The sequence below is a fragment of the Hordeum vulgare genome, chromosome 5H (assembly GCF_904849725.1).
Source record: "Hordeum vulgare subsp. vulgare chromosome 5H, MorexV3_pseudomolecules_assembly, whole genome shotgun sequence".
NCBI classification, from domain to species: domain Eukaryota; kingdom Viridiplantae; phylum Streptophyta; class Magnoliopsida; order Poales; family Poaceae; genus Hordeum; species Hordeum vulgare.
In genome coordinates, this window is record NC_058522.1 from 552,519,499 (window position 1) to 552,590,849 (window position 71,351).

General features: G+C 45.6%; 5 protein-coding genes and 2 pseudogenes across 5 annotated transcripts; 3 read left to right on the forward strand and 4 right to left on the reverse strand.

Annotated features, from left to right (window-relative positions):
* Nucleotides 1-2,837: 2,837 nt before the first annotated feature.
* Nucleotides 2,838-9,000, reverse strand: LOC123452820 (cell division cycle 5-like protein). Its single transcript, XM_045129543.1, has 4 exons — nt 8,373-9,000; nt 5,739-7,454; nt 4,574-4,855; nt 2,838-4,163 (listed from the first exon to the last, which is right to left on the reverse strand). Exons 1-4 carry the CDS (start codon nt 8,547-8,549, stop codon nt 3,162-3,164), a joined length of 3,177 nt encoding a protein of 1,058 aa, XP_044985478.1. The 5' UTR covers nt 8,550-9,000; the 3' UTR covers nt 2,838-3,161.
* Nucleotides 9,001-9,297: 297 nt separating this feature from the next.
* On the forward strand, nt 9,298-10,131 carry LOC123452822 (probable histone H2A.5). Its single transcript, XM_045129545.1, has one exon. It carries the CDS (start codon nt 9,529-9,531, stop codon nt 9,985-9,987), a length of 459 nt encoding a protein of 152 aa, XP_044985480.1. The 5' UTR covers nt 9,298-9,528; the 3' UTR covers nt 9,988-10,131.
* Nucleotides 10,132-12,137: 2,006 nt separating this feature from the next.
* On the reverse strand, nt 12,138-21,937 carry LOC123397259 (annotated as a pseudogene).
* A 1,112-nt stretch (nt 21,938-23,049) lies between these two features.
* On the reverse strand, nt 23,050-23,939 carry LOC123397260 (annotated as a pseudogene).
* A 1,244-nt stretch (nt 23,940-25,183) lies between these two features.
* On the forward strand, nt 25,184-27,668 carry LOC123399001 (serine/threonine-protein kinase AGC1-5-like). Its single transcript, XM_045093437.1, has 3 exons — nt 25,184-25,519; nt 25,742-26,445; nt 26,562-27,668. The coding sequence occupies exons 2-3, from the start codon at nt 25,775-25,777 to the stop codon at nt 27,427-27,429; spliced, it is 1,539 nt and encodes a 512-aa protein (XP_044949372.1). The 5' UTR covers nt 25,184-25,519; nt 25,742-25,774; the 3' UTR covers nt 27,430-27,668.
* A 9,008-nt stretch (nt 27,669-36,676) lies between these two features.
* Nucleotides 36,677-39,887, forward strand: LOC123452824. Its single transcript, XM_045129547.1, has 2 exons — nt 36,677-37,954; nt 39,503-39,887. Exons 1-2 carry the CDS (start codon nt 37,417-37,419, stop codon nt 39,535-39,537), a joined length of 573 nt encoding a protein of 190 aa, XP_044985482.1. The 5' UTR covers nt 36,677-37,416; the 3' UTR covers nt 39,538-39,887.
* A 206-nt stretch (nt 39,888-40,093) lies between these two features.
* LOC123452823 (hydroxyproline O-galactosyltransferase GALT5-like) lies at nt 40,094-43,396 on the reverse strand. The gene is made up of 7 exons (XM_045129546.1): nt 42,521-43,396; nt 42,117-42,367; nt 41,718-42,005; nt 41,511-41,639; nt 41,222-41,395; nt 40,654-40,761; nt 40,094-40,559 (listed from the first exon to the last, which is right to left on the reverse strand). The coding sequence occupies exons 1-7, from the start codon at nt 43,257-43,259 to the stop codon at nt 40,350-40,352; spliced, it is 1,899 nt and encodes a 632-aa protein (XP_044985481.1). The 5' UTR covers nt 43,260-43,396; the 3' UTR covers nt 40,094-40,349.
* Between the last annotated feature and the right edge of the window lie 27,955 nt (nt 43,397-71,351).

A 71,351-nucleotide genomic window follows, 5' to 3' on the forward strand; every position in this document is an offset into this window, starting at 1 on the left:
TGAAAAAAAGATCGTCAACTTACGAAAAAGTTCATCGGAAAGTAAACAGTTCATCGATTTGAAGAAAACAAATCATTAATTAAAAAAATCATCGAATTTGAAAAAAACACCGAATATTGAAAAAGTTTACCAAGTTTGAAAAAAGGTCATCAATTTTAGAAGTGAAGTTTTCAACACAAAAGAGAGAAAAAGAAAGGGGAAGATGGGCCGAGCCCAACTAGCCCTGCCCTTCGGGCGCCAGTTTGCAAGCGGACGCTTAAAGGTTAAATAGGAAATGCCTAAAATGTACAAGAATAGGTCGGTTTCGTCCTTGTGTTTGGTATATGTTTAGTGTTTGGTTTCACAGATGGGGTGTAGTGGATTTGTTCGTCTGTCCACTTGTCTGTTGTGATTATGTAGAATATATTGAATTTTGAACTGGGTTTCAGCCAACCAAAAACCACTGAATTCATTAGCACACATATATGGTCGAGGATTATGATGAATTAAACGAGAGCAATGTACACTGAATTTGAGTTCAGTCAACCAAATACAACTGATTTCAGTCAAATGGCTGATCTCAACAGAGCCCTTAGACCCAATCCCCGGCGAGCGCTGCACAAGGCCGCACAGCTGCGCGTACTATAGATTGACGTCGCCACCCATCGCCATCCATGGCGGCCGTCTCGTGATGCACGAGGTTGTGCAGCAGCTGCGCGTACACTTTGACATGGATCTATGTCGTCAATCGCATCCATCCGTCACTGCCCGCCATCGCTCCCATGCATCTGTCGCCGCCCGCCGTCGCTCGCATCCATCCGCCGTCTCTCGATGCACATCGTCGCTCTCAACCGTCCATCCGCCATCTCTCGATGCCCATTGTCGCTCTCAACCGTCCAACGCCGCCTGTTGCTACCTACCTATCGTCGCTCGCGTCCAGAGAGGGAGTTGTGGGGTTGCGGTTCCATGTAGTCCGTTTGATTTGAAGGTATGAACGTGTTCCGCATTTGGGAGGAATATTTGGTCTCTGGGAACCAATCGATTATCATTCCAGCCCAAACCAAGCGCTAAAACGGGTCTAGAAACAGATCGGACCCGTGATATTCTGGTTGATGACTTAAACCAAACACACCCTTAGTAAATTACTGATACCGTTAAAAAGAAGTAACGCTAATGATTTTCCTGTATGACGGTTAGAGAACTTTCCAACTCCAGCTACGGCTTGCACAATGCTTTAAATATTTATAAGCAAGAGTTCTCGAGATTTTAACAGACCCCAAGAGTTTTTGAGGCCAGTTTGTGTTTGGTTCGGCAACGAAGTGGAATGAAATATCAGGAGCTCCTATACGGCGTTGTAAGCGTCAGTTGGCTATTTCGGCGACCGAGAAACATTCTTCAAAAGAAGAGAAAAAAATGATAATCATTCTACATATACAGAAATAGTGGGATTCGAACTCAAGATGTCACCATCAACAACTTGTGGCCAAAACCACCAAACCGAGCTATGGTACTCGTGCACTAAGTGAAAAAAATCCTATTTAAGCCGTTCTTTTAGTACTACACGCAAAAAATTACATATCCATATTAATTATCTCAAAAGAAATTCACAAAAAATATAGACCACGAATTTTGAAAATAAAACTTCAGAATTGTTGGATTTTTTTCATCAAATTTGCAAAAAAGATCGTCAACTTACGAAAAAGTTCATCGGAAAGTAAACAGTTCATCGATTTGAAGAAAACAAATCATCTATTTTTTTTTAAAACATCGAATTTGAAAAAAAATACCCACCAAATTTGGAAAAAGTTCACCGAATTTGAAACAACTTCATCGATTTTCAAAAAAAATTCGTTGATCCTGAAAAAATCATCGATTTTTGAAAAAAATCACAAGTTTGAAGAAAAAGCTCAAATATTTAGCAAAAAGAAAATGAAAGGAAAAAAACCAACAAAACCGTTTAAAAAATCGCGAACTAAAAGAGGATGAAAGGAACTTATTTTGCACAATCAGTTGAGTAGGTCTATTGGATAGTTTGCTTGTCTCTGAACCGTTAGGTCGCCTGAAGTTAAAGAGAGTTGTCTCAAAAAAAAACACAGAAAAGAGAGAAAAGGAAAGGGGAAGATGGGATATAATGGACTTGTCTGCTTGTGACTATGTAAAATATATTGAATTTTAAACTGGGTTTCAGTCAATCAAAACCACTGAATTCATTAGCACACACATATGACCGGGGATTACGATGAATTAAACAAGAGCAGTGCACACACTGAATTTGAGTCCAGTCAACCAAATACAACTGATTTCAGTCAAATGGTTGATCTCAACAGAGCCCTTCTTAGCCCCAATTCCCGGCGAGCGCTGCACAAGGCCGTACAGCTGCGCGTACTACGCCCAAGGCCGCCTGTTGCCACAACCTACCTATCGTCGCTCGCGTCGAGAGAGGAAGAGAGTTGTGGGGGGTGCAAGGAGAACGACCGGTTCCATGTGGTCCGCTTGATTTGAAGGTATGAATGTGTTCCGCATCTTCTCGTAGGAATATTTGGTCTCTAGGAACCAGTCGATTATCATTCCAGCCCAAACGAAGAAAACGGGGTCTAGAAAACGGATCCGATCCGTGATATTCTGGTTGATGACTTAAACCAAACACACCCTTAATAACTTACTGATACTGCTAAAAAGAAGTAACGCTAATGATTTTCCTGTATAACGGTTAGAGAACTTTCCTGTATAACGGTTAGAGAACTTTCCAACTCCAGCTTTTCCAACTCCAGCTACGGCTTGCACAATGCTTTAAATAAGCAAGAGTTTTGGAGATTTCAACAGAACCCAATAAAAAAAAACTTCGAGCCGCATGTAGCTAGCACAAATAGACAATACCTGCATTCTCCTCTCTTTTTTCCTCAAGTTCATACTTTCCTTAGGAAAAAAATTGCAAATGTCAGGTTTCTACCATCCAAAAACGTTCAGGCCAACATAAACTGAAGATTGGCACACAGGTGAAAGTGTTAGTCTACAACTTTGAACATCCAATTTGCTTCTCTTGGGGCCACCTTGGGTCTTCCATCAACAATTTTACCTACACGTACACACTTCACACTTTGCAACTGCGTCGCTGTTTGTAGTCACCTTTCTCATCATCGTGCTTGTCACATCCACGCAGATGAGGTCGGCAGAAGATGTTTTCATTCAGGGACCACGGCACTCTCTTCATTCGAGACAGACTGATCTGAAGATAGGGGTGTGTTCCCTGCATCTACACTGGTAATAACATCAGGAGCAGGAAGAACATTTTTTCCCTCTTCCTGGCTAGGAGCATCAACATCCATGCTAGCATCGGTATTGTCCTGACCATCCAATTTGGATGAATCAACCTTGTCAATAGCTTCCACGTTGGTAACGCTGTCACCGTGCTGAGCGTTGGAGGTACTCTGTTCAACTGAAGCTCCATCGCTATCCACTTGAGCATACGGCAACGGAGGAATAGGACCTACAAGTTCTCCATCTACATCTGCGTTGTCCACATCCATCTGATCCCCATTGATTTCTTTGCTTCCTGCAGCTTCTTCATCAGTAACTCGAGTCGTCTGTCCTGATTCATCTTCAATGCCATGACTCTTCCTCTCATTTTCTTCCTCAGCAGCATTGTTCTGAGCTGCAGCTTCCACCTCCTTGGCACGATTTTGAGCTGCAGCTTCCTCCTCCCTGGCACGATCTTGAGCTGCAGATTCCTCCTCCCTGGCACGATCTTGAGCTGCAGCTTCCTCCTCCTTGGCACGATCTTGAGCTGCAGATTCCTCCTTGGCACGATCCTGAGCTGCAGCTTCCTCCTCCTTAGCATGTTGAGCTGCAGCTTCCTCCTCCTTAGCACGTTGAGCTGCAGCTTCCTCCTCCTTGGCACGGTTTTCTGCCTCTATTGCCTCCTTCTGTAGGTTAAGTAGCCTCTTGTGCTCCTCAAGTTGTTCTTGGATGCTCTGGTAACCAGACAACAGATCACCATAGCGGCTTTGGAGAGTCCGTTCTAATGCCTTCTGTTTATTCACTTCTTCAGCCAAATTTCTCACACGGTAAGCACTAGCCATCTGTTCTTGTTTCTGCAACTCTTGGAAGCATTCATGTTCTGTTGCTGCAGTATTCATCTGCTTGAAGGTGTCCTGGATCTGTGAGCCCAATTTTGCAGCCCGCGCCTAACATATCAAATAGCAAGGGAAGCAAACCATCAGCATTGCAAATCAACATGGAAAAGCAAGAAACAATATGAAATCATCATCACACGGTACTGTTTCAGAAGAACTAATTCAGTATATCGAATGAAAAGCAAAAACAGAAGCGATCACTACAGTGGTGTATCTCTTTGCAAATTACGCAAGTTCTGTTTCGGGCAACAGGATAATCTTTCAAACTGTGGATTGGCTTGCACATAATGCATTTTTAAATGACAGCGAACATCAATGAGGCAAATGTTAGAGAGGCGTCCTTAAACTAACTAAAGAGAAGCATTTAGCATAGCCAGACTGTATAAAATGATTGCCTGAAGGGAAGTTAAAAATTGATATAGGCATGCCAGAAAGAAGATGACGCATCATTCACAACTAACCTGGTAACCTTGTGTCAGCAGTTTGATCTTCTGCTCAAGCCGAGAAGCTTTCTTTGCTTCGTCATCCATTCTCTTCTTCACCATTTCAAACTCATGTTGCAAGGCAGAAATTTTATCAGCATTTCCAGCAACACTAGCAAGACCATAGCTGTTGTTAGTAGGGAAATACATAAGGTCCTCTTGGCATGCATCATGTGACTTCACAAAATCCTCAAAAGCTCCATTTTCATGGCCCATGGCCACACGAAGATATTGAATCTCTTCCTCAACCATAGAACTTGCCTGTCGACAAAGAAATTAAGCGGTTTAAAAAACTTCTCCATGATTACATTAAACTATATGAGGCAAATAGGATTGACACAAATAACAGTAATAAAAAACATAAACGTGTAAATAAGGATTTGGCAAGAAATGAACTCTGTATACAGTTAAACGAAAAGGATCAGATGGCTATATGGGATTACTACATTGAGAAAGTGTTTCAGTAATTCAATATATGTGTATCTGAGTTCATATGCAGAAAGAATACACATCTCAAACTTTGTCAATACTATTGGTTAGAAATACTGCACAATACTACACACTCTGCAGTGTGTGAGGCCATGTGCCCATGGGCATAACATAACAATTCTAACTAACACATAACTTGTAGACGATAACACCCTTTACACCTCAGAGGGGCACTATAAAAATATGTTTTTCCCTCCCTTGCAATCTCCACCCTCCAGGATGGTATTCAATGCCAATGGATAAACTATAGCAAACATTGGCAATAAGAAGTAACATCACAAGGTTAGTACAGGAATAGTTTAGACCTGCTGCTCTCATATGGGTGCTATATACCGTATTACTGTGTTATACTCACAAGGTACATATGGTTATGAACCAACAGCAAGTAAATATTAATGTACCTGATACTATACGAGATACGGAATATACGTTATCAGTAAAATGGATACAGCTCAACGTCAAACACTTCCTCCGTTTCTAAATATAAGTCTTTTTTAGAGATTTCAATACCAGACAGATGTATATAGACATATTTTAGAGTGTAGATTCACTCAGTTTGCTGTGTATGTAGTCCCTTATTGAAATCTCTAAAAAGCCTTATATCTAGGAACGGAGGGAGTACGAATAATAAAAGAAGGGCGGAAAAGAAGCATACCTCTTTTAGTTCATGCTCATCGAAACCTTCGATTTCAGGGACGAAAGAAGCTCCGTTTGCCTGACGCTTGCTCCCTTTCTTTTTCTCTTTTTGAGTTGGTTCATCAAGTGGATACTTAGCATTATCATGCTCAAGGAGCCTAAGGAGCTCCTCATTTATTAGTTCATCAGCTTGTTCAAGTGATGTAGGAGGCACAAAGGTACTTCTGCTTTCACCACCTTTAATCAGAGATTGCCGGAGAATCTCCACTGAAGCAGCAGGTGGCCTAGGCAAACTCCTCTGCAACACTTTGGACCTCTTTCTGAGCAATGCTTCCTGCCTTGCTTGTTCCTCGGCCCTTTCTCGTGCTAACCTGTCTGACATATCCTCTTCAATTTTCTCTTCAGATTCTTCATTCTCCTCTGTAATAGGTGGCATAACTATCTGGTACTCATTCTTAGGCTGTGGAATAGAAGCAAAACCAGATCGCAGACCTTTTCTTAACTCTGCTTGCCTACGAAGCTCTAGCTGTGCGCTGTCTTGCATTTCCACCTCTTCATTTATGTGAAGCTCATCCCTGAAAGGGGTCGCTTTTGGAGTTAACCCAAAGGAATTTCCATCTCTGGATGGTGTCATACCAATCCTTGGGGTAACACCAGGGCCAGGGCTAGCCAGAGGTGTTGCCATGGGATTTGGAGTCTGTATCTCTTTCTTACGTGGTGTAACGCCAGAGAAATCTGATGGATGAAGCTCCGGGTTATCGCCTCCTAAAAGAGGTGTTTGTGATTCCCTTAGACGTGCAAGATTCTCTGCCTCCATCATAATAGCATCACCTTTCCCACCTGGCGTTCGTTGCGGCGTTCGCAATGGTGTCATACCAAGCCTTGGAGTCTGGGAATAATTTGCAAGCAGTGTCCTGGTAGCAGTACTTCCTTCACCAAGCTCCTCGGCTAGAGCAGGATCGCCGGCATTGCCCATCTTAGCAATCTCCTCTAATTCAATATCAGAAATTTGGGGTGGTGGAAGCATTAGTTTGGACCTTCTTGTGACAGCTTCTGGGTCATTGAGTTTATTTGCTTGCATTATTGCGGCAGGGGCATCCTGCCTCTGCAGAATCTTGTTCTTTGCAATGTCTTGCTTTCTTAACTGAGCCTCTACATCCACTCTTCTCCTTCCTTCGAGCTCCTCAATGGTAGTTGGAAACTGCACATGCTCAAGTGGCCTGTCCTCACCCACTGTATCATAAAAGCCTGGAGGGGGTCTCTTTTCAAAAGGGATCTCGGCATTATAGTCAATTCCCTTTCTCTTCCTTTTCTTGTGCCGGTTATCAATACCAGCTGCCTTCAGTTCTCTCCTTTTTTGCAGTGATGCAAGCCGCCTTGCCTCTTCAAGTTGTTTTTCTCTTGCCTTCCGTTTTGCCTTTTTACCCCTGGTGTTAGCCAAGCGAGCCCTTGCCTCAGAAAGCATTTCCTTTTCATCTTCGTCCATGTCAACAGGATCCGGACGTGCAGGTTTTGACTCGGGGTTTGGATCAATCTCCCCAGGTCGCAACTTTCTTGGGTCATCGTTAGGCTCATAATTCTCATCCTTTGCACAGGCAGCATCAAGCAATTTTTCATAACGCTCGAGGCACTGGGATGGTGTTCGACCTACAATAGGTGCAATAGTCCTCCATTGAGTAGGCATGAGCTTGGCAAGATGGAGCAGCTTCTCATCCTCTTCCCTTGTCCACTCAGTCTAGAGTCAATACACACGGGGTTAGTTAAGTGATATAAACGACAAATATATTATTCCAAAGATAACTGAAAACAGAAAATGGGGCAGATCTATGTCATAATAAAGCAGATAACCAACTAAAAGAAGTGTGCAGCATTATATGACAGGTAAAGATTGACGGTGATTTTGGACAAGTCAATTCAATTAGCATGTAAATCACATAAACTAAAATACAGTTCAGTTAGGTTTACTAGACGCTTAAGTTCTAGAATTGGATGACAATGTTAATGAAGCATTAAACATCCAATTCAGAATTCTCAACAAAGGTTTATTAACTATAGTTTTTTTTTGGGGGGGGGGGGGGGGGGGATCTGTTCTATAGCTTTAACAAGCTAGGTTCATATTTCAATGATATCACAGGAAAGGCGTAAACAGCATAACATCATGCAAGGCATAAAATATTCATAACCAGAATAAGTAAATGACGCCAACATGAAGATGACATTACGTGTTCATTGTATTACTTTTTCTAAGAAGAAGAATAGACTACACAAAGACAATAACATGCATGTCACAATCAGTGCATAGGATTTTAGCATGGTATGGCAGGAAGAAAGAATAATATAACCTCAAAACCAATCTATAGGTTGTTAAATACTATTAGACATTTCCAAAACATGTAGGGCAATTTAAAGGGGAAAGTGTACACTAGATACTAGTAGAAACCGATTAGCATTCCCTCAAAAGTCAAAACTGTAAACGGTGTAGCATTTTCAAAAAAGCACATGATAATCAAGGTTCCTCTAATTTCTACTTACTCCATTATCACAATCACAGATCCTCTAGAATAATCCTTTCATAACGGCATCCAATCGCAAATCAATCGCTAACAAAACACTAGAATCACAAAATTTAAGAGGGTTAGGGCGGCATTATCACCTTCTTGATGGAGGGGTCGAGCCACTCATACCAGCGGGCCTTGCACTGCTTGGCGGACTTGCGGACGAGCAGCGAGGAGATGCGCGCCCACTGGTTCTTGCCGTACTTCATGACGGCCGCCTTGAGGATCTCGTCCTCGGTGTTCTTCCACACCCCGCCCTTGATCATGATCCTCATCTTGCCTCACCCCCTTGCCGCCTCGCCCGGCCTCCTAGATCCCTTCTCCTCCGTAGAGGGCCTCCGGGGTTCCGCTTCCGCCGCACCCCCCGCCGGGCGGCTCCGGCGCGACCTGGTCCCTCCTAGGGTTTGAGGGGGGCAGGTCTAGGGTTTGGTAGGCGCAGGAGGGGCGGGCCGACGGACGGGGCGGCACCGACAGAGGGCTGTGCGGCGCTGCTGGGCGAAGGCGAGGTGCGGGCTGCGGCGGCCGGCAGCGAAGGCGGACCTGGCCGGTGAGGGCGAAGGAGAGGGGCCGGAGACGGTGCGTGGTCGCTGCCGCGCGGGGGAGGGTCAGTGGCAAGCGGGCTGGGACAGGAGGTCGATGCGCGCCGGCAAGGCCGTGGGGCGAGCGGCAGAGGACCGGGCTCGGGCCGCCGGCGGGCGGCGATGCGGTGTTGTGGCGGCGTGGTGTGGCCTGCGGCGGCGGGGACGGGACAAGGAGTGAGATTGAACGGTTAGCAGGCCAAGTAATTAAATGGGCTGGGCTGGGCTGGGCTGAGGCGGTGCAGGTCGGTTTTCCGGCTAACCGACGATAATAAAAGAATAGACCGACAATACAGTTATCTCCTCTCCACTAATCTCTCTCTAATAATAAAAGGACTATTGCTTCTGTGGTCCGTTCAGTCGCCATCGTTTTTGCAGAAAGGTCCCTATGGTTTTTAAGAATTTAACCCGCGGTCTCTTCTTAAGTGGATCTGAAAAACGTTTCGTTTCTACACAACAACCCCTACATTTGCAAGAATTCACCCTGCGGTCCTTTGTTTATCTTATCCACGCGCAGGTGAGGCACAGGAGACGTGCTCAGGCGGGGCGAAGGGCAAGAAGGGCGCGGTGTCCCGCTCGGTCAAGGCCGGCCTCCATCTGCCCGTCGCCGTCGCCGTGGTAGGACGGGAGGAGGGAGCCCGCCTCCTTCTGGCCGTCGTCGCCGTGGTAGGACGGCATGGACGCCTCCGGCACCGTCGCGAAGGGAAAGAAAGGCGCCGCCGGGTGCAAGGTCGGCGGGCCATGGAAGAAGTCGGTGTCCCACTCGGTCAAGGCCGGCCTCCAGTTCCCCGTCGGCCACATCGGGCGGTACCTCAAGAAGGGTCGCTACGCGCAGCGCCTCGGCACGGGTGCCCCCGTCTACCTCGCTGCCATCCTCGAGTACCTCGTCGCCGAGCTGCTGGAGCTTGCCGGGAACGCCGCCAAGGACAACAAGAAGAGCCGCATCATCCCCCGCCACCTGCTGCTCGCTGTCAGGAATGACGAGGAGCTCGGCAAGCTGCTGGCCGACGTCACCATCGCGCACGGCGGCGTGGTCCCCAACATTAACACGGTGCTGCTCCCCAAGAGGACCGTGGAGAAGGAGGGCAAGGCGCACAAGTCGCCCAAGAAGGCCGCCACGCCGAAGAAGGCCTGAGGGAGATGCGTTCTGTGTCGTTTAGGCTGTGTGCAGTGTAGTGTTCTTCTGAATCTGAATAGGGGTGTGAGGTCGTTCGGTTAGTTGTTGATGTACCTTTTGTTGTGATGGAAGGAATTCAGAAATCTCTTTTGAGTTCCCAAATATGCACAGGAGATTTGCATCTATGACGCGCGACCTGTTGCCCGTGCCGTTGAAATTGGCAAAACGAATTTTGACAGCCTGCAGTTGTTCGGCTCATGCTTGCAGATTCAGTTTACTGCTCCATTTTTGCGGTTGTATTTACAAAATACATGGCCGCTGTCTATATGCCCAAAAGTCCACCGGTACTAAACATGGCATGGAAAGTTAAGTCTCTTCCCGATCAACTTGCAGTAGAGTTGCAGGGTAAAAACTGTATAAGCTACAATTTCTATACAGTGTAAATTCAGTACAATGACAGTGTAAATCTATAAAAATTTAGATTAGAGTTACACGGTAATTAAGGTAGATTTTCTGAGTGTTTTCTCTCCCTAATAATACAGGGGTTGTTGCTTCTGTCGTCCGTCCGATCGTCGTTGTTTTTGCAGAAAGGTCCCTATGATTTTTGAGAATTTATCCCGCGGTCCCTTCTTAAGTGGATCTGAAAAACGTTTCGTTTCTACACAACAACCCCTACATTTGTAAGAATTTACCCTGCGGTCCTTTGTTTATCTTATCCACGCGCAGGTGAGGCGCAAGAGACGTGCTCAGGCGGGGGGGAGGGAGGACGGCTCCATTTGCCCATCGCCGTCGTCGTGGTAGGACGGAAGGAGGGAGCCCGCCTCCTTCTGGTCGTCGTCGTCGTCGTGCTTCGGCGGGAAGAGGGAGGTTGCCTTCATCTGGGCACCGTCGGCGTTGTGCTCGGGCGGGAGGAGGGAGGCCACCTCCATCTCGCCATCGCAGGCGCCATGCTCGGGCCACGAGGAGGCAGGGCAGCGCTAGAGGAGGGAGGCGGGATCCATCTGGCCGCTGTCGGTCGCGGTGTTCGAGCAGAAGGAGGGAGGCCGCCTCCATCTGGCTGCGGTTGGCGCCGTGCTCGAGCGGGAGGAGGGAGGCCACCTCCATCTAGACGTCGGCGGCGGCGTCCACGTGGAGGAGTTGTCACCAATCGCTTGTCGTTTCCCCGCGCCGCACAAGATCTGCCATGGCCGCCTCGAGTTCGTCTGGAAGAAGATGCTCGCTCGCGGTGACCCCCTGCAGTTGTCCGCCAGTTGGGCCGCGCTTGTGGAATCAGCTCGGTTGACGCACTCGGGCTTCTCGGAGCGAGCACCTTGAGCGATTTTGTGGTTTGATTCAAGAATTTGTGGCATACTATGGTCATTGCAATTGTGTTTTTGTGGTAATTGAGCAGCTTTGTGATGTAGTTGGAGTTTGAACCAATGATACTGACGCCCATTGTCTATCTGTAGGTGTGACATTTTCTCGATGTACCTATCCTCTCGATGAACATGTGCTATTGCTGGTGTTTTTGGTTGTGAAAAAACTTTCATTAGTTGGACACTTTCATTATGAAGTGATCACTTTACTATCATGTTGTCATAGCTGCATAAACATCTTCTTCAGTAATATTTTCATGGTGCCATCTCTATACCACCACTGAGTTTCAAAATCTCCACAATACTACTATAATTTTGAAGTTGTGGTTTATGTGGGATGTGGTGAAATAGGAAATCAAATGACCGAGTTCTCATGGATTTCTTCCAATCGACAATGACATTGACCAATGAATGTGAAGAGTGAGCCTCTCCAAGGGTGGCCCTTCTCTTCTCCCCGAGATTGATGTGGTTGTGGCATGCTTGCTCTTCACGTGTATGTGCTTGTTGTGTTTACTTGCATCTAATGAAAATTTGCACATTTAGCTTTATCATAGAAGTTTAGTAAAATCGAATATAAAAAATGATGTACAATGATACATGAATCGATTATGCTTTTTTTACCCGGTGCAACGCACGGGCATTTGTGCTAGTAATAATAAAGCGCGGAGCGCTTCTGTCGTTCGTCGCGGCTTTTTTGCAAAAAAGTCCCTATTGTTTTAGATAATTAACCCGCAGTCTTTCTATAAATCGGATCGAACCGTTTTTTACTTTTTACAAAAAAACCTGCATTTAATCCGAACTAACCCGCGGTCCCTACATCATCAGTACCAAGAAGATGGTGCCGGTCGCTGTCGCGGCCAGGTACGCCGGCCCGGCGTTCTCCGTCGCGGCGCCAGAGCCGAGCTCCCTTCCCCTCCCGGGCTTCGTCTTCCGGCGCGCGGAGGAGGAAGCCGCCCGCGGCCTCCGCTGCCTGCTCCGCATCGGCGAGCTCTCAAGATACCCGCTCCCCCTACAGCAGCGTGTGCGCCTCCTTTGCGGCCGCGCCGTTCTGCTCTCTGCTTCCTCCTCTCCCAAGACTCTCATCTCATCTCCATGGAAGAAACAAGGACCCACGTATTCCACTATGCTCTCAATGGGCGACGCCGCCTTCCTGGCCGTCTCCGTCTCCAGGAACCTTCCAGCCCAGGCGGCCAGGCGTGGGGTCCTGCCAGCGTCGATGACCATCACGCCGAACATCTCGCGCAACGCCTCGAACCAGAAGAGGTGGCACCCGAGCGCGAGGTCGAGGTACCCGACGGAGTCGCCGGCGAAGAAGGCCTTGCCGCCAGAGCAAGCGTCGAAGGCGTCCTCCAAGGGCCTGACCGCCGCGAGCGCGGCGTCGAGCCTCTCCGCTCGCTCCTCCTCGGTGGTCGCGCGCTGGATGCCTAGCATCGCGGAGACCACCTTGTCGTCGACGTAGGCTGCCCAGAATCAGGCGACGGCACGGTCATAGGGGTCGGCGGGGAGGAGCGAGGCCGCGCCGGCCCACACCTCGTCGACGTACTCGACGATGATGAGCGACTCACAGACGGGCCTGCCGGCGTGGATGAGGACATGGACCTTCTTGTGCACCGGGTTGGAGGCGAGGAGGAGGCCGCCCTTGTCGAACAGGTCCTGCTCCAGGTCCTCATAGCTTACGCCCTTGAGGTGCAGCGCCATGCGCACGCGGACCGCGAACGGGCTCACCACCGTGCCTAGCAGCTTGACTGTAGGGTAACGTAGCATAAATTCAAAAAAATTCCTACGCATATTCAGATCTTCCTATGGAGAGACCAGCAACGAGAGAGGGGTGAGAGCATCTTCATACCTTTGAAGATCGCTAAGCGGAAGCGTTGCTAGAACGCGGTTGATGGAGTCGTACTCGCGGTGTGATTCCGATCTAGTGCCGAACTACGGCACCTCCGCGTTCAACACACGTGCAGCCCGGTGACGTCTCCCGCACCTTGATCCAGCAAGGAGGAGGGAGAGGTTGGGGAAGATCTCCGGAAGCACGACGGCGTGGTGTCGATGGAGAGACGAGGTCTCCCGGCAGGGCTTCGCCAAGCACCGGCAGAAAGGAGAAGAAAGAAGAGCAGGGCTGCACCGAGGGAGAGGGAAAACTGTGTGCGAAACAGCCCCAAAACCCCCACTATATGTAGGAGGAGGGGAGGGGTGCGCCACCCCTAGGGTTCCCACCCTAGGTGGTGCGGCAGCCCAGATGGGAAAGGGGGTGGTGGCCAGGGCAGGGAAAGGGGGGCGGCGCCCTAGGTGGGCCTTGGGCCTCCCCTGCGCCTAGGGTTTGCCCTCCCTCCCTCTCTCGTGCGCATGGGCTAGGTGTGGGGGCGCACCAGCCCACCTAGGGGCTGGTTCCCTCCTGCACTTGGCCCATGTAGCCCTCCGGGGCTTGTGGCCCCTCCCGGTGGGCCTCCGGAACCCTTTCGGTGGTCCCGGCACTTTGCTGTGGTGCCCGAAACATTCCCGGCGTCCAAACCCATCCATCCTATATATAAATCTTTACCTCCAGACCATTCTGGAGCTCATCGTGACGTCCGGGATCTCATCCGGGACTCCGAACAACTTTCGGCAACCTAGTATAACAATTCCCTATAACCCTAGTGTCATCGAACCTTAAGTGTGTAGACCCTACGGGTTCGGGAGACAGGCAGACATGACCGAGACACCTCTCCGGCCAATAACCATCAGCGGGGTCTGGATACCCATGGTGTCTCCCACTTTGTCCACGATGATCTCATCGGATGAACCACGATGTCAAGGATTCAATCAATCCCGTATACAATTCCCTTTGTCTGTCGGTATAGAACTTGCCCAAGATTCGATCATCGGTATACATATACCTTGTTCAATCTCGTTACCGGTAAGTCTCTTTACTCGTTCTGTAGCACGTCATCGTGTCACTAACTCCTTAGTCACATTGAGCTCATGATGATGTTCTACCGAGTGGGCCCAGAGATACCTCTCCATCACGCGGAGTGACAAATCCCGATCTCGATTCGTACCAACCCAACAAACACTTTTAGAAGTACCCGTAGTGCACCTTTATAGTCACCCAGTTACGTTGTGACGTTTGATACACCCAAAGCACTCCTACGGTATCCGGGAGTTGCACAATCTCACGGTCGAAGGAAAAGACACTTGACATTAGAAAAGCTTTAGCATACGAACAATACGATCTAGTCATACGCTTAGGATTGGGTCTTGTCCATCACATCATTCTCCCAATGATGTGATCCCGTTATCAATGACATCCAATGCCCATGATCAGGAAACCATGATCATATTGATCAACGAGCTAGCCAACTAGAGGCTTGCTAGGGACACATTGTGATCTATTAATTCACACATGTATTACTGTTTCCTGTTAATACATTTATAGCATGAACAATAGACGATTATCATGAACAAGGAAATATGATGATAACCATTTTATTATTGCCTCTAGGGCATATTTCCAACAGTCTCCCACTTGCACTAGAGTCAATAATGTAGTTACATTGTGATGTATCGAACACCCATAGCATTATGGCGTTGATCATGTTTTGCTCGTGGAAGAGGTTTAGTCAACGGGTCTGCAACATTTAGATCCGTGTGTACTTTACAAATCTCTATTACTCCACTCTGGACATGGTCCTGGATGGAGTTGTAGCGGCGTTTGATGTGCTTCGTCTTTCGGTGAAACCTGGGCTCCTTGGCTATGGCAATGGCCCCAGTGTTATCACAGAAGAGTGTCATTGGACTCGATGCGCGTGGGACCACTCCAAGGTCGGTGATGAGCTCCTTCATCCAAATTCCTTCAGGAGTCGCTTCTGAAGCAGCTATGTACTCCACTTCACATGTAGATGCTGCCATGACTTCTTGCTTGTTGTTGCACCAGCTCACTGCCCCACCATTCAAAACATATACGTATCCGGTCTGTGACTTAGAGTCATCCGGATCTATGCCGAAGCTAGCGTTGACGTAACCCTTTACAACGAGCTCTTCGTCACCTCCATAAACGAGAAACATTTCCTTAGTCCTTTTCAGATACTTAAGGATATTCTTGACCGTTGTCCAGTGTTCCATACCGGGATCACTTTGGTACCTCCCTACCAAACTTATGGCAAGGTTTATATCAGGTCTGGTACACAGCATGGCATACATAAGAGAGCCTATGGCTGCAGCGTAGGGGACAGAACTCATCTTCTCTCTATCTGCTGCCGTGGTCGGCGACTGAGTCTTACTCAATCTCATACCTTGCAAAACTGGCAAGAACCCTTTCTTTGAGTTTTCCATATTGAACTTCTTCAATATCTTGTCAAGGTATGTACTTTGCAAAAGACCTATGAGGCGTCTCGGTCTATCTCTATAGATCTTGATGCCTAATATGTATGCAGGTTCTCCAAGGTCCTTCATTGAAAAACTCTTGTTCAAATAGGCCTTTATGCTCTCCAACATCTCTATATTATTCCTCAACAATAATATGTCATCCACATACAGTATGAGGAAAACTACAGAGCCCCCACTCACTTTCTTGTATAGACAGGCTTCTCCGTAAACCTGTATGAACCCAAACACTTTAATCACCTCATTAAAGCGAATGTTCCAACTCCGAGATGCTTGCACCAGCCCATAGATGGAGCGCTGGAGCTTGCACACTTTGTTAGCACCCTTAGGGTCGACAAAACCTTCTGGTTGCATCATATACAACTCTTCCTTAAGGTTCCCGTTAAGGAACGCTGTTTTGACGTCCATTTGCCAAATTTCATAATCATAAAAGGCGGCAATTGCTAACATGATTCGGACTGATTTCAGCTTCGCTACGGGAGAGAAAGTCTCTTCGTAGTCAATCCCTTGAATTTGTCGAAAACACTTTGCGACAAGTCGAGCTTTGTAAACGGTTACATTACCGCTCGCATCAGTCTTCCTCTTGAAGATCCATTTATTTTCTATGGCTCGCCGGTCATCGGGCAAGTCCACCAAAGTCCATACTTTGTTCTCATACATGGATCCTATCTCGGATTTCATAGCTTCAAGCCATTTGTTGGAATCCGGGCCCGCCATCGCTTCTTCATAGTTCGAATGTTCACTGTTGTCTAACAACATGATTTCCATTACAGGGTTGTCGTACCACTCTGGTGCGGAGCGTACCCTTGTGGACCTTCGCGGCTCAGTAGTAACTTGATCCGAAGCTTCATGATCATTATCATTAACTTCCTCGTCAGTTGGTGTAGGCGCCACAGGAACAACTTCCCGCGCTGCGCTACTTTCCTGTTCGAGAGGGGGTGTAATTACCTCATCAAGTTCTACCTTCCTCCCACTTACTTCTTTCGAGAGAAACTCTTTCTCTAGAAAGGATATGTTCTTGGCAACAAAGGTTTTGCCTTCGGACCTAAGATAGAAGGTATACCCAATAGTTTCCTTAGGGTATCCTATGAATACGCATTTCTCCGCTTTGGGTTCGAGCTTTTCTGGTTGAAGTTTCTTCACATAAGCATCGCAGCCCCAAACTTTAAGAAACGACAACTTAGGTTTCTTGCAAAACCATAGTTCATACGGTGTCGTCTTAACGAATTTAGACGGTGCCCTATTTAAAGTGAATGCTGCAGTTCTAATGCGTATCCCCAAAATGATAGCGGTAAGTCGGTAAGAGACATCATAGATCGTACCATATCTAATAAAGTGCGATTACGACGTTCGGACACTCCGTTGCGTTGCAGTGTGCCAGGCGGCGTCAGTTGTGAAACGATTCCACACTTCCTTAGGTGTGTGCCAAACTCGTGACTCAAATATTCTCCTCCACGATCAGATCGTAGACACTTAATTTTTCTGTCACGTTGATTCTCGACCTCACTCTGAAATTCCTTGAACTTTTCAAACGTCTCAGATTTGTGCTTCATCAAGTAGATATACCCATACCTACTCGAATCATCGGTGAGAGTGAGAACATAACGATAGCCACCGCGAGCTTCAACGTTCATTGGACCACACACATCAGTATGTATTATTTCCAATAAGTCGGTTGCTCTCTCCATTATTCCTGAGAATGGAGTCTTAGTCATCTTGCCCATGAGGCACGGTTCGCATGTGTCAAATGATTCAAAGTCAAGAGACTCTAATAGTCCATCAGTATGGAGCTTCTTCATGCGCTTAACGTCGATATGACCAAGGCGGCAGTGCCACAAGTATGTGGAACTATCATTATCAACTTTACATCTTTTGGTACTCACACTATGAATATGCATAACATCACGATCGAGATTCATCAAGAATAAACCATTCACCAGCGGAGCATGACCATAAAACATATCACTCGTATAAATAGAACAACCATTATTCTCTGACTTAAATGAGTAGCCGTCTCGCATTAAGCAAGACCCTGATACAATATTCATGCTTAAAGCTGGTACTAAATAACAATTATTAAGGTTTAAAACTAATCCCGATGGTAGATGTAGAGGTAGCGTGCCGACGGCGATCACATCGACCTTGGAGCCATTCCCGACGCGCATCGTCACCTCGTCCTTGTCCAGTCTCCGCTTATTCCGCAGTTCCTGCTTTGAGTTGCAAATGTGAGCAACATCACCGGTATCAAATACCCAGGAGCTACTACGAGCGCTGGTAAGGTACACATTAATAACATGTATATCACATATACCTTTAACGTTGGCGGCCTTCTTGTCCGCTAAGTATTTGGGGCAGTTCTGCTTCCAGTGACCCTTTCCCTTGCAATAGAAGCACTCAGTCTCAGGCTTGGGTCCATTTTTCTTCTTCCCGGCATCTGGCTTACCGGGCGCGGCAACGACTTTGCCGTCTTTCTTGAAGTTCTTCTTACCCTTGCCCTTCTTGAAACTAGTGGTCTTGTTGACCATCAACACTTGATGCTCTTTCTTGATTTCTACTTCTGCAGACTTGAGCATCGAGTACAACTCGGGAATGGTCTTCTCCATCCCTTGCATGTTGTAGTTCAGCACAAAACCTTTGTAGCTTGGTGGGAGAGACTGGAGGATTCTATCAATTATAGCATCATCCGGAAGTTCGACTCCAAGTGAAGTCACACGACCGTGTAACCCAGACATTTTGAGTATGTGCTCACTCACAGAACTGTTCTCCTCCATCTTATAGCTAAAGAACTTGTCGGAGACTTCATATCTCTCGACACGGGCATGAGCTTGAAAAACTAGCTTCAGCTCTTGGAACATCTCATATGCACTGTGTTGCTCAAAACGCCTTTGGAGCCCCGTTTCTAAACTGTATAACATGTCGCACCTAACCAGAGAGTAGTCATCACTCCGCGTTTGCCAGACGTTCAGAATGTCCTGGGCTGCTGCGGGAGCGGGAGGGTCACCTAGCGGCGCATCAAGGACATAAGCCTTTTTAGCCGCTTCAAGGATGAGCTTCAAGTTGCGAACCCAGTCCGCATAGTTGCTACCATCATCTTTCAGCTTGTTTTTCTCTAGGAATGCGTTGAAATTGAGGTTGACGTTGGCCATCTACAATATTTATAAAGACAACATTTAGACTAAGTTCATGACAATTAAGTTCATTTAATCAAATTAAGTATGAACTCACACTTAAATCGACATCCCTCTAGCCATCTAAGTGATACATGATCCATGTTGACTAACCCGTGTCCGATCATCACGTGAGACGGACTAGTCACCATGGTGAGCAACTTCATGCTGATCGTATTCAACCATACGACTCATGTTCGACCTTTCGGTCTCTTGTATTCGAGGTCATGTCTGTACATGCTAAGCTCGTCGAGTCAACCTAGGTGTTTCGCGTGTGTAAATCTGGCTTACACCCGTTGTATGTGAACGTTAGAATCTATCACACCCGGTCATCACGTGGTGCTTCGAGACAACGATCCTTCGCAATGGTGCACACTTAGGGGCATACGTTCTCTAAATTTTAAGAGGGATCATCTTATTATGCTACCGTCGTTCTAAGTAATAAGATGAAAAACATGATAAACATCACAATGCAATCATATAGTGACATGATATGGCCATTATCATCTTTGCTCTTTTGATCTCCATCTTCATGCATTGCATGATCATCATCGTCACCGGCGTGACACCATGATCTCCATCATCATGATCTCCATCATCGTGTCTTCGTGAAGTTGTCATGCCAACTACTACTATCACTACTACTATAGCTAACCGTTAGCAATGAAGTAAAAGTAGTAAGCACATGGCGTTGCATCTCATACAATAAATTAAGACAACTCCTATGGCTCCTGCCGGTTGTCATACTCATCGACATGCAAGACGTGAAACCTATTACAATAACATGATCATCTCATACATCATACATGTAACATCACAACTTTGGCCATATCACATCACATGTCAAACCCTGCAAAAACAAGTTAGACGTCCTCTAATTGTTGTTGCAAGTTTTACGTGGCTGATTTGGGTTTCTAGCAAGAACGCCTTCTTACCTACGTGACAGCCACAACGATGATATGCCAAAGCTATTTACCCTTCGTAATGACCCTTTTCATCAAATCCAATCCGACTAGAGTGGGAGAGACAGACACCCGTTAGCCACCTTTATGCACGGTGTGCATGTCTGTCGGTGGAACCAGTCTCACGTAAGCGTACGTGTAAGGTCGGTCCGGGCCGCTTCATCCCACAATACCACCGGAAAAGAATAAGACTAGTAGCGGCAAGCAATTGACAAATCATCACCCACAACCATTTGTGTTCTACTCGTGCATAGAATCTACGCGTAGAAAACCTGGGTCGGATGCCACTGTAGGGTAACGTAGCATAAATTCAAAACATTTCCTACGCATATTCAGATCTTCCTATGGAGAGACCAGCAACGAGAGAGGGGTGAGAGCATCTTCATACCTTTGAAGATTGCTAAGCGGAAGCGTTGCTAGAACACGGTTGATGGAGTCGTACTCGCGACGATTCAGATCGCGGTGTGATTCCGATCTAGTGCCGAACTACGGCACCTCCGCGTTCAACACACGTGTAGCCCGGTGACGTCTCCCGCACTTTGATCCAGCAAGGAGGAGGGAGAGGTTGGGGAAGATCTTCGGCAGCACGACGGCATGGTGTCGATGGAGAGACGAGGTCTCCCGGCAGGGCATCGCCAAGCACCAGCAGAGGGGAGGAGAAAGAAGAGCAGGGCTGCGCCGAGGGAGAGGGAAAGCTGTGTGCGAAACAGCCCCAAAACCCCCACTATATATAGGAGGAGGGGAGGGGGGTGCGCCACCCCTAGGGTTCCCACCCTAGGTGGTGCGGCAGCCCAGATGGGAAAGGAGGCGGCGGCCAGGGCAGGGAAAGGGGGGGCGGCGCCCTAGGTGGGCCTTGGGCCTCCCCTGCGCCTAGGGTTTCCCCTCCCTCCCTCTCTCGTGCGCATGGGCTAGGTGTGGGGGCGCACCAGCCCACCTAGGGGCTGGTTCCCTCCTGCACTTGGCCCATGTAGCCCTCCGGGGCTTGTGGCCCCTCCCGGTGGGCTTCCGGAACCCTTCCGGTGGTCCCGACACTTTGCCGGTGGTGCCCGAAACATTTCCGGCGTCCAAACCCATCCATCCTATATATCAATCTTTACCTACGGACCATTCTGGAGCTCCTCGGGACGTTCGGGATCTCATCTCGGGCTCCGAACAACTTTCGGTAACCTCGTATAACAATTCCCTATAACCCTAGCGTCATCGAACCTTAAGTGTGTAGACCCTACGGGTTCGGGAGACAGGCAGACATGACCGAGACACCTCTCTGGCCAGTAACCACCAGCAGGGTCTGGATACCCATGGTGGCTCCCACTTGCTCCACGATGATCTCATTGGATGAACCACGATGTCAAGGATTCAATCAATCCCGTATACAATTCCCTTTGTCTGTCGGTATAGAACTTGCCCGAGATTCGATTGTCGGTATACCTATACCTTGTTCAATCTCGTTACCGGTAAGTCTCTTTACTCGTTCCATAGCACGTCATCGTGTCACTAACTCCTTAGTCACATTGAGCTCATGATGATGTTCTACCGAGTGGGCCCAGAGATACCTCTCCGTCACGCGGAGTGACAAATCCCGATCTCGATTCATACCAACCCAAGAGACACTTTCAGAAGTACCCGTAGTGCACCTTTATAGTCACCCAGTTACGTTGTGACGTTTGATACACCCAAAGCACTCCTACGGTATCCGGGAGTTGCACAATCTCACGGTCGAAGGAAAAGACACTTGACATTAGAAAAGTTTTAGCATACGAACAATACGATCTAGTGCTACGCTTAGGATTGGGTCTTGTCCATCACATCATTCTCCCAATGATGTGATCCCGTTATCAATGACATCCAATGTCCATGATCAGGAAACCATGACCATCTATTGATCAACGAGCTAGCCAACTAGAGGCTTGCCAGGGACACATTGTGACCTATTTATTCACACATGTATTACTGTTTCCTGTTAATACAATTATAGCATGAACAATAGACGATTATCATGAACTAGGAAATATGATGATAACCATTTTATTATTGCCTCTAGGGCATATTTCCAACATTGACGCCTTCTCCTTCGCCCGCCATCGTCTTCGACCGATCTCTTCCCCTCACGATTACACTATATGCTCTCCTGTGTCTGTGCTCCGAACTGAATTTGTAAGTGCATATAGTAATAATATCTTCATTCTCCTTGTTGTTAATTTATAGAGGCAGGAAATTAGGCTGACCAGTTGGCACGGGTCTATTACTATGTGCGTCGCCGTTAGCGTGCGCATCATGCTTGCACGGAAGAAGGTTGACTAGCTCGGCGTCACACGTGACGCTTCACTGATGCACGATATTATTCAGAGTGATTACAAAGATGTTGCATATAGAGTCAGGGAGAAAGGTAGGGACATAATTAATCCAAACAAGATAGTTTTCAAATCTTAGGCCAAATATAATTTATATTGATTCTACCCATACCATTTGTATGTTGCAATTTTCTTCCATATTGTTGATTTGATCCCTTCTAATAAGCCGATCGAATAGTGAATAATCCATTTCCTGTATAACTCCAAGCCATGAAGTCAGTCGTATTATGCATACGGAGGGTATTCACGGGCATCCACAAAACATCAATTCGCCACAACGTTTGTCTGGTCAGCTCTTCATTTTGAAAATCGGAGACTAGATCAATAAGAGACCTTTGACACGTTCCTATTTGCAATTTTTGGGATCCATGCATCTTTTTAAATATCAATATTTTGTCATGATGTAATGACTTGTTTATCTACTGCAAAAAGTTTTGCTATTGTCTTAGAATTCTTACTTCTAAGAGTCGGACTAACGATCTCAATGCTGCCGAACGAGCGCTAAGAACATCTACAACCATAATTGCCTAATCGGACACTGATTAGGCGGCCCGCAAATATCCACTGGGAGGGGCGGAGGGCGGGGGAGGCTGGAGCCGGCGGCGCTAGGTCTCGCCTCCCCGCTCGCGGGAGTGGGCGAGATGAGCGGGCCGTTTGTTTTACGATGTTGTCCGGATCAGATCCCGACTCCGTTCCGATCAAACCCTTCCGGTATTTTTTCAGAGGAAGGGTTGGGGAGCGGAGATCCAGCGGTAGGGTTTGGTGATGGCCTCGACCCGCGCAGCTTCGCGATGACCTTGTCCCTCGACGCCCACGAAGGCGAGAACGGCCATGCCTTTTCTGGCTTGGCGGTGGCTGCATGGGCTTGGTGCGGCACGGGGACGAGCTACGCATCGGGGACATGGATCCGGCGCGGGGACGAGCGCACCGAGCAGCTTGAGCCAAGATCCGGCGCGGGGACGAGCGCACCGAGCAGCTTGAGCCAAGATCCGACGCGGGGACGAGCGCACCGAGCAGCTTGAGCCAAGATCCGACGCGGGGACGAGCGCACCGAGCAGCTTGAGCCACGGGGACGGCCTGCTCTGCTCACCTGAGCGGTGAAGATGAGCATCCATGTCCTGCCGGGCAACTCGGCCCCGCCGAGCGTCTCGAAGAAGGTGGAGGTGTCTAGCTTGGCCTTCTTGATCTTGGCCAGCGCCGCCAGCACCTACGGGGCCGGCACCTTCCTCGTCTTGGCCGCGTCCTTGAGCACCTTCACGCTCTCCACCACGGCCTATGTTGAACCAGAACCAAGAAACCACCTTATATGGCAGCCAAATTGCGGGCAGTTTCTTGTAAGTGAGATGGAGATGTGACTCTGTTTGCGATGGTCGCTGCTCACCGATAGGGCAGAGGGTTCTTTCGACGGCGGAGGGGCGGCGAGGAGGGCTCCTTCTGGACATCCGGCGACGCGGCGGCGGCAACGACCAGGGAGACGCCGCGGGGACGGCGGAGGCCGAGCTGCGGTGGGGCAAGCCCGCAACGCCGCAGGGGCCGCGGGGAGGCTGGAGCGAGCGTGGAAGGGTGGAGCAAAGAGGCGGACGAGGCCATCGTCTTCATCTTGCTCGGGCTGGCAGGCAGGTTGCTGTGTTCTCCGACGAGGTGCCGAGATGGTAACCACGAGCTTGGAGCGTGTGTGGCTGTGGTGTGTGGAGGGACGAGGTCCGTGTGACCGTGTGACTGTGGAGTGGACACTTGGGGAGCACACGTCGACAAAGCCACCCTACTTCCACGGCTTCAAAACCTTCTCTCTGATGGATATATTCCTTCCTCGTATTACTCCCTTCGATCCATATTATACTTGATTTACTTCTTTTTTACATAATTTATCCGAATTTGTGGCCCTCACTTCGATATGATATCAAATCAAGGAGAGGAGCAAGGGGGTATTCGTTTATATAAACATTTTTATTAAAAATAACAAATTTTCATTTAACCTTATCATCAATGTTTATTAAAATTTGATTAAAAATGATGCACAATGTTCTTTTTTTTTTTGTCCAGTGCAACGCACCAGCATTTGTACTAGTGTTTTCCTAATAAATAAATAAAGATCTCGTTCAAAAAAAAAGATATTGTTAAGGCAAGTTTTTCAGCCTTTGAATACAGAGAGGATCCTCAAAATTTGGTTGTCATAACATCTCACCGAGGATTTCAAATCTTGGCACAAAACGAAAACACATTAATTTTCTTTGAGGTCAACGTACTATTCGAAACAGGAGCATCAGCTTTTTTTAGGGACGGGCATCAGTTTGGTACAGAATTGAGAATTGCCATGCCTTAAAAGTTGGTAATCATTGTGTATAGTAGGAGTATAAAAGAATTGAATGAGAGAGCTTTGAGAAATTGTTGATCCAATCAAAATCGGATGACCAATTTTTAATTGAAGGTCTTAACTGAATGTGGGCTCTTTAAAACCAGGAAGCTTATTATTATAGAGGATTATCGATAAGGCACTATGTGTTGATCGATCGATCTACGTTATTCTTGAGAAAATTCTACGAAGTGTGATAAGGAAATCACTAGTATTTGGACAAGTTGGGCTACACGAAACCATGGTTGTGGATATATGGGTATATTTAGTGAGTGTGACGGCTACGACCTGAGGGACCCCGATGAGCGTTGACCACGAGCGTCGTGAAGCGATGACGTCATGGCCATGAAGGGCAAGAGTTGCGGGACAAAAAGGAAATGGTTGACGACGGTCATGATGAACACACACACATGATGGCCGGGGCAAAAGAGATGGCGCGCACGAACGAGATGTGAACAAAGAGGGAAAGGGGGGGGGGAGAGGATGATGTGGGTGTAGAGGGGGATTGGACGGCTCCCGTTGGGTGGATCGCATTGCTGGAGTCGGACAACCCAAATTTGGATCGACGCGCCGGCGTCTATCACTGCCCTCTCTTCAAGCATTTGAAAATTATTGGCGGGGATGAAGAAGTGTGACGCGTCGGTGCTAAACTTGATCATCGGAACTAAGTAACACACACAGAGTATTAGATTATAGAAAGCGCACACATAGACACAATTACACGAACAACCGACCGGCCGGCCGGCTGCGTGGACATCCTCTCTTCCGTTCTCTGTCGCCACTACGAGAATGATACGCCCCCTCCACGTCTCTTCCCTTCCTCCCATTGTTAAACCTTTCCTCCACATCCATCAATCAATCTCCTGCTACGGTACGGTGGTGGCAACCACGAACACCACCACCAACATACATGCGTCCGTCCTTAACTCCACCACCACCACCACCCAAACCGCCATCTCTGCTCTGCACGCAATCCACTTCCGTCTCCCTCTGCGAGCTCCGGGTATGCTGCTTTCATGTCGTTTCTCTTTTCCATTCCAGTGTTTGGTCCATTGGTTAGGAACTTAGTTAGGACGATGATGATGATGACCGACACTGGTGTCTCTGTTGGTGACCAATTTGAGCTACTTGCGAGAGTCGTGTTACGGAAGCGCGATTGATTGATTAGAAATTTACAAGTTAATTTAGAGCGCACCTAATTAATCTGATCAACTTGCGCATGCAGTGCGCCATGGAGTGACGGGCGCTGCTGGGCGGCATGGAGCGCATCAGGTTCAGGAGCGTCGACGCCGGCGCCGGCACGTACCCGACGACGCTGCCGAGCCCGAGGATGCTCGACGCCGGCGCCACGGAGCCGCCGGGCTTCAGGAAGAGCATGAACCCGATCTACGCGGACGGCACCGCGCGCTCCGCTTCCACCGCGGCGATCTCGGCCTCCCTCGACGCGCCCGGCCTGGACGGGTCCAGACGAAGCCACGCCGACGGCGACGTGGAGAGCGGGAGCAACAGCGTGGCCGGGGTGCTCGTGCGGCGGCACACCGGCGGGGACGGCCGCTGGGAGGCCATCCGGGCGGCGGACGCGCGCGAGTCGCCGCTCAGCCTGGGCCACTTCCGGCTCCTGAAGCGGCTGGGCTACGGCGACATCGGCAGCGTGTACCTCGTGGAGCTCCGCGGCGCCGCGGGCGGAGGCGCGCTCTTCGCCATGAAGGTGATGGACAAGGGGTCCCTGGTGAGCCGGAACAAGCTGTCCCGCGCGCAGACGGAGCGCGAGATCCTCGGCCTGCTCGACCACCCCTTCCTCCCCACGCTCTACTCCCACTTCGAGACGGACAAGTTCTTCTGCCTCCTCATGGAGTTCTGCAGCGGCGGCAACCTCCACTCCCTCCGCCAGAGGCAGCCCAGCAAGCACTTCACCGAGCACGCCGCCAGGTGACCTAAACTGACCTGACCTGCTGACCTCCGCTCCAAACTCCAAAGCCATACATTTTTGCTATGGATGAGCTCCGTCCGTCACTGAGAATCTCCGCCATGAATGATATACGCAGGTTTTATGCATCCGAGGTGCTGCTGGCGCTCGAGTACCTGCACATGCTGGGCGTGGTGTACCGGGACCTCAAGCCGGAGAACGTGCTGGTCAGGGAGGAAGGCCACATCATGCTCTCCGACTTCGACCTCTCGCTCCGCTGCGCCGTCAGCCCCACGCTCGTCCGCACCCCGTCCGGCCGCGTCGGAGCCGGCGGCCTCGTCCACGGCTGCAAGCTCCCCCGCATCCTCTCCTCCAGCAAGGCCAAGGGCAAGAAGAAGCTTGCGGCCGCCAAGGCCAGCCAGCAGGAGCTGGTGCCCGGCGACGGCAAGAAGCAGCCGTGGACGTCGCTGGAGTTCATGGCCGAGCCGACCGGCGCGCGCTCCATGTCCTTCGTCGGCACGCACGAGTACCTGGCGCCCGAGATCATCCGCGGCGACGGCCACGGCAGCGCCGTCGACTGGTGGACCTTCGGCGTCTTCCTCTACGAGCTGCTGCACGGCACCACGCCCTTCAAGGGCTCCGGCAACCGCGCCACGCTCTTCAACGTCGTCGGCCAGCCGCTGCGCTTCCCGGACGCGCCCGGCGTCAGCGCCGCGGCCAGGGACCTCATCCGGGGCCTGCTGGCCAAGGAGCCGCAGAAGCGGCTCGCGTACCGCCGCGGCGCCGCCGAGATCAAGCAGCACCCCTTCTTCGAGGGCGTCAACTGGGCGCTCGTCAGGAGCGCCGCGCCGCCCTACATCCCCGACGCCGTGGACTGCGGCCCCGTGCCCGTGAGGCTCCCCAGCGACGCCCCATCGCAAGGCGGCACGCCGAGGAGCGCCGCCGCTGGCAAGGCCGGTTCACCTCATGCTGATCCGGCGTCGTACGTTGATTTCGAGTACTTCTAGGAAGCAAAAAAATCTTGTGCTATAGGCCGCTTCACCACACAACACGCATGCATGCCCTGAGATAGCCCCATCTCTCTTTATGCTATTCTGTTCTGAGTATGTCCGTGAGGCTCCCCAGCGACGCACCGTGCCCGTGACCAATATTTCTAGCTGCAGAATGATGCAGATTCATTGTTGCACTGTAGGGCTCAAGTTTCATGTTTCTTCTTTCTAAATCACCCGGGAAGGTCCGATACATATGAGCTTGGTCAAAAGTGTTATGAGAACGAGGATCCACAAAATGACGCAATAATCAAATTCACAAATAAGACCCAAAAATATATATTTTACGAGGCTCTAAGGATGTGTTTAGTTTGAAGGCTATCCCTTGAATGGCTGGGGATAGCCACTTTTTAGGTGGCTGCCATGTGTTTGGTTTAGAGTTTTGGATGGTTGAGAATAGCCAGATTCGAAGAATATTTATTCAAAAACGGGCTGAGCCGAGCCGTCAGAAAGTAACGGACATGGGCATTCCCTCCGCGTCAGAAAAAAAGCTATCCCTAGCAAGGAGGTTAGGGATACCCATGACCAGTCTAGCCTAAATCTGGGCATGGGCAGCCCGACCCGGTGACCCGGCCCGAAAAAGTCGGGCAGGGCTGGGCCGGGCTTGCAGTTCGGGCCCCTCAAACGTGTCTTAACCGCCTGGGTTGCGCGACACCCCTCATATAAAGCCTAAATATAGTGCGGGTACGCGCGCCGGGGGGGGGGGGGGTCGCGTACGGCCACACCCGCCATGTCGGACTGACGACGGGGCCTCACACGAAATTTCCTGAAAACCCGAAGCTCTGAAAGACGCCTCAATCATCATCATGGTGTGAACGCCGTGCGACGCCACTTTGGCTCACCGCCCGAGGCCATAGCCAGCTATTTAAGCCGGCCAGCGCCCCCCCGGCCCTAGCACATCCACCTCCTCCCTTCCTCGGTCACCATCTGAGCACATACACCTCCTCTCCCCCGCTCTCCGGCGGGAGATATGCTTGTAGGGATTTTAATAACATCAAGTTTCGCCCTATGTGTTCAAAGTTTTGGGGTCATGCTTGTTTTGCCTTTCTATGCAAGTTGATTCTTACTATAATAATGTTGGAATTATGCCATAGAGGCAATAATAAATATAGTTATTACTATAATTCCTGTATCAAGATAATCGTTTATTATCCGTGCTATAATTGTATTGAATGAAGACTTATATACATGTGTGGATACATAGACAAAACACTGTCCCTAGCAAGCCTCTAGTTGGCTAGCCAGTTGATCAAAGATAGTCAGGGTCTTCTGACTATGTACAAGGTGTTGTTGCTTGATAACTGGATCACGTCATTAGGAGAATCACGTGATGGACTAGACCCAAACTAATAGACGTATCATGTTGATCGTGTCATTTTGTTGCTACTGTTTTCTGCGTGTCAAGTGTTTGTTCCTATGACCATGAGATCATATAACTCACTGACATCGGAGGAATGCTTTGTGTGTATCAAACGTCGCAGCGTAACTGGGTGACTATAAAGATGCTCTACAGGTATCTCCGAAGGTGTTCGTTGAGTTAGTATGGATCGAGACTGGGATTTGTCACTCCGTGTGACGGAGAGGTATCTTGGGGCCCACTCGGTAATACAACATCACACACAAGCCTTGCAAGCAATGTAACTTAGTGTAAGTTGCGGGATCTTGTATTACGAAACGAGTAAAGAGACTTGCTGGTAAACGAGATTGAAATAGGTATGCGGATACTGACGATCGAATCTCGGGCAAGTAACATACCGACGGACAAAGGGAATGACATACAGGATTATATGAATCCCTGGCACTGAGGTTCAAACGATAAGATCTTCGTAGAATATGTGGGATCCAATATGGCCATCCAGGTCCCGCTATTGGATATTGACCGAGGATTCACTCGGGTCATGTCTACATAGTTTTCGAACCCGCAGGGTCTGCACACTTAAGGTTCGACGTTGTTTTATGCATATTTGAGTTATATGGTTGGTTACCGAATGTTGTTCGGAGTCCCGGATGAGATCACGGACATCACGAGGGTTTCCGGAATGGTCCGGAAACAAAGATTGATATATAGGATGACCTCATTTGATTACCGGAAGGTTTTCGGAGTTACCGGGAATGTACCGGGAATGGCGAATGGGTTCCGAGTGTTCACCGGGGGGGGGGGGGGGGGCAGCCCACCCCGGGGAAGCCCATAGGACTTGGGGGTGGCGCACCAGCCCTTGATGGGCTGGTGGGACAGCCCAAGAAGGCCCTATGTGCCATAGATAGAAAATCAAAGAGAAAAGAAAAAAAAGGAGGTGGGAAGGGAGAGTAGGACTCCACCTTCCAATCCTAGTTGGACTAGGATTGGAGGAGGACTCCTCCTCCCCTTGGTGCGCACCCCTTGGGGCTCCTTGAGCCTCAAGGCAAGCCTCCCCTCCCTCCTCCTATATATATGGAGCTATTAGGGCTGATTTGAGACAACTTTTTCAAGGCAGCCCGACCACATACCTCCACGGTTTTACCTCTAGATCGCGTTTCTACGGAGCTCGGGCGGAGCCCTGCTGAGATTAGATCACCACCATCCTCCGGAGCGCCGTCACGCTGCCAGAGAACTCATCTACCTCTCCGTTTCTCTTGCTGGATCAAGAAGGCCGAGATCATCGTCGAGCTGTACGTGTGCTGAACGCGGAGGTGCCGTCCGTTCAGCACTAGATCGTGGGACGGATCGCGGGACGGTTCGTGGGACGGTTCGCGGGGCGGATCGAGGGACGTGAGGACGTTCCACTACATCAACCGCGTTCACTAACGCTTCTGCTGTGCGATCTACAAGGGTACGTAGATCGGAAATCCCCTCTCGTAGATGGACATCACCATGATAGGTCTTCGTGCGCGTAGGAATTTTTTTGTTTCCCATGCGACGTTCCCCATCAGTGGCATCATGAGCTAGGTTCATGCGTAGATGTAATCTCGAGTAGAACACAAAAGTTTTTGTGGACGGTGATGTGCGTCTTGCTGCCCTCCTTAGTCTTTTCTTGATTCCGCGGTATTGTTGGATTGAAGCGGCTTGGACCGACATTACTCATACGCTTATGAGAGACTGGTTTCATCGCTACGAGTAACTCCGTTGCTCAAAGATGACTCGCAAGTGTCGGTTTCTCCAACTTTAGTTGAATCGGATTTGACCGAGGAGGTCCTTGGATAAGGTTAAATAGCAATTCATATATCTCCGTTGTGGTGTTTGCGTAAGTAAGATGCGATCCTACTAGATACCCATGGTCACCACGTAAAACATGCAACAACAAATTAGAGGACGTCTAACTTGTTTTTGCAGGTTATGCTTGTGATGTGATATGACCAACGATGTGATGTGATATATTGGATGTATGAGATGATCATGTTGTAATAGATAATATCAACTTGCACGTCGATGGTACGACAACCGGCAGGAGCCATAGGGTTGTCTTTATACTAACGTGTGTGCTTGCAGATGCGTTTACTATTTTGCTAGGATGTAGCTTTAGTAGTAATAGCATGAGTAGCACGACAAGCCCGACGGCGACACGTTGATGGAGATCATGGTGTGGCGCCGGTGACAAGAAGATCGTGCCGGTGCTTTGGTGATGGAGATCAAGGAGCACGTGATGATGGCCATATCATGTCACTTATGAATTGCATGTGATGTTAATCCTTTTATGCACCTTATTTTGCTTAGAACGACGGTAGCATTATGAGGTGATCTCTCACTAAAATTTCAAGACGAAATTGTGTTCTCCCCGATTGTGCACCGTTGCTACAGTTCATCGTTTCGAAACACCACGTGATGATCGGGTGTGATAGACTCAACGTTCACATACAACGGGTGCAAAACAGTTGCACACGCGGAACACTCGGGTTAAGCTTGACGAGCCTAGCATGTGCAGACATGGCCTCGGAACACATGAGACCGAAAGATCGATCATGAATCATATAGTTGATATGATTAGCATAGGGATGCTTACCACTGAAACTATACTCGACTCACGTGATGATCGGACTTGAGGTAGTGTAAGTGGGTCATGAACCACTCAAATGACTAGAGAGATGTACTTTTTGAGTGGGAGTTTAGCAAGTAATTTGATTAAGTTAAATTCTAATTATCTTGAACATAGTCTAAGTCCACTTTGAATATATTTGTGTTGTAGATCATGGCTCACGCAACAGTCACCCTGAATTTTAATACGTTCCTAGAGAAAGCTAAGTTGAAAGATGATGGAAGCAACTTTGTAGACTGGGCTCGTAATCTTAAGTTGATCCTACAAGCTGGGAAGAAGGATTATGTCCTTAATGCTACGCTAGGAGATGAACCACCCGCTACGGCTGACCAAGATGTTAAGAACGCTTGGTTAACACGTAACGAGGACTACTCAGTAGTTCAATGTGCAGTCTTGTATGGCTTAGAGCCGGGACTTCAACGTCGCTTTGAGCGTCATGGAGCATATGAGATGTTCCAGGAGTTGAAGTTTATCTTTCAGAAGAACGCCCAGATAGAGAGGTATGAGACCTCCGATAAATTCTATGCTTGCAAGATGGAGGAGAATTCGTCTGTCAGTGAACATGTGCTCAAAATGTCTGGGTACTCAAACCGTCTATCTGAGCTGGGGATTGAACTCCCGCAAAAGGCTATCACTGACATAATTCTTCAATCACTGCCACCAAGCTATAAGGGCTTTGTGTTGAACTATAACATGCAAGGGATGAACAAGTCACCCGGCGAGTTGTTTGCGATGCTGAAAGTCGCAGAGTCTGAACTCCGTAAAGAGCATCAAGTGCTGATGGTGAATAAGACCACTAGTTTCAAGAGAAACGACAAAAGGGAAGAAGGGTAATTCAAAGAAGAGCGGCAAGCCTGTTGCCAATCCGACGAAGAAACCCAAAGCTGGATCTAAGCCTGAAACAGAGTGCTACTATTGCAAGGGTATGGGTCACTGGAAGCGCAACTGCCCCAAGTATCTGGCTGATAAGAAGGCGGCCAAAGAAAAATCAGGTATATTTGATATACATGTTATTGATGTGTACTTAACCGGCACTCGTAGTAGTGCCTGGGTATTCGATACCGGTTCTGTTGCTTATATTTGCAACTCGAAACAGGAACTGCGGAATAGGCGAAGGCTGGCGAAAGATGAAGTGACGATGCACGTAGGAAATGGTTCCAAGGTTGATGCAATCGCCGTCGGCACAGTTTCACTTCAATTACCATCAGGATTTGTTGTGAACTTGAATAATTGTTATTTAGTGCCTGCGTTGAGCATGAACATTATATCTGGATCCTGTTTATCGCGAGACGGTTACTCTTTTAAGTCAGAGAATAATGGTTGTTCTATTTCTATGAGTAACATCTTTTATGGTCATGCACCCAATGTGAGAGGATTGTTCATATTGAATCTTTATAGTGATAATACACATATACATAACACGGAGACCAAAAGAGTTAGAGTTAACAATGATAGCGCTATGTTTTTGTGGCACTGCCGCTTAGGTCATATTGGTGTAAAGCGCATGAAGAAACTCCATACCGATGGACTTTTGGAGTCACTTGACTTTGATTCACTTGACACGTGCGAACCATGCCTCATGGGCAAGATGACTAAAACTCGGTTCTCCGGAACAATGGAGCGTGCAAGTGACTTGTTGGAAATCATACATACCAATGTGTGCGGTCCGATGAGCGTGGAGGCACGCGGCGGATATCATTATTTTCTCACCTTCACTGACGATTTGAGTAGATATGGTTATGTCTACTTAATGAAGCACAAGTCTGAAAAATTTGAAAAGTTCAAGCAATTTCAGAGTGAAGTTGAAAATCATCGTAACAAGAAGATCAAGTTTCTACGGTCTGATCGTGGGGGTGAATATCTGAGTTTCACTCGGGTCATGTCTACATAGTTCTCGAACCCGCAGGGTCTGCACACTTAAGGTTCGACGTTGTTTTATGCGTATTTGAGTTATATGGTTGGTTACCGAATGTTGTTCGGAGTCCCGGATGAGATCACGGACGTCACGAGGGTTTCCGGAATGGTTCGGAAACAAAGATTGATATATAGGATGACCTCATTTGATTACCGGAAGGTTTTCGGAGTTACCGCGAATGACGAATGGGTTCCGAGTGTTCATCCGGGGGGGGCAGCCCACCCGGGGAAGCCCATAGGCCTTGGGGGTGGCGCACCAGCCCTTGGTGGGCTGGTGGGACAGCCCAAGAAGGCCCTATGCGCCATAGATAGAAAATCAAAGAGAAAAGAAAAAAAGGAGGTGGGAAGGGTGAGAAGGACTCCACCTTTCAATCCTAGTTGGACTAGGATTGGAGGAGGACTCCTCCTCCCCTTGGTGCGCACCCCTTGGGGCTCCTTGAGCCTCAAGGCAAGCCTCCCCTCCCTCCTCCTATATATATGGAGCTATTAGGGCTGATTTGAGAGAACTTTTCCAAGGCAGCCCGACCACATACCCCCACGGTTTTACCTCTAGATGTGTTTCTGCGGAGCTCGGGCGGAGCCCTGCTGAGATTAGATCACCACCAACCTCCGGAGCGCCGTCACGCAGCCGGAGAACTCATCTAGCTCTCCGTCTCTCTTGCTGGATGAAGAAGGCCGAGATCATTGTTGAGCTGTACGTGTGCTGAACGCGGAGGTGCCATCCGTTCGGCACTAGATCGTGGGACGGATCGCGGGACGGTTCGTGGGACGGTTCGCGGGGCGGATCGAGGAACGTGAGGACGTTCCACTACATCAACCGCGTTCACTAACGCTTCTGCTGTGCGATCTACAAGGGTACGTAGATCGGAAATCCCCTCTCGTAGATGGACATCACCATGATAGGTCTTCGTGCGCGTAGAAAAATTTTTGTTTCCCATGCGGCGTTCCCCATCAAATAAATTGTTTGCTTGCAAAATCCCTATGCATAGGAGGTGGGTTAGATTTAAATGTGTTTTCCATGTGATTCATGATGCTCTTTTTCATGTTTTAATTACTATTCCTAAGTGAGCATCATTGAAATCATCATGGCTAGCTAAAAGACATTAAAGAAAAGCGTTTGTTGGGAGACAACTCAACGTTTTTCCTTTATATTTTTGTGTGTTCACATGATTAAGCTATTGTATTAATCATGATTTGTGTCTTTTATTTTAACAAGGTGTCAAGTAAAGCCTTTGGGTTAGTGTGAATACTTGTTTGTTTGATTCTATACGAAAACAAAAACTTTTACGTCCAGTGCAGTATTTTTCTGGTTTTACCGGAGCGTAAAAAAAATCTAAATTTTCTACACAGTTTTGATATACAAATTCTCTAAGTTTTCCTATTTTTCAGAATTGTTAGATTCTGGAAAGCATGGTATTCATTCAGGTATTCACATATTGTTCTATTTTTGACAGATTCTGTTTTGCATGAATAGTTTGTTTGTTTTAATGTTTTCATCGCTTATGTTGAGTGATTTAAATTATAAAAATGATATAATACAATATGTATTATGTGAGAACTATTATGATTCTTGTCTTGACAGTATCTAAGGGTGTGTTTGGTTCAAGGGATGAGTTCGGGTGGTTCGGGTATCCCCAACCACCTCGCTAGGGATAGCCATTTTTTTTGTTTGATTGTATAGGGATGAAAGGGGGTGAGAATAGCCATTCGATGTTTGGTTTGAGGGAGGATGGATGAATAGGTTGTTTGTAAAACTGATAGTATATTTGGGTGGCAAAATTCAGAGCAAATGGTTGCCTTCGCTGTGTGCTCTGTTCGCTGCTACTGTAAAGAGAAAATCAGTAGAGAACGAGAACACAAGGAGCAAACATCACATCTATTAGCCATGCAAGATTGTCCCGACCTCAAGCTGGCAGGCAGATGCACGGCGTCCCTCTCGGCGGCCGCATACTCCCGTAGGGAACCACCCAGCTTCCTCGTCGACGGACGTCCACGCCCGAGTGCCACCGCTCGCCAAATCCAGCCGCCCCCGCGCGCTCTACCATGGCCGTGCGCTACGTCGTCACGCCAGCCGGCCACCACGGGCATGGTAGATCTTGTGCTGCGGCTGCCACCGCTCGATGCGAGAGAGAGAAAAGCGAGATGGTGCATACCGCCTCGGAAGAGAGCGAGGGTGGTTGCCCATACCGCCCGTTTTGAGCGGCTCCGCTCAGCCCGTTTTTTATGGAATATTCCTAGAATCTGGCTATCCCCAACCATCCAAAACTCTGAACGAAACGCCTGGTAGCCATCTAAAAAGGGGTTATCCCTGTCCTCCGAGGGATAGCCCTTGAACCAAACACACCCTAAGTAAATGATCTATCTTTATTACACTAACTCATCTCACGAAGTTTCGTTAAATTTTGTGTCATTAAAGTTTTCAAGTTTTGTATGAGATATTGATATGAGGAGAATAAGAAGCAACAAGGACCTAAGATTGAGAATGTTCAAGGCAACCCAAACTAATATTTAAGGAAGACTTAATTGTCTAAGCTTGAGGATGCCCTGAAAGGCACCCCCTCTTTTGTTTCTGACATTATCAATATATCTTATTCGAAGCTATATTTTATTCATATACATTATGATTGGTATATTTCTCATATATCTTCTTCTCTCTATTTTTCTTCTTGGAGCGAACTTGCCTTCATCTAAAGAAGTCTTTTGTCCAATCCCGCTGAGCGCAGCGTGTATATGCATTTCACTAAGTAGACGAAGGAAGTTTGGAACCGACAATATACACACAGTAGTAGTTTTCTCCACAACCAGATCATGCGCTGCGGGGACTGGTAGTGCGCGGCGTAACTAATCGGAGCTGTTGCGGAGAAATGCTTGAAATCAAACTTATTTTGGCTTTACATCAAAGATCAACTGAGGTCAAGCTACATGAAAAAGGATCTTATTTGGCTCAGTTCTGAAAAATCCTGAAGTATACACCTGGACTTGAATATATATTGAAGTTGTGCTCATCTCTTGTATGCGGACATTCTTTATTTGCGGGAAAACTCTCAGCCTTCATTTATTCATCATGAAACGTCATATTTTACAATGTTTGTTGGAACAAACATTCTCCAACGCATTAAAAATGCTATTTCGACCCGTTGAATACTTTTTTTAGGGCGTCGTCTGTTCGGATGCTCAATAGTGAGCGGACGTGAGGAGCCAACCGATGCTGTGTTTAATGCCGACCCGGTTAAATTAAAATCTACTCTCTCTATTCTTAAATTGTTGTTAGGGAAAATTAGACTAGTTCTTTCAATAACAAATATTGTGGTACGGAAGAAGTACTAGCTTGGTTCGAATTGAAATGAACAGAGCCGTAGCGATGTAGTGATGTACCGTAGTAAAAGCACCCACCCCACCACAGGAATCAACGCGAACTCGATCTCCCCACTTTTCCCCACCGGAAGCCCTCGTCTCCGCCGCCGCACCATGCCGCCGCCAGAGAGCTGATGGACGAGCTCGTCGAGGAGGCCCTGCTCCGCCTACCGCCGGAGGATCCCGCCTCGCTCTTCCGCGCCTCCGCCGTCTGCAAGCCCTGGCGCAGCATCCTCGCCGGCCCGCGCTTTCGCCGCCGCTACCGCGAGTTCCACGGAACGCCTCCCATCCTGGGACTCTTCCCCCAGGGCGACAGCTTTGTCCCCACCTCCGCCCTCGTCCCTTGCCCACACCGGTCTCCGCCAATGGTATGCTATGGACTGCCGCCATGGCCGCGCCCTCTTCGCCCACCTCGGGGCCACCGTTTACCTCATCGTCTTGGACCCTGTGACGGGCCACCAGCACAGGGTGGCCTCGCCCTATCACTACCCGTTCATCGTCTGTGCGCGGTGCTCTGCGCCGCACAAGGCTGCGACCACCACGGTTGCCAAGGAGGGCACTTCCATCTGGTCTTTGCGTCCACCGATCAGGCCGGAACCATATCGGCCTGGCTGTACTCATCGGAGACCGCCGAGTGGGCTCAGTTCACCTTCTCCTTACCGCACAAATGCTGCACCCCCAACATCGGCTACTTCAACATCCTTGTGGGTTAGGTGCACCGAGCGTCCTTGTGGGCGATGCACTCTACTTCAACATCGGCTACATCATCAAGTGCCAACTTGGTACACTATGTATGTCAATGTTCGAGAAGCCGATCAATGGCAAGGGGTGTCTCATGACGGCGGAAGATGGCGGGCTGGGTTTTGCTGCCATGGTGGATGTCACAAATCTAACCCTTTGGTCGAGGGAGACAGGACCCGAGGCCGAGGGAGCCGCTGGATGGGCGAAACTCAGGGTAATCGATCTTAAGGCGTTGCTCCCTCACGGGGTCCTCTCGATCCGTACACCTGAAGATGGGATTAGGAGCATCACAAAGGTTATCCCAGCACCTGAATATGGGATTGCTGGCATTGCGGAGGGTACCCAAGTCATATTTGTGAGCACATGTATTGGTTCCTACATGGTCGATCTCAAGTCTCGACAAGTCAGGAAGGTGTCTCGTCTGGGCAAAATAATCTTTCCCTACATGAGCTTCTACCTCCCAGGTACTATTACTTATGTGCATATGTATAACCCTGTACAATATGTCAGTGGCACTTAGCAACATGACATGAAAAAATATACTAGCTCTTAGCAAGTAACTTTACCCTGTGCTGGTGGCCCGTCACAGGGTCCAAGAAACACCTCCCTTACATTCTGCTTACTCGTCAATTACAAGGACCAACAAGTTCCTCCAAGAAAAAAAAAACAGGCATTCATAGAATCATTAAGATATATGGGCTTGTACTCAAGAGGAACACCTCCCTTTCTCGAGCACATATGTCATCATGGGTAAAGTTAGAGTTCATTGCAAAAGAGTACCACAATTCGGGTCGGATTCACAAATTGTTGCCATCTTTCAAATTATTTGCAAATACGTACCAAGATACAGGCAGATTGTTGCAAAACTTGCATTTCTACGTATAGATGCTCTTTCTAACAGATATGACCCACTAGTCAGTCTCTTACAAGAAAAACCGGTCCGGACCGCTTCGATCCGGGGAAAACCGACTCTCTCTCTCCATCCGGACCGGACAGGCAGGAAAAAACAGCCCCCTTCGTCTCGCCCTCGCGGACGAGAGGGAGGCCGAGAAGAAGAAGGCGACGTCGGCGGCGAGCAGCGCGGCCCAGACCGTGAAGAAGGCGCCCTGCCGGAGGCGCAGCGCGTCGAGGGCGTAGGTGGCGGCGAGGACGGGGGCCCCGCCGAGGTCGAGGAGGAAGGCGACAGCGGGCGCGAGCGCCGCTGCGACGCGCGCGTTGTGCGCGAAGCCCGGGAGCGAGGCGGCCGGGCCGGGTGCAGCGGGGCCGGAGGGGTGCGGCCTGGAGGCGGGGATGGGGAAGGGGAGGAGCGGCTTGGGGGAGGAGGTGGAGTTGCGGCGGTCGTGGTGCGGCGAGTGGGACGAGGACGGGCGCGGGTGGAGGAGAAGGTCGGGGTGGAGACCGACGGCGAGATGAGGAGGTGCCCGTGGCGCGAGCTGGATCCGGAGGGATCCATGGCGGCGGCGGCGACGGGATCTAGGGTTTTGCGGGGGCTATGTTTGGGATGCATCGGCCGGGGAGGAGGAAGAAGGCGGCTGGCTATGGTCCAGATCGGCAGAGCGAGGGTGAGACGAAGGGGGCTGGTTTTTCTTGCCTGTTCGGTCCGGATGGAGAAAGAGAGAGAGAGAGAGTCGGTTTTTTCCGGATCGAAGCGGTTGAGGTCGGTTTTTTTTAAGAGACTGATCGGTGAGCCATATCTATCAAAAAAAGCATCTATACGTGAAATACAAGTTTTGCAACAAGCTGCCTGTATCTTGGTACGTATTGCAAATAATTTGAAAGATGGCACCAATTTGTGAATCCGACCCGAATTATGGTACTTTTTTGCAATGAACTCTAACTTTACCCGTGATGACATATGTGCTCAAGAAAGGGAGGTGTTCCTCTTGAGTACAAGCCCATATATCTTAATGATTCTATGAACGCCTTTTTTTTTTTTCTTGGAGGAACTTGTTGAGCCGAACATGATTCACCAATTGATTGATTTTTCTTTCCGATTTCTCGCTTTTCTGCAGCAATGGAAGCAGCTTCTACGGGCCAGGGGCAGTGAGCTGGTGTTCAAATGTTTGCCAAGCTCTAGTTACTGGATCATATGCTTCTGGATCAAGGGGAAGGTGGCTGTGGTGGATGTTAGATATGGTACAAGCGAGAGCGGCTCTGGATCTGTAGGAAGTAGTTGTTCTGTAGTAGTAGTAACTTTGTATAGGCCAGGTTAAGGTATGACCATTACTGCCGGTCTTAGTAGTGTATGTAACTTGGTCTAGGAAGCTGGATGCAGAGCGGTGCCTGGTCTGCCCTGCTCCGTAGTCAAAATATATCAAGGTTAGCTCTAGTCCCTACCTTTGCTTGTGTGCTTGCAGTTTGTAGGAACTTTGTTTGGAAGTCGTTGTTTTCAATGCTTGCAGTGTGTAGGAACTGTGACATGCATACTTGATACTCCCTCCGTGCCATAATATAAGATGTTTTTGTAAGCTAACATAACTTGCAAAAATGTCTTGTATTGTGGGACAGAGGGAGTACTTCTCACAACAAGTGGAATCGACAATGCACTGGGAGGATCTGCCGTTATGTAGTCTCTGAACTCACAAAATGAGTAGGTCATGTAGTAGTCTCTCAAAACATCTAATATGTATATATAAGAATAGCCGGTATACAAGTAAGATCAGCAAAGCTGTTAGTTCCTAGATCAAAAACAATTGACACATGTACATGGTGTTAGCATCTAGCTAGTGTCAGCATCAGCAGATGAATTAATCAGCCACTGGCGAAAAGAATGGGCGAATAATGGTGCAAGCTAACTCTTCAGAGAGCCCACAAATCAAGATCAAATTCGAATTCTCCTGATTTCCAAGCTGTTCACGATCATCTGGCGTTGCAGCATTGAGCGCTCCCGGACTGCAGCTTCCTCCAGAGGCAGATCATGTGCTGCGGTGACTGGTAGTGCGCGGTGTAGTAGCCGTCAAAGCAGCCGGCCTGGAAGAACTTGACGTCGTGCGAATACTCCACCGGCTGGCGAGTCTTGCTGAACTTCTGAACCCACATGCCCATGCTCACATCTTCCATCTTGAACAGCTGCAGCAACACCAGGGGAAGCACACCCGCTTGTTAGGCTTTTGAACACAAATGTTTTGATATTTAGTTACTGACAAGGGGAAGGGGGGCTTACTCTCAGTTTCTGGTTGTCAAACTCGGATACGATGTACTCAGCGATGTCTGATGAAATCACATAGCCCGGTCCGTTTGCGTAAGGTGGGTACACTTCCTCTTCCCATTCCTGAAAAAGGGGCAGGAAATTTACATCACACTCATGTATGCAGGGTGAAACATATCACTAGCAGTACCAGAACTTTGCCAGAAAGATGATACCCTGTTTCTTTCTAAAATAAACATATGATACTCTAATGCCGCTAGTATAGGCATGATAAACATAACACCCTGTGTTTAGAAGACGATCATTAGATTTGCAATCATAATCATGGTTCCAGCTCGAGTTAAACCCATGCTTACTTTAAGAAAGGCAGAGGCTAGCATGAACGCACTAACAGATATGAGACTGGAAAGGGGAACCAACAGATATGACCCGTAAAGCATTAATATGCTGAATAATGGAAGTCAAGTCACACCAATGAAGGAATTTGCATGGCCCAACACACAAGGATTCTTTCAGTTTTTTTATTAAAAAAAAAGGAAAAGCATGCTACATGTAATTGCAAAGGAAGCTGCATCATACATACCTCATACGTTACAGCCCACTTTCCAGACCGCAAAGGCCTGTGGTAGTAGTTTATGTTCCCCACATACATGCTTGCCCCATTCTTAACTTTCTTCACTTGATCCAACACTGCGTCAATTCTAACAAATGTGTCGTCGTCACACTTCATTACGTATTTCGCTTGCACAACGCGCACCTATAAAATAGACAAAAGTCAGAATGAGCGTTTTCGTGGATGAAGCTGAAGAAATGATTCAAGGATAGTTAAAAACGTAGTAGTATTATTAGATTGCGGAAATCCAATTCCCTACCCCGTACTCAGCAATGGCGATGGTCTTTAAAACAACGAGGTCGTAGCTATCCATGAAAGGCACTAGAACAATGTCACCAAAGAACTCCGCCTCCTTCTTCAGCTCCTCGTTGACCTCTTTTTTCCCGTTCTGTGAAGAAGCTTTCAATTATTCAGAGTTTGCAAAAGTCAGCACTAAGATGTACAGCAATCATCCACAAGTGCTTACCAGGGCGACGAAGAACCGGGCAACGCTGTTAGACGATCTCCTTGTAGCAATCATCCATGACTTGCGAACGGCCATCCTTTCGGCGAAATGGTTGGCTGAAGAAAGGATGCCGATGAAGAGCTCAACTGGTTCAGTCGGCAGAGGCGATGCCTTCCACTGCTCAGACATTTCCAGGTATCTCTGCGGGTCGAAGCTAGGATGCGACTTGGGCAGATGGTTCGCAGAGACCGACTCGATGTCAAGGTCTCCGTTCAACGACAGGCCCGTCGCGTCCTCGAGGTTGTAACCCTGTTGGTTAAATCAACACAGATTGGCCGCTCGTCAGATAACAAGTTCTCCATGATATATGTAAGGAAACAGAGAGCAATCTCTCTGCTGATGCATGGCAGAAAATCTTACGGTGCGGTAAGGGAAGGACGCAACATGTCGCCCATCGACATTGACGTGGTAGCCTTCGAGACCAGCTGTGATGGTTAGGGCAAAGAGCTTGCCCTCTGCAAACGGGTATGCCTGATCCTGATCGACAGACACTTTCTCTGGATCCGGCCTGCCGATCAAGCTGTTGAGCAGCCATTTCATGTTTGTTGTTGATTCCTCTGACTTGGCGCCATCGTCCCGGATCCATTTCTCACACTTGATTTCCCCATCGACTGAAATTGGAATCGGTAGCAAGCAAATTCAGTGATGGAATTTGCTTTTGTTTTTATATATCGAACACACAGCTTGCAAAGTGATGGAATTCAGATTGGAATGGAAGTATGGGAGGTAAAGCAAAATTGAAGCGTCCAATGGAAGGAGCTGACCTGTGTCGTGGTCGGGGCGGGAGGCGGAGCCGTCGCAGCGCTGCGGCAGCGCCCACTGCATGCGGTAGCAGGTGTTGAGCTCGATGACGGGGCGGCCGCTGAAGTCGCCGGCGAGCCTGGGGTTGAAGTGGAGTATCCTGGGCGGCTCCTCCCCCTGCACGGCCTTGGTGCCCAGCAGCTCCACCATGAACTGCGACGACGCCGACGACGACGCCCCGTCCATCCTCCTCCTCGGCCGGGCCACCACGGTGACCCGCGAGCCGACGGCCATCCCGCACGGCAGCTCCACGGCCACCGGTGTGCCCGCGAGGCGGTCGCCGGGCACGGAGACGGCCGCGGGGCAGGACGCGGGGGCGGACGGGGAGGGGGAGGGGGAGGATGAGGAGGGCGAGGGGGAGAGGAGGAGGTCGGGGAGGAGGGGGGCCGCGGCGGCGAAGGCGGCAGAGGCGGCGGCGTCGATGGAGGAGGTGGAGGTGCTGGTGCGGACGCGGATGGAGGAGACGGCGAGGCGGGAGCGGCGCGGCGGGTGGTCGGGGGTCGGGAAGGTTCGCGTGTGGGGACGGAGCGGAGCCACGGTGGAGGATGAGCGGGCCTCGAGCTCGCGGTGTCGCGGGCGGTCGGCGGTGGCGACGGGCGCGATGGAGACGGTGGGGAGCTCGAGGAAGAGGAGGAAGCAGAGGTACCCCGCCGCCGCCAGCATCAGCGCCAGCCTGCACGCGCGCTTGGGCGGCATGGCCATGGCTGTTCTGGACGCGGTGGTGGTGGTCAGAGGAGGAGGGAGCGAGGGAGGAGTGGTGGCCGCGGGCGCGGGGTTGGGTTTAAAGACCGGACCGTTGTTCCGGCGGGGCGGCGGTGGAGGGTGGAGCGGATTCTGACGGGCCCAACGGCTGACAGCGGGCAACGGCTTGTTTTGGCGTACAAAGCAGGGTGAGCTGGGAAGAGAAACACGGCGAGCTCTGATGTGGAAGCCAACAAAGCTGGGAATTTTTATTTTTTTATCCCCGATGAAAAACAAAGGCAGGAGGAGGAATGTGTGCCCAAGCTCTCAGAAAAAGAAAAATGTATGTATGTACAGGGATTTGCACGTGACGTGCACACATACATAGGGAGTGCACGTGCGCTCTTTCGTGTGCGTGCTTGTTCTTTTTTGCTCCGGCGTCCACGGGACTGATTTGACTACCTTGGCCACGAAGGAAAGGTTAGCTGCCTTTGTGTTTGCGGCGTGGCGTGGCCGTCCGTGGTTGGGTAGGTTGGAGGACGCGGAGAGGGAGGGGAAAGGGGTCGGTCGACTGAACGCGGAACGCACTGCTGGCTGGGTCTGGGGCCGGGTCGTTGCGTTGCGTTGCGTCGGGTTTGGGGCCGCGTGTGGTGGACTGGGCTATAGCGGCCGGTAGGTTCGTTTGGTTTGAACGCAACTCAACTCAACTCAACGCGGCGGGCGGGCGGAGTCAGCTGCGCAGGTACGACTCGGCTCGCAGTCCCGGAGAGAGACCGATGGAAGGAAGAGTGTCCCGCCACCATCTATCCAGGTGTATCGTGCGTGCGTGCGTCGCAGCTGTCTCGCGGTCGCGGGTGGGCAGGAACGAAGCTTCGTGTCCGGTCGCGACCCCGGAGGTTGCGGGTGGCCTCCCCCCTCCATGCGTGCCCGTGCCCGCCCGCCCGTCGCCGGCAACGTCGTCTTTGACAGCGCCCGGACGTCGTTCGCCGTTCGCCGGCCGGCCACGTGGTTGCAGGGTAATACTAGTATGTATGATCTCATCATAAACTCGTGATCCCACGCCGCGCGTGACGCCGCAGACGAGCACGCACTCTCCGGGTGGTAGGCCGGGCCGCACCGGCGCGCCACGCATGCTGCCGTCGGTGCGCTACGCCGTGGACGGACGCGGCCAAACGCGCACGGACCCGGCCACATGACGACGACCCCCGATAGCTACGTACGTGCGTTTCGATCCCCTGTCACGCATGCAACAACGCCGACGCCGCCCCCCGAAAACTTATGCACCCTGCGTAAGCCATCTAACAATTTTTTTTAACACTGTACAGACGCAAACGTTCGTATATAAATGTATACATTCATCCTTATGAATCTACCTATAAATATATACACACATAATCTATTCTTATGAGCATTTTCAAGAGACCGAACTTGCATATAAAAACACGAGACCAAACCAAACAAGACTAGCCTGTTGGTATTTTTTAGAAGAAACTCCGTCAGCACCCAGCGCTGGAGCCGAGACTCGAACACCCGTGGGTTGGCTGCGAACTCCCACGCCTTGCCAACTGAGTTACTTTCCGCACTCACCGGACCGAAATATCATCTTCAGATTTACAAAGTCATTGTAGGCGTCTCGTCGTCGACGGAAACCACCCCTCCCACAGAACACGTATCGTCGAAAATAAGGAAATAAATTCAGGAATAATGCGAGCACGGGGACTTAAACTCTGATGGGCTGGGGATACCATTGCCCTTCTATAACCACCCAATCACAAGTTGGTTCGCAGTCATCCAACATTCGTTAGTTTGAATTTCCAAAATTTTATTTGGCCCTCGATGGAAAAAATATGGACGGTGGTCGGTGGCTCACCTAGCCAAGAAATAGCTCACACGCATTGCAGACTGCACCGGCTCGACCGTTGGGCGGGGGGGGGGGGGGGGCACATAATCCTTTGACAGATGCCGGCCCCATCAACGGTGCCTCGTCTTCAGACTGGAAAAACATCACATGCAAATCAAGTTTCAAGGAAACTTTGTGGAAACGATGTTGGAAGTTTCGGAAAAATATGAATAAAATTCAGGATGCTACGAGAGTGATGTTTCTATTGCAATGTGAAGTTCCAAGTCGATGTAAACTGTGATGTGTTTGAACTTGAGAATTTCTCGTGCTATAGAACATCACATTAACATCTCAATATATACATGGTTTCTACTGGTTTCATCGAAACTTGATTTTTTCATTTGATATTCTCTCTTTCACACAGGTGGGTTTGGCTAGGTTGAATGCCCTGCATCTAGAGACTGAAGTTAAACAATTTGGCCATATTAGGCCAACTTTAACCGATCCCGAGAAGCAAAACGACGGAGTAAATTTGACGGAGTATTTTCACTTCGCTAAGTTTTAATCAGACCTAGTCGATGTCTTAAACTTAGCGGATTAAAACTAATAATTGGCTTAAGCATTTCGTCGAGCATTCACTATGCATATTTGCATATTTGCGGCGAGCGGCAACATTGGTGACCACGCCGGTGACACGTCACCAACCACACCACTAGTAAAAAGACAAGGCTTTAGTCCCGGTTCATCAATCAGGACTAATAACTTGAGACTAAAGCCCCCTCCCCTTTTAATCCCGGTTTGCGACGATCCATGACTAATTCCCTTTCATGTGGCTGTCCTGGTTGGTAACACCAACCGGGACTAAATGCTTCGGGGATTTGGAATTTTGGGGTTTGGGGTTTTGAGGTTTATTGTTTATTTTTGCTTTTTATTTTCTGTTTTTTATTTCAGACATATCTTACGTTACTACATACCGTACACGTTATGTATATATCATAGGATTTCTCGTAAGACCAATCATATATCGTAGAATTTCTCGTACGACACACACATATATATATATCCTACCCCTGGGTAGTTACCCCACATGTTCCATATACTATCATGCGGTAGTGTGTGTGTATATATATATATATATATATATATATATATTTATATATTATATATTATATATTAATTTATCATTTTTATTATATTTATATATTATATATAAGATTTTTCAAAGTGAGTTACATGAAAAAATTACAATTTAGCCCATACTTTTTATTATATTTATGAAATACATATATTTTTTACGTAAAAAATAACATATACAAAATATGATACATACTATAAAAAAAGTATATATACTACCTAAACATTATTATATACTACATACTACGCTTACATACTCTCCGATTTAATACTACACATAACATACAAAATGCAAGTGGTGGTAACTATCACCGGTGGTAGATAAAAATTGTCATATATATATATATATATTAAGGACAGTAAAACTGCACCTAATCCCTACCCTCTGAGTGATTAGACTTTTTTGGTCATTGGATTTCGCTAATTAGGAGTTTCTGGCCGTTGGATTACGCCCTTTCTGAAGCTGATCCACGCAGTTTTTTTTATTTAGCCCGTCTGTCCTGTGGGCTGCTGCTCCAAGGGCCGAAACCAAGGCATGTGGTGCATTGGGCCTTACAGCAGCCCATTTGAAGGAGTCCCGTTGCTCGACTTCGCAAACCCGACCGGTGGAGACCATCCGTTCGCTAATCCTCCCGATCCCATCCCTCCCATCTTGCGTTAACTCAAGCAGCAGAGAGGACCGTCGGTGCGGTCGGTTCCATCGAGGGATCGAACGATTCGGCTCCCTCCGGTGGATCCCAGCGACGTACACCTGAACTGAGGATGGCGGCACGTGGGAGGAGATGTAGCTGAGGCAAGCGGATCCGGAATGCAGCCGAGGCGAGCTGATCCGGCGCTGGAAGGGATACAACCGAGGCGGCTGGATCTAGCGCTTGAGATCCAACAGAGGGAGGGCGAGTTTGCCGGACTGCGTCTGGCCGCGCATCTCGCCGAAACCCGACCTCATGCAGCCGCGCGCACCGCGGCTCATAAGCTCACATGCAACGCTTCCATGCCATCTCGCTGGTCGGGCCTCCCCTTGCAGGTGCGAGGAGGAACAGTCATATGACCGGTGTTTCTCGCTACGGCGGTGACATTTTTTATATCAGGTGAGCCACACCATGCATGACATGTTTTGTAAGTCTTCCCTTTGGGTGAGGCAAGAAGTAAGCTGGATTTTAGTAGCACTTTCTGGATACATCTAATTACGTAACATGGTTCTCATAATCAAGGAAGCCACCACTCATGAGGATTAGCTATGTTGTGTTTATGTTGCTAGACGTACACATCCGGAATTGCAAACTAACTTAACATTACAATTTCACCTTTGTGAGTACATAACATCCGCATAAGAAAGCTGGAAGTTCAGGAGGGGACAAATATATTTTGGTGATCAATTAGTTTAGAAATCTGTAAACCCCTTTCTTCATGAAAACTATGACATTCTATCCTAGACACAAGGTCCAAAACTCCCCTGTTCCCATGTAAACATAGAGAAAATCGGATATTTGCCACTTGGGATATTTGGCTTCGTAAAAATGCCACTATCAAGATGGGCTTCGCAAAATTACCATCCAGACCGTGGACAGTTTGATTACCATGCCATTATCCCTTTTCGACTGATTTCTGTTTTCTTTTTCCATTTACAAGCAGTGAAAAAGACCATAGTGCCCATAGCTATGTACATGTACTGGTTTTAGGGACTAGCGTACATGTACTTGATCGCATACTGTAGGCAGTACGGTTGGCGTTTTGCAGCCAGCAGAGGACACCACGCGCAGGTGCCAATCGCCTCGATGCCAGTTTGATGCTGGTTGCCTCTACGCTGCATGTGTCCGACCGACAGACCCATACACGCATGACGGGATTACATGGGACGACTCTGCACGACTGATCTTCCAAACAGCCGGTGCCGCAGACATGGCTAATTTGTTGATGCATAACACTACAAACTCTGTGCACTAGCCTGTTATTAGAACTCCGGCTAGCCGCCGGCAGCTTCTTCACGGACGCCGGTTAGAGGAACTCTGGCTAGCCGATGGCAGCTTCTCCATGGACACGTAAAACGAGCGCATGCCAGTTTTATTGGGGAAGTTCAGAATCCACCACAAGGTTTCATCTCTCAATTATGTATCCCTTGCTCCTTCAGATCTAGCAGCATGAATTTCATATATTTTGATTCAGAAGGAATGTAGTATTCCCATTCTAATGACGGAGTGCGGCATGAGTGGCGACGCGAGCATGTAGCCCTCACCCCGATACATAATGAGCTAGCTACAGGGGCATTGCAGTCCTTTTCATTACTTCTAAATTGGAATAGAAGATGAAAATTAGTCAAAGAAGAATAATGGCATGGTAATCAACGTGTCTACAGTCTGGGTGGCAATTTTGCGAAGCCCATCTTGATGATGGCATTTTTACGAAGCCAAATATTCAAAGTGGCAAATATCCAATTTTCTTTGTAAACATATGACCAATCAGAAGTCGCTTAGTATTGAAGTGTTCGTCAGTACTCACCTCCGTGGCCTTCCTTTGCAATGACATGCAGATCATCAAATCCTGATTTGTTCATCCTCGCAAGGCTCTCATTGTCAGAGTGCTTGAAAAACTCGATGACGATGTTGATGAACCCTTTCTCGGCTATGATGAGCAGCATGGTCTCTCACCTTGTTGGGCTTGTCGACCACGGCAACATGGATCTCCGCTACCTCGTTGTCGAACTCCTCCTGAGTGCTGGTCATATGCATGTCGATTTCGGTGATGATTCTTGTGATCCCCAATTGACAAGCAATGTCAAAAACCATCAATATACTTCTCTGTAACTATGTCCAATTCTCATTTCGCAGGCCTGATATAGAGGAACTAAAGTGGAAGCTATATGAGTATATTAATCAGATCTCGAACTTTCAACAAATGGTTCAAGGGCTGGCATCAAGCTATGCTGATTTGCAGTATTTCACTACTGCACACTACTTCAATGTCTGTTCTGATTACAGTTTTGGTTATTTTCGTGATTATGATGGATTGAATGTTACACCAAAAGCTAATTATCCCAGCCAACCGATATTAAGTTGTTGTGTGGTCATCATCTAGGGTGCTCCAAGTTTACAGTGCCAAATCATTGCCATTAGTAGGTACTTAATTATTGGGATGATTCATCTGACATGAAAAGGGCTACACAATTGGTCATGTATGTTCACTTTGGAACATCAATTGTGAGGTAAAATACTTTTCAGAGTTATTATGTTTCCTGTTTACACATTGTCTGATTGTACATGTTTATTATGTATATCTATTGTATAAAAATAGGACATAGCCTGTTTCATTAAATATTGGTTCTTACTTCTTGATTCATTTGAATATGTAATAAAATACGCAGAGGGTGTCAACTTTGCATATTATCTAATATAAAGGCATGTGTTGATAAAAAAATGTTTAGGATGAGGGAAGGAAGTATTATTATCTATAGGACATGCAACATGTTTTCTTCTTTATTTTTTTCTTGAATGGTCATCTTGAATCATTAGTCCATATTTCTTTTTTGTGATAATTTATTATCTACATCCATGGATACTTTAACTTACGAAAACATGGGGATTTTAGAACATATGCAAGTGAATGATGGTATGCAAATTTGCATTATAGTGATTCTAAAACATTGGTCTTTAGTTACTATCTATAAGCCATCTTTATAAAAGCATCATTGTTTAGCTGTTATCCTGATATTACACACCGTTGCATTCTTTTTGGTAGATGACCCGAAGAGCAACTGCTAACCATCAAGATGTATGTAAATTGTTATACATACTAGATAAGATCGTCTAGCGATACTACGCTGCTATATTTTCCTATATTTAATGCTTAGAACAAGATATACTGAATATGCTGATCTCAACTAATCATTTAGCCCAAGTTTGCTCCTTATACTTGTTCTATTGTATAGATTACGTTTCAACTAGATATATATATATATATTGTTTTGAAGCAGCATACCACGCTAATCATTTGCAAATGTCTACTCCTTCTGCCAGAAACACCTGATAATTATGTTTTCACCTTATATATATTCTGGTGGCAAAGATTTCAATCATGCACGTGCCTTTGTTTGTTAACATAGAAGTACCATGTCAATATAATTGCTGAGATTGAAAATAAGATATTATGTATAAAGAATTTGAATAAAATCTTAATTGTGATTTTAGAATTACTGTAGTTTATGCTCTCACTCTTACATGCTTAAATCAACCTGATGGTGGTTAATGGTTCTACAAGTTTCTTCACTAGGCACGCTGGAGTGAATCACACTGAAGTACATGAAACTACAGGACATAGGTTCGGCATTATCACGCGTTCTTCATTAGTAATTTCCATGTTTTTTTTGCTTTATACAAAATGAATAATACATGTATTCTATACAAAATGGCTTAGCTGATTATTTTTTGGTGCGAGCAAGCCACTATTCCGGCTATAAAACTCCTTTTTTTATATAATTCTGTTGACTATTTTATACCTTTATAGAACACCACTCTTCTTGAGGTGATCAAGACGCCCTTTTATTAAGCATCTATTCACATTAGCTTCACCATTCATTATCTGTCGGATCAGTTACCTTTTTTTTGCATTCTCTGTTGCAAACCAAAACTATTAAAGTTCAGTTAAAAAGATATTAAAGTTCACTTCATCTGTCATTGACTAATACCATACCCTACTAGCCATGATGGTATTCCCTTATAAAGTACAACATTCGAGTAAAAAGAAACACTCTGTTCGTTGAGAGCAACTAAAATTCTCCCTTTAGATAAAATTACCTTTATTTGATTACTGATTGACCAATACCACACTATTTTTTTGTATATCTAAATTTTATGCTTCATACCTTGATAAATTTACATAAACCTATGATTCCATCTGAAAAACGGATGGGCACGGCAACGCACACTGTTCATAAATACAAGGGTCAACAAAGTTACAAAAGCTAATACAAAACCTACAGCGGTTCCGATCCTACATAAATCTCCATAATTAAGGCCTCACTAAAAACGTTCTACATCCACATCAATACAGAAAAACTGCTTCTACAAAATAATTAAGGCCTCAACAGGCCCCATATCAGCCCAAGTTAAATAATGGACACAAATAAAAAACTACTATTAACAAGCCAAATGTTTTTCATAAATAAAACAAATAAAATGCTTCCACATAAACATTGCAAACCACAAGAAAATAAATTTTGTAATACAAATATATTAATACTAATTTCATCCTAAATTCTCTCACGCATCCTTGCTCGTGAGCCGTTGATTTCGCGTGTGGGATGTAGATCACCGTCAAATCAATGTTCAGGTCGCGAACTGGGTTGTCTGATGCGTCTCTACTCACGCGTGGGCCCACGCTACTAACGGGCCGATTGTCCTGGGGGCTACTACTCCCGAAGCCAGTTTGAAGCCCTCTCATTCGCCTATATACGAGTTAACGTCCGATGAACGAACGATCGTGATACGCTTATGGCTGGCCTAACCCCATCCCACCTCCTCGCGACTTGCCTTGTCTCGCTCGTCTCCATCTGAGCGATGGCGGCGCAACAGCCTCCCAAGCTCCTCGGAGCCTTCCCTGGCGGGGACGCCATTGGGCATGCCACTGAGCATCGGATCCCCTTGGAGCCGCAACCACACTTGCGAGAGTATCGAGCGCGAGAGAAGCAAGCCGATCCAGCGCATGGGGAGCAAAAACCGGCGCGAGGGGAGGCGATCGAGGGGATCCAGTGGGACACGCTTCAGCCGATGCGCTCGAGGGAAATGGATCCAGCAGACGAGGGGATCCAGCGGGCGTGAGAGATGGTGGCCAGCTGTGTTGTCCTTCTACAATCTTTGCTCTGAAGGTGCAGGCAACAGGTATGGTCTTCACTCTCAAATCGCTGGCGATGAATGATTTTCTCTCAGATCGGTACAACAGGGAGGAACTTTGCTGCAGAGGCCGTCTTGGCAAGGGGAAAGGGTCCGGACCTACATCCCCATGTCTATGCAAATAACACTTCTCTTTATCTTGCATGTTCTAATCTTCAGATTTGTCTACTTTCCACATGCCGAGTAGTATCCCACGACAATCAAGAAGTGGCCGCCGTCAGTGCCCTTTTACTTAAAATTATCCATGTTAATCTATGCATGGATGCTCGTCACTGAACTTTGTTTTTTTACTCCTTTCTACCGTGAAGTCCTTACTTTTTGTTGAATGTTGATCTATGCTACAAATCTTTGTATATGTTCTTTTACTCAGTTTATTCATGTTGCAGGATAGCAATCTTTGCATATGTTCTGCCTGAAGGCCAATCGACCAATATATTTTCTTCCTATTCCATCTCTAATTAGTGTTAGTTACTTCTGGCATGGAGATCGTGCACAAGTTAAAGTTCAGCTTAGCGGGCAATGTAAACTAAAAGTTACATGCAAAGATAATTACACACAATCTGCTAAAAACAACATGCATTCTTATCTAGATCACTGTTCCATCTGAGACAGACATGGTTTCAGTCTAATCTACATTGCGTGAGTATGTAAAAATTTGGATTACACAATATCCATATTTGTTTATTGTCTCCACAAGGATTTTTCTATTGTAAAGTAGAAAGGCGAGAGGAGGATGTTGTGCTTAATGTGAATCAACATGAGTGATTTATTTATTTTGTAATTGTTTATTTCTCTTGTCATGATTTTTTTAACTGAATCCATTTTGATATTTTTCTCAAACAGGTTCCAAAACGATGACTTCATCTACTCTTTCCTAATTTATGGTATTCACTTTGAATCGATGGGAAACTTAAACTTTTGAAGGATCCTTATCCGCTATTACAAAGGTAAATATCAGTTTCCCTCGCCGATTCTCTGTCTGCTACTTGTTGTAACTACTCTGCACATAACTCAATGAACATTTAAGTATGCCGTCAAAAATAGCTGCTTCTTGCCAGTGCCACTTATGCTCTATCTGTTGTATTAAGATTCAAGATGCACCATATCCTTACTCTAATATTTTTCTTAAAGTCTGCTCTTATCTGAATTTTCACTTATTAATACTTTCTTAAAAAAATTATTTGCTAATATTTTCCTTTTTATGATGAGACATGTTGACTAGGTTTACTATATTTGTAGGTATACATAGATAGTTCAGCGTGAGCCTCAGCAATGCAAACTAAACTTCGTATTTATATATTTTATTTGTAGTGGATTGTGTTACAAATAAGTCTTTACAACATGAACCCGATAGCAACAACATATTGTTTGCTCTGCCCCTGCAGCGGCGTCCAAGTGGACTTCTATGGGATGTCACCCGAGGGTGCGGCTTGTAGGTGAGGGAGATGATGGCGGACTTTTGTTCCCCTTCCATTGAACTTTTTTTCTCCATCGACGACATCAATACCACATACCAGCGATCTGCACTTTTTCGGAGCTGGACTCTTGGTTAGTATTTTGCTTCCCTATACAGTGTTTCGTTTTGTTCAACCAATTCCTTTTTTCCTATTTTTTCTTGATGTGTTATCATGGATCTGATTATGGATATGTGTGGGCACCTACAGTTACAAAACACTATGGGTTCATGGTTGTGGAATTGTTCTCATTGGTTTGGAGGAACACACCTTGGTCATGATTTAATCATTGAATTAACTATTAGGATTTGAATCTAATGGGACTACATACTTTCGCATTCAATCTTCTTACATAAGATATTGGCAGAGGCCTCCCTTCTCTGCATCTCCTGTCAATGGGTACACTTGGTGTCAACCCTTTTGCTCTGCTCCTGTATGTATGACCCAACTCACTACTTGATATGATAGTTAAGTATTTTTCGGATGCTGACTAAACCTTCATGTTCAATTTAGTTGTACAATAGTAGTGCATAGTCGAATTGTATTGCCCTTTGCTTCTAGATACGTAACTATAGATCACATTGACCTCTACCTGGAATCAAGCAATTTTTTTACTATGAGGTGTAACATTTTGTTTCTATTGCAGAATTTAAAAAATGGTAACTGTTCTATAAGTTAATGTAGAAGTGTTAATATTGTAGGAGTTGTACAAACGGAACCAAAGATTACTTACAACTTATTAAATGGTTTTGCTCAGTGATGTCGTATGTACTATATTGCTTTGCTTTTTTCGTAATCGGGCTCTTTTGTTATATAACAAAAACCTTAAGTTTGCTCTTCTCTTTGCTTTCCATCAAAATAATCCATCGTATGCATATTTCTCACGGAGCCTTTCCCCTGCAGATAATGCTTTTCCGTCTCTGCTTTAATTAGACTTGATGAGCCAGGTTGGTGATCATCTTCTGGTGGAACCCTATGATAGTACTCCATCCTTTCTGTAGTGAAATATTACCCGTTGAAGGTGTTGTATTTCGTGCAGGTTGCAACTTTTAGCTATGGTGGTTTATAATTCTTCTCTCGTGTTGGCAAATAGTTGATGTGTCAACATGTCTTCTAAGACAATATTGATGTAGATTATCGACTGTTTCGTTTACTGTCAAACATATATTCTTTATGTACACAAACTTAACTTTATTTTCGCAAGCCCATGCATTACAAAATTTTCCTATCATCCAACTGAAAAAATGCATGGGCGCTGCAACGCTCCGACTGAATGCTGATAGGAATTTAGAATCTTAGTGTATATTGATATGAAATATCAATTATATGGGCAGGGAAGACCCCCCTCAAAAAAAATGCAGCATGTATGCGTACGCATATCAATAGCCAATGCACACACATGTGCATGTTTCCAGCCAAGTATGCCCGCATACACATATCAGCAGGCAGTGTACGGGCACATGCATATCCAAAGATTGTAATATTCCTGAAGATTAAAGTCCAAGACAAAATCATGACGAAGAAGAAAACCAAAAAAGAAGACAATGCCACCTCCATTGGCAGCCAAGACACGGTGTACAAACCTCTCCAACATGCACTCAATACCCTAGAAAGAAGGGCTATAATGGCTACAAAGCCTATAAAGCCTAGAAGGCCTAAAAACTAGGTGCATGATGGACAAGGAGAAAGAAGGAGGAAATAATAGAGGAGCCTTCTCCCGGAAGCCATCCAAGAGGTGCTCTCTTGCCTATAAAAGGAGGAGCCTTGCTGCGAAGAGAGACACCAGACGGAGAAGAACCAGCCACAGATAGAGCACAGAGTTGCAACTCAGCTATCAAGCTCTTTGCTCAAGTAGTAGTAGTAGTAGTACTTCCCCATCGTGTAATAAAGAGCTGCAATATTTAGAGCATTTGTAAGCTCGCGAAGGTAGTTAGAAGGTAATTTCTTTATCCTTGTGTAAACCCTTCGGGGGTTCCCGAAAGGGAAAACCATATGTAAATTATGTTGTGGAAATGATGTAGTTTCGTGTTTTCACTTGGTATTTTATTTTTGAATTTATGGAACGAGTTCTTATGCTAGGGATCCTATAGGAGAAAACTCTGCCGGTAGTTCTCTGTGTAGCCTTTTATGGCATTTGAATGAGAACCTTATGGCCGTAGAGAAGTGTTCCCTTCGGGTGGAACTGCCTGGGAAGACGATAGGAATTTACTCCATAAATTTGCAACTAAAACATCAAGTGAACAAACTTAGCTACATCTGAAACAACATAATGATAAATATGGTGAGTACTGAGTAGGATATTACACCACTGCGTACACCTCAGTCGTCTTGTTGGCCTCGACAGCCCCTCAAAGATCCTGCAATATAAGCGAAATAATTTAAAAACACTTCGTATTAAAATAATATAAAATAAATAAATAACTTTGTATTTACTTTAATAACTCGTATACGTAATCACGTATATCAACATTAAAACCTGAATTTGTAACTTAATATAGTTTAGATTAATTTTAAATATTTTAAATATTCTGTATATTTGGTATCAGGTCCAGCGTTTTAAACATTGATAGGTTAAAGTATTTAAATTTAGAAGTTAGCGCAGGTAAGGTAATAAATACTAAAGAGAATATTAATATAAGGTGCAAAATAAATCCTTCTGAAGAGCATACCTGGCATACATCTCATAGCCAGCTAAATACAATTGTCGATTTGATATATAACTTTTACATATCTTGGGGGAAAAGACAAGATAATTTAGACCAAAAATTTGAGAGTTTATCCAAAGAATACCAAAAGCTTGCGGATAAATATTCTGGTCTGAACAATAAAATCGATCTCGCCTTACATAAGCTAGAAGAAGCAAAGGCCAGGCAGAACGTACTTTGCAAGAATAACGATTATATTAAAGAAGAAGTGTTGTCAATTGGCCGTTACCTAAGTAAAGGCAAAGACTCACTCCCTCGCACAGAAGCAAGACAAGATATACTCGATATAAAGAAGTTGCTGCAAGAAGTTAAAACTTTGATTGTCTCATAATTATATGACTGAATATAGCCAAGCATTAAACGAAGTAGCCAAATACTTGTCACCTCCTGTAGGATTTTCTGATCACGACTCACCAAAAGAAGACTCTAAATTATAATAAGACAAAATAATACAATTCTTCAGCTATTAATTCAAGTTTTAGACAAGCTAAAAAGTGTCCAAAACAACAAAGAAATTGTGCTATCGTCATCTGGAATCGTAACATCATCTAGAAATATTAATTCAGAAAAATGGACATATCTAAAGGCTTCCTTAGAAGAGATAAAACCCTCCAGTTAGTAAGGCAAGACTCAAGACCACTCGCAATGAAGCATAGATTATCATGTAAAGCCGATGATATTGATAGTATTGAAGAAGTTATAGATATTCAGAGAGACCTCGAAAGATATCAAAAGGATACCCTAAGAAAAATAAAACCGCAACAGGTATATCACATGGGTATGTTTGAGAGTAAGAGCGGGTTATACCGAATATCAAGAGAAGTAGAACTAAGTGTGTTAACACACCCAGTTGATTTAAGAATAGTAAGCAAAAATATTGAAAATGAACTAAAATATTGTGGTTACAAATATATTCATCAAGGTATGTATATTATAGGAGTTAAAGGTATGACAAGAAAGAAATTAGGAGCAAAGGTGCTTATAACTCTATTAGACCGAAGGTGGGAATCAGTAGATAAAGCAGCATTAGGATTTTTAGAAGGAGACATGAATGAAAATAGGTTAATAACCTATATAGCTCCAGACCTAATGATGCCTGTAAAAGAATTTATTGAAAAAATGAGTTTTGGTTTCCAAACTAAGGGATATGAAGATTTTAAAGGAACAAATTTGTTAGTAAGCATAGAATTTATAGGAAGGCTTACTAACAGAAGTAACTCTAGATATAGAGTTAATGTGAGCGATGTAATTGATAGTATGCAATCAAAGGGTATTAAATTTATGAATCCACTTAAAATTGGTTCTGAAGAAAGAGCGGGAGAAGAGTGGAAGATTGGTGAATTAATAGAGAAAAAAGAATTAAAGCAACCTGAAAACTATATAAGTTATCAAAATTGTGAAGGAAGTAGTAGCATTAGATTTATGAACTATAAATCGGCATCAATAGAAGACGCAGAATCCTTTATGTCAGAAACAGAATCTATTGACGATAAGAATAAAGGTGTGACCGAATGCATGGAAAAAGCTAATTTAGATGATGAAATAATTCACTGGGAAAATAAGCTAAAGCATATAGATTGGGAATATAAAAATTCTATGACAAAAGATTGGCCTAAGATAAGAGAAAGAGAATTGTTTATAATTAGAGAAATTGCAAGGTTAAAAAAACTAAAAAATGAGAAGAAGTTGGTAACTAGTGGTTCAATTATGCCAAATACATCATCAATTGAAAGGGGAGAACATGCTGGTAGTAATAATGATGCTATCACTAATAGAGATAAGAATATTGCTCAGGAAGAAGAAGTTGTTAGTGAAGAAGAGCAATGGGATATAAATAATAAGTTATTACTAGAAAGTTATGAAGAGGAAGAGGAATTAGTAAAAGATATGTGGTTAGAAGATGAAAATTATAATGATTCGGAGCAGAATAGTGATTTTTATAACTCACTAGATGATGTGGGACTACAAAATTTAGACAATGCAATGGAAGCTATGGAAGTAGAAAGTAGTAATAAAAGAAGAAAGGGATATGGCGAGTCTTCGGTAAAAAGAGAAGGAGAGAGAGAGAGACCTACCAGATCAGCTGGACAATGGCCTCCAGAAAAGGATGATTATCAACCTACATATATCCCTGGACAATATAGATATATGGGTGCTAAAAGAAGAGATTTTGAAAAGCCAGTGCAATTTCAAAATTATAAGAATGATGGCGCTATTTTAAACCTAGCAGCTCATGACCCTATAGATTGGCCGAATATAATCAGCATATGGAAAGGTTTAATAGTTCAAAAATATATACAAAACCAGTATAATATAGGAACTAAGGTAGAAGATATGTTAACATATCTTGAAACATTTTTAGGAGAATCTGTAAAAGTTCTATGGGAACAATGGGTAGAGACATATCCTAATCAGTATGAAGAATTAAAAAGGGCCGGAAGTAACCCTAATAACTCTGCAAATGTTATTTCAAATATGATCATCGCAGAAGACCCAGAATTAGGATATACCTCACTACAAAACGAAAGGTTGAGAGAAATAGAAAAACTAACATTAACTAGCTGGAAAGGAATAAAAGAATTCTCTCAACATTATTTATATAATGCTACCACTGCGAAGCAAGGGTTTAATGTAGGTGTTGTAGAAAGATATTTTAATAAGTTGCCAGACCCTCTAGGATCCATAATATTTGAAGAATATAAAAAAGAAACAGGTGGAAACGTGGTAAATATATCTCAAGCCATAACATTTGTTTTTAAACAATTAAGAAAGGTATGTACAGGCATACAAGCCCAAAGGTCTATGAAGAAGTCAGATTACAATTTCTGCAATAACATTGTCCAAATACCGCTTACGTATGGAGAAGAAAGGCATCGGAAAAACAAATATTATAAACCACAAAGGAGAGATAATAGAAATTTTAGAACAAAGAAAAGATATTTCTTGAGAAGGTCCGATAATAGAGCCCCATTCTTGCACAAAAGAAATGTAAGAAGATATAATCCTAAGAAATCATATGATAAAACATGCAGGTGTTTCATATGTAACTCTCCCGATCACTTAAGTAGAACTTGCCCTAATAAAGACCAGAAAAGGTACTCTAGCAAATATGAGGAGCAAGAGAGAGTATTAATAGTAGATAGTGTTAATGAGAATATTTTGGTATGTGATGATGAAATAAAAGACGACGAGTCAATATATTCAATCATAGAGACAGATGAAGTAGAAAATGAGACTCCAGAATATGAATCAAGCGATGATGAAATAGACCTAATTGATGAATTAGCCGGTTTAAAGATCGAAATGATGAATCAAGTAGATTGTGAACATGACTGGATTAAAGGAAAAGGGGATTATAACATAAAATGTGCTTTCTGTATATATTATCCTAGCCAAGATAATAGATTCACATGTAGTTTATGCTTAAAGCAAGCATGTACCTCCTGTCTAAAAGTCAGTAATCAAAAATGGAGACAGGAAATAGAATGGGAGCCAGAAGAAAGAATATTATCCAGCAGGGTTAGAAACTTAGAAAATAGAATAAATAAGCTAGAAACAGAATTAGAAAAGCTAAAGGATGAATTAGAAGATAATAAAGAGCAAGATAATAAGGTTGCAAAAATCACAGAGATGAAAGAACAAATGATAACAATAAGGGATAAAAAAGGAGATAAATTAATACAATTAAAAGATGCAATAACTAGTTTTGGAAACAAATATATTGTTCGATTACCATTCAAAGAAGTGTTAGGGATAGAATCCCAGTTAGAATAGTTCTAAAGCCAAACATTTCTTATAAAGTGTTAGCGCTACTAGATACGGGTTGCACAAAGAACATCATACATGATAAATATTTCATGAGATGTCCATAAATAGTTGAAACTATAGATAATAATAAGGCTGAAGTATCTACCGATATGTCAGGAATAAAGAAAATCCACAACCAGTTAGCATATAATATTGAAGCATACATAAATGGCACGAAATATATAATAGATGAAATTACAATAAGAGATTTATCAGTAATAAATGATGACATGATAATAGGGTTAAGGTTTTTACAACAGTCTTTACAAACTACAATTATACATGAAGAAGGGGTTACATTTATCCCTTATCAAGATAATCTCCCATACATATCTGAAGTAAGAAAGCAAAGAAAAGCTTTGCAAAATGTAGAGATATCTAATTTGGATGGAGAATATAGTACAAGTCCAGAGGTAGCCCTTGAATTCTGTAAAGATGAAGAACTTAGTGAGACCATAGAAGAATATCATATAGAAAATACAAGTACAGAATGCATAGCATTACAATCATTTTCACCAAATTGGTATAGAGACATAAAATCCAAAAAAGATATAGATAAGATAGTGCAAAGATTAGAAAACATACAAATTATAGGGGAAATACCGATGAGACATTGGGAAAGGAACTCTATAGTTTGCAAAATAAATATTATAAATCCAGACTATATCATCAAGTCAGGGCCAATAGAAGCTACTCCTAAAGATATTGAAGAGTTCAAAATGCATATTGAGGAATTATTAAAATTAAAAGCAATTAGATAAAGTAGAAGTCCTCATAGGTCTGCTGCTTTTATAGTGAGAAATCATGCTGAAGAGGTGAGAGGTAAATCCAGAATGGTAATTAACTTTAAAATGCTTAATGATAATACGGTAGATGATGCATACAACATACCTAATAAACAGGAATGGATCAATAGAATACAAGGAAGCAAATTTTTCTCTAAATTTGACTTAAAAGCAGGGTTTTGGCAAGTGAAAATGGCCGAAGAATCCATTCCATGGACTGCCTTTACTTGTCCGCAAGGCCATTATGAATGGCTAGTAATGCCATTGGGTCTAAAGAATGCACCTGCACTATTTCAAAGGAAAATGCAAAATATATTTAATGAGAACCAGGCCTTTATATTAGTATACGTAGATGATTTGTTAGTATTCTCAAAATCATATAAAGAGCATATAGCCCATCTCGAAGTGTTCTTTCGCAAGGTAGAACAAAATGGGCTCATATTATCAAAAAAGAAGATGGAAATTTGTAAAGAAAGAATAAATTTCCTTGGTCATGAAATAGGAGAAGGAAAAATATATTTGCAAGAACACATTGCAAAGAAAATTTTAGAGTTTCCTGATAATATGAGTGATAAAAAAGTTCTACAACAATTCTTAGGAATTGTAAACTATGCAAGAAATTACATAGGTAACCTAGCAAAGCTAGCCGGACCTTTATATGCTAAATTAAGAAAGAATGGTCAGAGATATTTTAATTCTGAAGATATAAAATTAGTAAAGGCCATCAAAGAAAAAGTCAAGAATTTAAAGCCCCTAGAATTGCCTCTAGAAGATAATTATTTTATTATTGAAACAGATGCATCTAAAGTAGGATGGGGTGCTATATTAAAACAAAAACCTAATAAATATTCCCCGAAAGCAGATGAAAAAATATGTAGATATGCTTCAGGAAGTTATAAGTTAAAAACGGTAAATAATATTGATAGAGAAATCCTTGCAGTTGTAAATGCAATAAATGCTTTTAGGTTATATCTAGGATTCAAAGAATTTACAGTGCGAACTGATTGTGAAGCCATATGTCGATATTATAATAAAATTAATAGTAAGAAAAGTTCAACCAGAAGATGGGTCTTATTTGAAGACACCATAGCTGGGAATGGTTATAAAGTTATTTTTGAGCATATTAAGGGAAAAGATAATACTTTACCTGACATATTTTCTCGTGCATCAAATTTGCAGAAATGAAGAAAGGATTATTCCCCACTAGGGACGAATGCTTCTTCTTTGGAGAGGAGAACAGGCTGAAGATATTTCAGCCAAATACCTTCAATTTCAAGCCAAAAGCCCATATCAAGCTTGATGAAATTCAGAGGTGCATACTGGACAATTTCTGGTTCCAATATACCAATAAGAGAGATGAAAAAGGATATATGCTATCAATTCTAAATAGCTTGGCAGAATATTTTAACCAAATGAATATGAAGGCGGCAAAACTAGAAAGGGCTGAAATACAAAAAGGAGAAATATTATATGTTTTATTTGACGGAAATAAACCCGGAATATATTTGACATGGGAAGACATCATGATAGAGAAACTAGATGCAAAACGAATGGGACAAGACTTAACATTCAAAAAATATGAAGGTATTGATGAGGCCTTGTTTTGGGCAAGAAAAATGATAGGGGAAAACTATTATATTGACCCCAAGGCTAAAGATTATATCCAGAAGAGAAAGAATGCAGATAACAATGCATCTATATGCCAATATTTAAAATAACCAAGGGAGAATCATCAGGAAAGAATATAAAGGAAGAAGGTTCTCCAAAAAATTATACATATAAAGAATGCCTTCTCAAGGGCCTAGACCCTTTGGATAGTGAATATATAGATCAAGAAATGGACAAAAGATTTGAAGAATTGTCAAAAATAATGAAGAAAGAATTAAAGGAAGAGATATTAGAAGAAATAAGGGTTGAAATGAAAATAAGATTTGAAGATATAAAGAAAGAATGTGATACGAAGTATGATTTCCATCTCTTAGATGAGGATCATATGGATATCGCACGGCATGGGCAGCCACCTGAGTAAAACCCAACTTCAAATGTCACTGAATTTGAATTGATATTACTATCAATCATTCGGGCGCGGAGGACATATACTCCGACTGAATGCTGATAGGAATTTAGAATCTTAGTGTATATTGATATGAAATATCAATTATATGGGCAGGGAAGACCCCCCTCAAAAAAAATGCAGCATGTATGCGTACGCATATCAATAGCCAATGCACACACATGTGCATGTTTCCAGCCAAGTATGCCCGCATACACATATCAGCAGGCAGTGTACGGGCACATGCATATCCAAAGATTGTAATATTCCTGAAGATTAAAGTCCAAGACAAAATCATGACGAAGAAGAAAATCAAAAAAGAAGACAATGCCACCTCCATTGGCAGCCAAGACACGGTGTACAAACCTCTCCAACATGCACTCAATACCCTAGAAAGAAGGGCTATAATGGCTACAAAGCCTATAAAGCCTAGAAGTCCTAAAAACTAGGTGCATGATGGACAAGGAGAAAGAAGGAGAAAATAATAGAGGAGCCTTCTCCCGGAAGCCATCCAAGAGGTGCTCTCTTGCCTATAAAAGGAGGAGCCTTGCTGCGAAGAGAGACACCAGACGGAGAAGAACCAGCCACAGATAGAGCACAGAGTTGCAACTCAGCTAGCAAGCTCTTTGCTCAAGTAGTAGTAATAGTAGTACTTCCCCATCGTGTAATAAAGAGCTGCAATATTTAGAGCATTTGTAAGCTCGCGAAGATAGTTAGAAGGTAATTTCTTTATCCTTGTGTAAACCCTTCGGGGGTTCCCGAAAGGGAAAACCATATGTAAATTATGTTGTGGAAATGATGTAGTTTCGTGTTTTCACTTGGTATTTTATTTTTGAATTTATGGAACGAGTTCTTATGCTAGGGATCCTATAGGAGAAAACTCTGCCGGTAGTTCTCTGTGTAGCCTTTTATGGCATTTGAATGAGAACCTTATGGCCGTAGAGAAGTGTTTCCTTCGGGTGGAACTGCCTGGGAAGACGATAGGAATTTACTCCATAAATTTGCAACTAAAATATCAAGTGAACAAACTTAGCTACATCTGAAACGACATAATGATAAATATGGTGAGTACTGAGTAGGATATTACACCACTGCGTACACCTCAGTCGTCTTGTTGGCCTCGACAGCCCCTCAAAGATCCTGCAATATAAGCGAAATAATTTAAAAACACTTCGTATTAAAATAATATAAAATAAATAAATAACTTTGTATTTACTTTAATAACTCGTATACGTAATCACGTATATCAACATTAAAACCTGAATTTGTAACTTAATATAGTTTAGATTAATTTTAAATATTATATATATATATATATATATATATATACATTCTACCACCCAACGGTAGTTACCCCACATGTTTTATATACTACCACGCGGGAGTATATATACTAATTTATCATTTTACTATGTTCACATACTATATATAAGATTTTTCAAACTGAGTTACATTGAAAAATTACAAGTTGACCCATAGTTTTTCTGATATTTATAAAATACATATATATTTGTATGTAAAAAATAATACACAAAATATGATACATACTATAAAAAAAGTATATATACTACCTAAACATGATTATATACTACATACTACACATACATACTCTTCGATTTGATAGATACTACATACAACATACTCCCTCTGTTCCTAAATATAAGTCTTTTAAGATATTTCACTAGGAGTCTACATACGGAGCAAAATGAGTGAATCTACATTCTAAAGTGTGTCTATATGCATCCGTATGTAGTCCACTAATGAAACCTCTTTAAAGACTTATATTTAGGAACGGAGGAAGTACAAAACGCAAGTGGTGGTAACTACCATCGTTGGTATAAGGATGGTAATGGATAGGATATGGGCAGGGTAGAGCAATACCATACCCATACCCGTATAGTTAATGGGTATAAAATTCTACCCATACCTATATCTACGGGTATAAAACTTTACCCATACCCATACCCGACGATTACGTGTACCCATGGGGTACCCAGCGGGTAGAACAAATAGTACACAAGTTCTTCACAATTTTACACTCACTGATAGCACATTTGACACAAAATTGAATTATCTTGGCTCGATAAGAGGTAGATGAGTACATGGACATGAGAAATATTGAGAAATCACAACATACTCATAAGTTATTAGGAGTAGATGAGTCACATGAAAAATTAATGATTAATTGGCGATAACATAACATTAGTTCACAAATGGGTAGGGTATGGGTATACCCATGGGTACAAGGCTATACCCGTACCCTACCCATGATTTAACACATAGGGTATGGGTACTACCCATGGGTATGCCCATACCCTGCCCATGCGGGTAAGGTACCCGCGGGTACCCGTGCCCGTGGGTAAAATTGCCATCCTTACGGTGGTAGATAAAATTTGATAACTACCACCGGTGATAGATAAAATTATATATATATATATATATATATATAATTTGGTATATACAATTTCTCCTACAACCTCCAGACCATTACATACATGCATTAATTGGTGTAGTGCTATTCTTCGTCGGGAGCTATGACCTACTCAAGCAAAAAAAACATCATTTCTTCTTCAAGTGCTAGTTTCCGGTCCTTTGGTAGGAGCTTGTCCCGTATCTCCGACATCTTTAAAAAAGAAGACGAATATGAATATATTAGTTATATGTGTATATATATTAGACCATGACAAAAAAATTGTGAATAATGTTTACGTACCTTGAAGACGGAATGGGACGAGTATATCTGGAGACAGAAGCTCTTTTGCTGAAGGAGGCCGTGGATGAAGATGGGACCGACCTTTCCTGTATTGACATGATGGTTGATCAGGCCAACTCCACCGCACGACCCCAAACGGACGTCCGTTTTGCTCGGATTTTGTCTGTCTGGGTGGGGAGGTGGGGTCGTGTTCGGCCCTGTCCTGGGATGCGTTGGCCACGCGCCCAGCCGCATCCGTTTGCCCTATCTTGTCTGCCTTCAAAAAGAACAACGATTCAGATGCCAGCGGCCAGTTCACACTAGCGGCCCTAGTTCACGCCGGCAACACAGCCGGCGGCCTACACGTCCTCGCCGGCAACAAAGCCAGCGGCCGGTAACACGGCCAGCCTCCAAAATGAATAGTTTTCTTTGCCAGCAACACAGCCAGCGGCCGGCAACACAGTCAACCTCCAAAATGAATCTGTTTCTTGCCGGCACACAGCTATTGGAAATATGCCCTAGAGGCAACAATAAAATGGTTATTATCATATTTCCTTGTTCATGATAATCGTCTATTGTTCATGCTATAATTGTATTAACAGGAAACAGTAGTACATGTGTGAATAAATAGATCACAATGTGTCCCTAGCAAGCCTCTAGTTGGCTAGCTCGTTAGTCAATAGATGATCATGGTTTCCTGGTCATGGGCATTAGATGTCATTGATAACGGGATCACATCATTGGGAGAATGATGTGATGGACAAGACCCAATCCTAAGCGTAGCACTAGATCGTATTGTTCGTATGCTAAAGCTTCTCCAATGTCAAGTATCTTTTCCTTCGACCGTGAGATTGTGCAACTCCCGGATCCCGTAGGAGTGCTTTGGGTGTATCAAACGTCACAACATAACTGGGTGACTATAAAGGTGCACTACGGGTATCTCCAAAAGTGTCTGTTGGGTTGGTACGAATCGAGATCGGGATTTGTCACTCCGTGTGACGGAGAGGTATCTCTGGGCCCACTCGATAGAACATCATCATGAGCTCAATGTGACTAAGGAGTTAGTCACACGATGACGTGCTACGGAACGAGTAAAGAGACTTACCGGTAACGAGATTGAACAAGGTATAGGTATACCGACGATCGAATCTCGGGCAAGTTCTATACCGACAGACAAAAGGAATTGTATACGGGATTGATTGAATCCTTGACATCGTGGTTCATCCGATGAGATCATCGTGGAGCAAGTGGGAGCCACCATGGGTATCCAGATCCCGCTGATTGTTATTGGCCAGAGAGGTGTCTCGGTCATGTCTAGCTGTCTCCCGAACCCGTAGGGTCTACACACTTAAGGTTCAATGACGCCAGGGTTATAGGGAATTGTTATACGCGGTTATCGAAAGTTGTTCGGAGTCCCGGATGAGATCCCGGACGTCACGAGGAGCTCCGGAATGGTCCAAAGGTAAAGGTTTATATATAGGACGGATGGTTTCAGACACCGGAAGTGTTTCGGGCGTCACCGGTAACGTACCAGGACCACCGGAGGTGGCCCCGGGGGTCCACCGGAAGGGGCAACGACCCCGGGAGGCTAGATGGGCCAAGTGCGGGAGGGAACCAGCCCCTAGGTGGGCTGGTGCGCCCCCCACAGTCAGCCCAAGGCGCAGGAGGTGGAGAGGGGGGAAACCCTAGGCGTTGGTGGGCCTAAGGCCCACCTAGGGGCGCGCCACCCCTCCCCCGTGCCCTGGCCGCTGCACCTCCCATCTGGGGGGGCTGCCGCACCACCTAGGGTGGGAACCCTAGGGGTGGCAACCCCCTTCCCCTCCTCCTATATACAGTGGGCACTTTTGGGCTTTTGGAGACACAGTTTTCCCTCTCCCTTGGCGCAGCCCTGCTCTTCTTTCTCCTCCTGTGTGCCGGTGCTTGGCGAAGCCCTGCCGGGAGACCTCGTCTCTCCATCGACACCACGCCGTCGTGCTGCCGGAGATCTTCCCGAACCTCTCCCTCCTCCTTGTTGGATCAAGGTGCGGGAGACGTCACCGGGTTGCATGTGTGTTGAACGCGGAGGTGCCATGGTTCGGCACTAGATCGGAATCACACCGCGATCTGAATCGCCGCGAGTACGACTCCATCAACCGCGTTCTAGCAACGCTTCCGCTTAGCGATCTTCAAAGGTATGAAGATGCACTCACCCCTCTCTCGTTTCTGGTCTCTCCATAGGAAGATCTGAATATGCGTAGGAATTTTTTTGAATTTATGCTACGTTCCCCAACAGTGGCATCCGAGCCAGGTTTTCTATGCGTAGATTCTATGCACGAGTAGAACACAAAAGGTTGTGGGCGATGATTTGTCAATTGCTTGATGCTACTAGTCTTATTCTTTTCCGGCGGTATTGTGGGATGAAGCGGCCCGGACCGACCTTACACGTACGCTTACGTGAGACTGGTTCCACCGACAGACATGCACACCGTGCATAAAGGTGGCTAGCGGGTGTCTGTCTCTCCCACTCTAGTCGGATTGGATTTGATGAAAAGGGTCCTTACGAAGGGTAAATAGCTTTGGCATATCATCGTTGTGGCTGTCACGTAGGTAAGAAGGCGTTCTTGCTAGAAACCAAAATCAGCCACGTAAAACTTGCAACAACAATTAGAGGACGTCTAACTTGTTTTTGCAGGGTTTGACATGTGATGTGATATGGCCAAAGTTGTGATGTTGCATGTATGATGTATGAGATGATCATGTTATTGTAATAGGTTTCACGACTTGCATGTCGATGAGTATGACAACCGGCACGAGCCATAGGAGTTGTCTTAATTTATTGTATGAGATGCAACGTCATGTGCTTACTACTTTTACTTCATTGCTAACAGTTAGCTATAGTAGTAGTGATAGTAGTAGTTGGCGTGACGACTTCACGGAGACACGATGATGGAGATCATGGTGTGACGCCGGTGACGATGATGATCATGCGATGCCTGAAGATGGAGATCGAAAGAGCAAAGATGATAATGGCCATATCATGTCACTATATGATTGCATTGTGATGTTTATCATGTTTATCATCTTATTGCTTAGAACGACGGTAGCATAATAAGATGATCCCTCTTAAAATTTCGAGAACGTATTCCCCTAAGTGTGCACTGTTGCGAAGGATCGTTGTCTCGAAGCACCACGTGATGATCGGGTGTGATAGATTCTAACGTTCACATACAACGGGTGTAAGCCAGATTTACACACGCAAAACACCTAGGTTGACTCGACGAGCTTATCATGTACAGACATGACCTCGAATACAAGAGACCGAAAGGTCGAACATGAGTCCTATGGTTGAATACGATCAGCATGAAGTTGCTCACCATGTGACTAGTCCGTATCACGTGATGATCGGACACGGGTTAGTCAACATGGATCATGTATCACTTAGATGACTAGAGGGATGTCGATTTAAGTGGGAGTTCATACTTAATTTGATTAAATGAACTTAATTGTCACGAACTTAGTCTAAAAGGTTTGTCTTTATAAATATTGTAGATGGCCAACGTCAACCTCAATTTCAATGCATTCCTAGAGAAAACAAGCTGAAAGATGATGGTAGCAACTATGCGGACTGGGTTCGCAACTTGAAGCTCATCCTTGAAGCAGCTAAAAAGGCTTATGTCCTTGATGCGCCGCTAGGTGACCCTCCCGCTCCCGCAGCAGCCCAGGACATTCTGAACGTCTGGCAAACACGGAGTGATGACTACTCTCTGGTTAGGTGTGGCATGCTATATAGTTTAGAAACGGGGCTCCAAAGGCGTTTTGAGAAACATGGTGCATATGAGATGTTCCAAGAGCTGAAGCTAGTTTTTCAAGATCATGCCCTTGTCAAGAGATATGAAGTCTCCGATAAGTTCTTTAGCTGTAAGATGGAGGAGAACAGTTTTGTTAGTGAGCACATACTCAAAATGTCTGGGTTACACGGTCGTCTGACTTCACTTGGAGTCGAACTTCCGGATGATGTTATAATTGACAAAATCCTCCAGTCTCTCCCACCAAGCTACAAAGGCTTTGTGCTGAACTGCAACATGCAAGGGATGGAGAAGACCATTCCCGAGTTGTACTCGATGCTCAAGTCTGCAGAAGTATAAATCATGAAAGAGCATCAAGTGTTGATGGTCAACAAGACCACTAGTTTCAAGAAGGGCAAGGGTAAGAAGAACTTCAAGAAAGACGGCAAAGCCATTGCCGCGCCCGGTAAGCCAGATGTCAGGAAGAAGAAAAAGAATGGACCCAAGCCTGAGACTGAGTGCTTCTATTGCAAGGGAAAGGGTCACTGGAAGCGGAACTGCCCCAAATACTTAGCGGACAAGAAGGCCGGCAACATTAAAGGTATATGTGATATACATGTTATTGATGTGTACCTTACCAGCGCTCGTAGTAGCTCTTGGGTATTTGATACCGGTGTTGTTGCTCACATTTGCAACTCAAAGCAGGAACTGAGGAATAAGCGGAGACTGGCCAAGGATGAGGTGACGATGCGCGTCGGGAATGGCTCCAAGGTCGATGTGATCGCCGTCGGCACGCTACCTCGACATCTACCATCGGGATTAGTTTTAAACCTTAATAATTGTTATTTAGTACCAGCTTTGAGCATGAATATTGTATCAGGGTCTTGCTTAATGCGAGACGGCTACTCATTTAAGTCAGAGAATAATGGTTGTTCTATTTATATGAGTGATATGTTTTATGGTCATGCTCCGCTGGTGAATGGTTTATTCCTCATGAATCTCGATCTGATGTTACGCATATTCATAGTGTGAGTACCAAAAGATGTAAAGTTGATAATTATAGTCCCACATACTTGTGGCACTGCCGCCTTGGTTATATCGGCGTTAAGCGCATGAAGAAGCTCCATACTGATGGACTATTAGAGTCTCTTGACTTTGAATCATTTGACACATGCGAGCCGTGCCTCATGGGCAAGATGACTAAGACTCCATTCTCAGGAATAATGGAGAGAGCAACCGACTTATTGGAAATAATACATACTGATGTGTGTGGTCCAATGAACGTTGAAGCTCGCGGTGGCTATCGTTATGTTCTCACTCTCACCGATGATTTGAGTAGGTATGGGTATATCTACTTGATGAAGCACAAATCTGAGACGTTTGAAAAGTTCAAGGAATTTCAGAGTGAGGTTGAGAATCAACGTGACAGAAAAATCAAATGTCTACGATCTGATCGTGGAGGAGAATATTTGAGTCACGAGTTTGGCACACACCTAAGGAAGTGTGGAATCATTTCACAACTGACGCCGCCTGGCACACCGCAACGCAATGGAGTGTCTGAACGTCGTAGTCACACTTTATTAGATATGGTACGATCTATGATGTCTCTTACCGATTTACCGCTATCATTTTGGGGATACACATTAGAAACTGCAGCATTCACTTTAAATAGGGCACCGTCTAAATCCGTTGAGACGACACCGTATGAACTATGGTTTGGCAAGAAACCTAAGTTGTCGTTTTTTAAAGTTTGGGGCCGCAATGCTTATGTGAAGAAAATTCAACTAGAAAAGCTCGAACCCAAAGCGGAGAAATGCGTATTTATAGGATACCGTAAGGAAACTATTGGGTATACCTTCTATCTTAGATCTGAAGGTAAAACCTTTCTTGCCAAGAACGGATCCTTTCTAGGGAAAGAGTTTCTCTCGAAAGAAGTAAGTGGGAGGAAGGTAGAACTTGATGATGTAATTACACCCCCTCTCGAACAGGATAGTAGC

Excerpts from the sequence above, each read along its gene's own strand:
- LOC123452820 (XM_045129543.1), bottom strand. The coding sequence starts at position 8,549 with ATGAGGATCATGATCAAGGGCGGGGTGTGGAAGAACACCGAGGACGAG. Across the intron at positions 4,856-5,738 it reads ATGAGCATGAACTAAAAGAG|GCAAGTTCTATGGTTGAGGA; the intron begins GTATGCTTCTTT and ends CTTTGTCGACAG. Across the intron at positions 4,164-4,573 it reads TGCTGACACAAGGTTACCAG|GCGCGGGCTGCAAAATTGGG; the intron begins GTTAGTTGTGAA and ends TTGATATGTTAG.
- LOC123452822 (XM_045129545.1), top strand. The coding sequence starts at position 9,529 with ATGGACGCCTCCGGCACCGTCGCGAAGGGAAAGAAAGGCGCCGCCGGG.
- LOC123399001 (XM_045093437.1), top strand. The coding sequence starts at position 25,775 with ATGGAGCGCATCAGGTTCAGGAGCGTCGACGCCGGCGCCGGCACGTAC. Across the intron at positions 26,446-26,561 it reads TTCACCGAGCACGCCGCCAG|GTTTTATGCATCCGAGGTGC; the intron begins GTGACCTAAACT and ends TGATATACGCAG.
- LOC123452824 (XM_045129547.1), top strand. The coding sequence starts at position 37,417 with ATGCTGCACCCCCAACATCGGCTACTTCAACATCCTTGTGGGTTAGGT. Across the intron at positions 37,955-39,502 it reads CATGAGCTTCTACCTCCCAG|CAATGGAAGCAGCTTCTACG; the intron begins GTACTATTACTT and ends GCTTTTCTGCAG.
- LOC123452823 (XM_045129546.1), bottom strand. The coding sequence starts at position 43,259 with ATGGCCATGCCGCCCAAGCGCGCGTGCAGGCTGGCGCTGATGCTGGCG. Across the intron at positions 41,396-41,510 it reads TCGCCATTGCTGAGTACGGG|GTGCGCGTTGTGCAAGCGAA; the intron begins GTAGGGAATTGG and ends TCTATTTTATAG. Across the intron at positions 40,560-40,653 it reads TTGACAACCAGAAACTGAGA|CTGTTCAAGATGGAAGATGT; the intron begins GTAAGCCCCCCT and ends GTGTTGCTGCAG.